Raw genomic sequence first — 72,089 nt, 5'->3', positions numbered from 1 at the left:
CCACATGGTTTCCGTTTTGATCTCCTTCGCCATGATAATCTCCACAATCCACTGGGTTTGATTCAGTCATTTTTTCTAATGGCATTCTAATCCATTTGCTCTTGGAGTTTTTGTAGAAGTCACAGTTTATGGTTGCTAACACAAAAGAAAATCGCCAGTGTGTGACATTAAAGGTTTTGTGAACTTCTCCATACTTGAATGCACCCTTACATGGCGCTTATCTTCTGGGAAGTGCATGATTTCATCCTTGTTGTCATGGTGTTTCTGATTCTTGCTCTTGCTTTGCTTCTAACACATTTCAGATTACAAATTCATTCTTCTGGCCTTTGTATCGGACATGACTGAATATCTACTAAAGTTGCTTCTTTCACCACCTGCACTTTGAAATATGAACTTGGATATGTTTCTTAAATGGGGAGAGGTTGAACTGGGGTGAAATGCTTTATGTTTCATGGCCTGAAGAGGGGAAGGTCTAAAGTATAACTCAGTAGTCACATCATAAAGCATAAGAACTGTTCATCAAGTAGACACACTACTCAGTAGGAGTTACACAGGCACAGATGGGGAATGGGATGTGATACCATTCTATCTTGTATAATATAAAAGCGTCCTCTGGAACAAGGCTAGGTGTACAGTTAAGCTGAATGGAGGGACTCCTCAACAGCAATTAACTTTGTCGAATAATACTATACTTTGATATACACTTGCAGTCATGTGATACAGATTTGTAACAGTGCTTTTGATCATTAATAATGATGCTGTCACATAATATTGTTTGACATTTTTAATCCTCTGAACTCCATTTGTGTAGCTCAAAATGCAGAGCATGCCATTTGCAATGCCATGTCATGGGAACTGAAATATTATATACAAAGCCTTCAGAATATATGATTACATTGTGAGAGAATCAGACTTATAAAATAAATAAATAAAATTAAAAGTTAACGTTCTCAGCAGCTCGAGTTCCTCAAATCTAATATGGTCTGTATGATGTTTCATAAAAATGTAAATTATTTCTTTTGTAATTGGTGTCATGATCAACCCTTGTGATGTCACCGCTGCAGTAAAATTTTATTTTATTTTCGATATTTGGTTGTAGTGTTTTGGTATTTACTTCAACTATTTATATACTTTAACTATTAGATATAAACAAAATTTTAAGTGATGTTAATTAAAAAACTTTAAATGATATTTCAAATGTATTTATTTTGCATATAATACTTTAACTGCTGGATATAGAAAGTATTTTAAAGTGATGCAATTTATAATGTCGGATTGTATTAAAACATATCCATCTTTGCCTGTTTGTCCAGTCCAGTATAGTCCCACTCAGGAAAAGTGTAGTTTTTATGTTTTTTTTTAGAAATAATTTTAACAAAATAATGTGATTTGAACTGATATGTTAAGCCTGAGAAAGCAAGCTTGGTATGACATGAGACAAACTGAAGACAGGATAATCGTCTAGATGTCTACATTAAGGAATTAATCAGGGGTAATTTACATGTTAAAATAGACGTCTTCTGTTCCCATTGGCATGTGCTTTATTGCTGGATGCTCGCTAACTAGATTTGGTTGTAAATGTTTTCTGCTTTTCCTGGACACACATAAAATTGCTTTCGACATATCCAAAGCTCCCCCTCCTATAACCATCACTGTGTCAACAAAAGGCAGACGGGACCTCGCCTCTGGTGACAGCAGAGAGAGAAAGGGACAGAGCCTCTAGCAGACGACATCCTGTCCTTACTCAATGAGTCTGTGTCATTTATAACAAATTGGGCCCTTTAGTCAGACTACCTGCATGGGCTCTGAATGCAGTCCCTGACTGACTTCGCCGTCTTGCCCGCTGCTGCTTCCCCTCTGTCCCTTTTTGTTCTCTTTTGGGCAAACTCTCTCCTCTCACTCTCTCTCCATCTGAAGTGGACTGAAAGTGTCCTGGGAACCCAGCTAACAGTGCAGCCGAGCTCTTAGGACAGCTTGTGAATTAGCCCTTATTAGTCTCCCCCTGACATCATGACCAGCAGCGACTTGTCAGTGGAGCTTCGGCTAACAATGGCAGACCTTTTAACAAGTAAAGGAAAAAGGGCTGTCAAGCAGGGGAAAGCAGCAATTTGCTCAAGTTAGAAGAGTTAAATGACCCCCTCACATACATATGCTTTCTCTCTCTCTTTCTCTCTCTCTCTCTCTCTCTCTCGATCTGTGTTATCCTCTAGATGCGCTAGCATAAAATTGTTGGTATTTTCTATGAAGTGCATGTGATTACAATACAACTAATATTTTATCTTTAAATAGTGTGTCTACAGGCCAGAACAGTGTATAAAGGCTTTACAGGGTGTCCTAAACGGGTGTGTGACATGACATGTTGTGACAGAATGTCTTGACAACCCTGCTGTCATGGTCATGAATAGTTCAAAAGTAGAGGATGACTTCTTTTTTTTTTGCGTGTGTGTCACTTCATAATATTTTGGTTAGAATATTTTGTTAAAGTGTGGTAAATCAAAAAAAATATAAATAATTTACAGTGTTTAACTTTTTTCTCTCTCTCTCTGTGAAACAAAAGTCACAAATTAGAATATTTTGAAAAAACATGCATGTAATTACATCTGTAATTAATTTCTGTAATTACATTTTCAATTACACTGTTGACCCATCCCTTACACTTTAACCCACCCTTAATCCTACCCATACCACCAAACTGGTCCCTAAATGTATCCATATCCCACCTCAAAAGCAGCTAAAGTGTTTTGCAGTACAATATGAACACAATAAGTACATTGTACTTAATTTTTAAATGTACAGTAAGTACATAGTAGTTAAGGCCCCTTTATATAAAGTGGGACCCTAATTCTTGTAGACATACCTAGCAATAAAGCTCTTTCTCATTCTTATTCTATTATAGATAAAGTAGTATTTAGTATATTTATATATATTTAGTAAATTTAGTAGTTATATGTGTACTTGTAATATGTGAAGTAAAAGTTATACAGGTTTGAAACAACATGAATAGCATTTTGTCATTTTTGGGTGACCTCTACCTTTAGCTCTTAAGAGAATATGCACAATGTAGGAATCTCAGCATTTCACTCTTGGAGTTCATGTTCCGATGGGTTAGCAGCCCAGCAGTATACTTGAGTGTGCTGCTGCTGCAAATTATAATGGAGTATGCTGGACACAACCGTGCATAATTTCTATCTTACACACACTACTTTCCCATATATCACAATACCACACTCCAGCAATTTTTTGAGGTGCTCAAAACGCCATGCTGAATTTTGACCACCTGCTACAATCCCACAATCTTGTCTGCAGGAGCCAGGCATGCAGGCAACTTGTTTGCCTTACTTTTGTTCCTTCTCCCAGCTATTCATTAAATGTGTGGTTCCAGAAGCAGCAGCCAGACTCCAGCTAAGCATCCACCATCACTTCCATGTCACACTGCTATAAAGCAAAGCAGAGTTTATTCTAGAATGACTCACTACCTAATAAAGCACACCGCCTGCCTCTTCCAGGGAACAGATGATGTCATGTTATATTGCAAAAGACCTGTCTATAGTCATTCTGTCAATGCACACAATTCATTGGCTGAGATAAGTTAGAAGTTAGCACAAAACACATTTTGTGCTAGTGCAAAAAATGTTTGAGTGATACTTTTTGAATGAAGGGATAATTTCTGCATTGTAACTAATGGAAGCCTGTTTCTGCCTAATGAATGAATGAATGAATGAGAATAAATAATATGAAAGCATGTTTCTGCCTAATAAATAAGCTAATTAATTCATGAATTTGTAGCTTTATTTCTCATAATTGGTGAGTATTGAAGCCCGTTTCTGCTTTGTGCATGAATGAATGCATGCATGAATGAATGAATGAATGAATGAATGAAAATAATTTAATTGTGACTTTGTTTCTCATAATTGTGACTTCATATCTCACAATTGTGGCTTGATTTAGAATTAATGCAACTTTATATAATCCAACTGTGAACTAATATCTCACAATTGTGATTATGAGCCAGTATTGCTGTGTTGGGCTGCTCAAAAATTTAATTATTTAATAAATGAAATAATTTAAATTTTTGTAGCACCACAAAGCCTCAGTGTTGCCATTTTTAGGGGAAATCAACATACAAATAACTTACGAATACCGTGCCTTTCATCAAATATCACAGAAAATATTTTAATGCTGAACAAATCACACCTTTAAAGAGGCCATATGACGTTGCTAAAAAGAACAATATGTTGTGTATTTGGTGTAATGCAATGTGTTTATGCAGTCTGAGGTTTAAATAACAAATTATTTCAACATAATGTACATTATTGTTGCCCCTCTATGCCCCGCCTTTCTAAAACACGTCGGTTTTTGCTGAAAAGCGAGATGTGCGCTGATTGGCCAGCTATCCAGTAAGGTCTTTTAGGAGGTCGTGGACAAGTCTTAACTTTTATAAAGAATATCTCTTCGGATTTGAGATTTTGAGAGCTCTCTTTTAAAGGAAAGAGAAACATCATTATATTATAAATGTGCTTGCTGGATGAAAGGCCTGTGCATATGGGGAATTTATGAGAGAGGACGGCTCTGAGCTCGACTGAAAGCGTGGAATCTCAGATTTTCCCAGCTGTCTCAGCAGGGCCAACAGGTTGTACCGATCACACTCAACGGTGAGATCCCTCACAGCCCTGGCTCTCCTTCTTCACCATCTGTATCATGTTAGGGGTTTCGTGTCTTAACTCTCTCGCTCTTGCCCTCTGGCCACTAGCCTGGGGTAGACATGAAAGCCTGCATGTTGCTCATCTCTATTGTCCTCTGTTCAGTAGGTAGTTAAGGAGTTTAAAATCAGGAATTTTGATGACTTCTGCTTCACAAAGAGTGTATAACTTAAATAGTAGCATATAGCACTAAAAACACCTAGGTCATGGGATTAATTCCCTGAGGATGCATGATCTTGCATACTATAGATGTATAATATAAAAAATGTCTGCCAAATTTGCTAATATAATTACATATATGGCAATGAAAGTAACAGGATCCAGATCCAACTACATTCAACTTAACTAAATCTGAAACATATTGCAAGTTGTTGTGAGCCATTAGTAACTTGTTATGAATTGATTGATTGATTGATTGATTTTTTAATTGAATTTATCAAAAGGGACAGCTAATACATTTATAACAAATGTTTTTTTGTTTTTTGTTTTCAATAATTTAAATAATACTGGAAAAATCCACAAAAGTGTTGAGCAGAACAACTAGTTTCAACACTGATAATAATAACAAATGTTTCTTGAGAACCAAATCCGCATATTTGAATGATTTCTTTTGTAAATGCTGCCTTTGTGAGCATAAGTGACTTCTTTCATAAACAATAAAAAAACCTTTTTTAACCACAAATTTTTAACAGTGGCATATTATGATACAGAAAGAGGATATATATTCAGATACACAGATAGTAGGAACAAAGAGTGTTTTGATAAGCATTGAAAGCAAATATATATGTGAGTGCTTATCTTGGGCAGATGGTGGCTGGAGAAACTTGAATTGACTGCAGAAATGCTTTATACAAACAGCATTGTGTAGAGTTGCTTTTCCATGCCAGTGCTTGCTCTAGAGAAGAGTCGGTCGGCATACTGCCAAATTAGACAAAAGCAGCAGGGAGTACGTTCTCTCTCCTTTCACCTCACCAGCTTCTCATCTTGACCACTGGCCTCTAAAGAACTTTTTGTCAGTGGTCAGCAATGTGCACAATGCCCACCTGGGGACCAAGATCCCCCATCCCACACGGGGCCAATCCTAGCAATGTACCCACAGACTGAAAGCTCTCAGTAGTTGACACCAGGTCAACCCTGGCCTGGAGCTCAGTGGGTCAGCGCTGTTCTGGCCTGAGAAGACAGAAAGGAGAGATGAACACTCAGACGTCTTAGCTCTGACCACCCAAGGAAGCGCAGGTCATGTGGTGCAGAGACCTGTGACTTCCTGCTCATTTCAACGCTGAGACTTAATGCAGGATGTGAGCGCTGTGAGATGTGAGACAGTTGCAGTCATATAGACTCTTTTGGGCATTTCACACTTTAAACTGTCCTTTTTTTTAAGAGATTAAGTTTAAGTTTTTTACGTTTGCAAGGATGCATAAAATTCATCAAAGGTCAAGACTTTTTCATTGTTACAATTTTTTTTTTCTTTTTTTTTACACCTTTGGAACTTAAAATTATTTTTCAACATTTATAATTTTAATATCTTAAGCACCAAATCAGTATATAAGAATGATTTCTGAAGCATCATGTGATGCTGAAGACTGAAGTAATGACTGCCGAAAATGTAATTATGAACACTGTCATCTGTTTTCCTCATATGCTAGAGAAAGAAAAAAACATATATGAATATTAAATATGGTAAGCCCTGATTGGCTGGCTGTTCAGCTGGCTGGTTAAAACAAAACAAATTAGACGGCTGCGAGGGTTTCATGGCCAAGGTTCAGAGCAATTATGACCCACTTTCAAAAGGACAATAGATAAATATTGCTTAACCCTGGTTCAAAACTCAGGATTCAAATAGACATTAACCCTAGGGTAAAGCATAAATAAAAAAGTATAGCACGCTCTAAATAGAAACTCTTGTTCTTAATTGGAATTCAAGTCACAAAAGGCTTTGCCGCACACATGAACACCTATTTCCAGTCATGAAAGTACAGCTATAAGACCGAAATCTCACGAAATGCTTGTCAATATTATGTTTTATTAAAATTTGCAAAATACAAATTGCCAATAAACTCTGACATCAGTGATATCACAAATTGTGCTTTTTGTGTTTGGCTAACGTGAGTAAACAAATAAGGTGATGCCTCAAATGTGAATGCATAAAAATGAAATAATCTCTTTAACTGCAAGGTGGGTCTATGGCAATCATATTGAGCATTACAGTTTTACACATTTTTAAGTCAAGCCGACTAATGTCCCTGGTGTAATGGCGTGAAAAAAAGGATTCTGTTACCCAATACCTCCATTAGCACCATCAGTCAGACACGTGTCTTTCCCAAATGTGTGACATCCTTCCTGTTTACATAAGATGGTCTTTCTCATCTCCTTTGCACAGGACTGATAAGTTGAGTGACATAAGGAAACTGTTCTTCTCCGCAACAGGGAATGCTGCTCCAGCCAAAACGGCCCACATGATAAGAGTGAGGAAAACAGCTCGATTGCCTGTAGCCCCTCATCAATCCAGTCCCAATCCTTCTGGCCTGACAGTGTTTGACTGTTTCCAAACATTTAAGGAAGCCCTGCTAGAGATAGGCCTTATCAGGACGAAGCTAAACTGCCATTCTACATCCATCCATCTATCCTGGAATCACACCTCACCGCTCACTGATCTGACATATTTGTGCAGTTACAAAGAACAGTACGATGACAGAGAGATTGAAAAAACACAAAAGACAAAAGTTATTTAGTGAAAGACAATAATTCTATTTTATATATATATATATATATATATATATATATATATATATATATATAAAAAAATATGGCTCTGTGAGGTGTTTTTGTACCCTTAGAGCTAAAAACAAAATCTCTTGAGGGTCAATGGCTTTTTACTTACTAGAGTAACTCATAGATCTATATGACTACCACTAGCTAGTGCTCCCCTACCCTTGCAACTTGCAACAAAACAACTGGCCAATTAACACCGAATAGAGACATACTTGGATCCTGATCTGTTCCAGATTAATGACTGCCCACTGGTTTCACTTCCAGTGGCTATTCATCAGGCTGCACAAGTAGGTCACAGCATCAAGCATTTGGTCAAGTCCACAGGGGCCCAGCACTCACCAAAGTCTCCAATTTGATTTAATTGCTCGTTTTGGTTTGTGACCTGAAAAGGCCCTATTGGCAAGATTTCACAGCAATTATTTTCACAGCTTTTACTAAAGACCAGAGTTATGAATGGTTTCAGGAAGCTTTTCTGTACAGTTAAAGTATTGTTACGTTCAGCCTCGGGGAGTTACTAACAAAAATACATTTTTCAGCAGTATGACAGTTGCACAGGGGTTTTTAACAAAATTTTGCTTGTTACGGAAGGAGTGGGCAAACTTGTAATGGTGTAGTATAATAAAACAACTTTTTTTCTGTTGCATTGTATTCCGTACACAGCTTAATGAAACAAAAATATATTGCAGTATATTGGAAAATGTCATGTAATATATTAGGCATATATTCTTATATATATTTATTTTTTTCCAATATATTGCAATATATTGAAAGCGGCAATCATTTGTATATTTTGCAATATATTATATAATATATGTATCATCAATATATTATTAAATGTATTCAAATATATAAAATGTTAGAAAATAAAAAGGGAAAATAATATATTACAATATATCACAATATATTTTAAGAAATATATTGGTAAATATATTTTCCTTTCATATGGGATAATAGAGCAATATGAAAAAAATATCAAACACACTCACCTAAACTGTCCTCTCTCAAGTGATATTTTGAAATCCAAATGAATTAATGAGCAGTTTTTTTGGACAGTTTGTGTAAACCAAGTGATTAAAAAAAAAACGATTAATTGAATAGATCAATTTAAAGGGATAGTTCACTCGAAAATGAAAATTATGTCATCAATTACTCACCCTTATGTTGACCTTCCTCGTTTATATGTGAATAAAAGCATCTTCAGAAAAGTTGAATTAAACCTCTCAATGTTTATGGATCTTTTACAGTCTCTTATTAAATGGACTTTCAAAGGAGTGACAGAAATCTCTCAGGTTTCATTAAAAATATCTTGATTTTTTGTTTCACAGTTGAACGAAAGACTTGAGGACCAACAACATTTGAGACAAGTACTGTTTCATTCTGTGGCATTACTTAATATGTAGCAACTGACAAGAGCTCTCTGAATTTAAATAACAACATTCATGTATATTAGTATACACAAATGAAATCCTGCTGTTTAGCAATGGTACAGTACATCCCATAGACTCCTCTCTAACTTCTTGGCTAGCATTAGCTTCCCAAAATATGATTATCGTGTATAAATTAAGAACACTTGGTGAAATTGCAAACGGTACAAAGCAGATGGCTTATATAGAATTAGCGGTTAGGGGTTTCTATAACGTACTAACAGCACTGGTTAACACACTCAACCCAGGCATCTATTGGCCTTAATTAAGCACTGTGTCAACAGCTACAGATCCAATGGACATGGATCTCCTTCACCTGACCAGAAATTCCAGCTAACTGAATGAGAGAAAAAAAATATTTTAAATCGACAAATATTTAATCCTGTGTTGCTGGATTAAACCAGCAAAAGAAACCGAGAACAACCCCTATCGGGATTTAATCTGGACATCTGTGTGAAAACAAAGTAAAGCTATACAGTTAACACAGACTGCCTTTTTACATCTCTGTGAAAAGAAAGCAGAGGATGAAGGCTGGAAGCGCATTGTGGATTGTATTTCAAAGCTGCCGTCCTCTGCGGCCAGTCTGACCTTTGAGTCTTGGTTCATTCAGCTAGCAGCCTTTGTCGGACCACTGGACAAAGTGCAGGAGGTCTCAGTCTAGCTGTTGAGCTGATTAGAGCTCCGTAACACTCTGCTCCAGTGCCCTCCCGGGTCCCTCCACTGGCCAGCGAGGCCTCAGTGGCCAAGGTCAGCATCCACTGTGACCCTTTCGGACCCCTGTCATGTTTGGACACATGTGAGTATAATGCTGCACAGGGTCTAATCCAGCAGATTAGCATACGGGGAGGATAAAAGAGGGCATAAGGCTACGGACCTGTGCACCCACCATGGTGAATGCAGGGCCAGCAAAGAGAGTGTTGGCATGGAGATGGACAAATCGTAAGACGATAAACACAGTCTCATCTTCTGCTCTTTTTAAAGATGGATTTGTGGGCATGTATTATATAAGGAATCATCCCAAATCTGTATTCAGCGTGATCTTTCGGTTGTGTCCCATGAAATCAGTGATCGTGTTTAGCCATGCTGTTGCTTGAGCCTTTTCCTCTCCGTGAAATGTGAGATTAGGTAAAGACTGTATCGCAGTGAAATATTGCTATGACTGCAGAAAATATTAATTTGCAACATTTATTTGTGTGCATAATAAATGTAGATACTTTGCTGCCAAGGCTCTACTCTCCTTTTTTTTTTTTTTTTTTTGGAGACAAATTGATATAAATATGCCACAGGATGTGAGAGAGATATTGCACTAATATTTAAGCTTGATGAAAATAAATTCTTCAGAACTGAGAATGCACTGAATACACAAGATGTTTATATGCATGCCAAAACCCCCTTGTTTGACCCTTAGACCCATGGTAACTTTGCACCATCCTTAATCGAGCCCATCCGCCCACAGACAGCAGCTGACCAAGTTTGTCCAGTTGTATTCTAAAAAAAATTAAATAAAAATGAAAAAGAAAAAAATGTAATCAAAACTGATTTAAAAACAATTATAAAACTATTATTAAAATATCTATATATATAATAATAAAAATAACATTTAAATCTGTCACTTAGCTTAACATAATATAGGGTTGATAGAGTGCTGCAGGGATGACATATTTTTGTAGGCCAAAACCTGAAAATGAGTTAGCATTTCAGCACTCTGGTTCCATCATCCTGAAGTCAGTGTTTTTTTGTTTTTTTTTTTAATGATTTTTTGTTAAATGCCTAAAATAAGGTCTGTGATTAACATGTTTTCACGTTTTATTCTATGACACAAAATGCATTAGCAAAATCCTTTTGTGATTTTTAAAGCTTTTACTTGTTTTAAAAAAAGGCAGTTGCTAACAAGTGGCTAAATGGGACTGCAGAGGGACATTAAATGTCATCACATGGAACAGGTAAACTCGTCTACCCACTAGTCTGCTTTTACAGCTTTGTTGTGTCTATAATCACAACCTTCTAATTCAGAATTATTCTTATTCCAACTTTCAGTTAAAAAAAAAAAAATTAATACAAAATTAAATAAAGACTTAGTGATGGTGAAGTTCATTTATAGCCTAGGTTTAGCTTTTACATCTGCTGTTTGTATTTAGGCTTCAAAATACATAATAGTTGTGAAGTTTGAGAACATCATCATGATGAACAAAATGTATACGCATCATAAAGTTGAATGTCTGTCACATAGCTTATTTTCTGCAGTAATTCAAATGGCAATGGAAAGATTCTATTGGGGTTTTGGCAAGGGAAACATGATGCTAACTTCTGGGCTGGCCAATAAAAATATGTCTTTACTGCAGCACTCTGTATCGGAACAAGCTAGTTTGGTACTGAATGTGTAGATTAAATATTGTAGAAATTGTCTAAACAAAGTGAATTACTGGGTGAAGTGTATATGTATATATATATATATATATATATATATATATATATATATATATATATATATATATGTGTGTGTGTGTGTGTGTGTGTGTGTGTGTGTGTGTGTGTGTGTGTGTAGTAATGGGACACCAAAGTGTGCCATAATTGTGCAAAGTCCCCATATTGACCTGGTGACTGGGTCCTATCACTTTTCCCCTTTACCCGTAAACTGGTGGTCTGCTTGGTCATTTCCTGTCGGGAATGCAAAGCCAGAGGGTGTGGGAGTGGGTCTCGCTCTGATGCTGCTGTGTGTTCTCATTCAGCACAGGGGTCGTGTGTCAGGGCGGAAAGGTCAGGTCTGGAGGTGTGGAGGGAGTTCTGAGGCCTCAGGCAGGTAGGCTCATAATTGGTCCTTTGGGAGAAGGGAAGATTTTCTGTGCCTGTCGGGGAGTGAGTCTGTGGTGAACTTGGAGCATTTATGATAATGACCGGAGAAAGAGAACTGTCATGGGGTGAAGATTTCAGAGAAAATGCCTGTGGGATATCTGTATATACTTCCTGTGGAATACAGCAGGATCAATCCTTCAGTAAATGTGGTATCATTAGCTTTCTATTGCCAGTGACCTCTCCCAATCACTAGCCAAACTAAACGTAACTGCACTTAACATTTACAAGATGCTCTATTAAGTTTTTGTATTTGTCCTGGCCAGTTTGTTGACATAACTGTCATTACCTCAACTTAGAAGCATTACAGAGTGCAGGGTAATTTCATTAACAAGAGTGGGCCTGCAGCTGGAAAAGGATACAGAGAGATGTAGAGAGTGTGAGGAAAAGGTGAGGGTCACATCTCTTTTTTGTCTCTCTCTGAATGACAGGAATGTGTCTGGCTGAAGAGGAAAGATAGTGTGAGATGCAGAAAACGCAGCTGTGTAGAGGCTACAGTAAGAGAGGGCAAAAAAAATAATGTCATATAGCTGTGCTTTTCTGTAATGCACTGAGTTCAAAATAAGAGCAGACCTTTCTCAGCTCATTTAACCATCATGCTCCAGGGCTTGTGAAGCAGTGCATCTCTGGTCTCTATATCAGCCTGAATCATGACAAAGGAAATCTTGCTCTTGTTACCTGAATGGTCTTTACGGCACTGAATGGTATTACAACATGGCAGTATCATAAATCGTATGTTAGATAGGTTTTCTTTTCTTTTTTTTTGTGATCAACGTTTTTTCTTCTTGTTTTCAATTCAACAAAACAAAATCAACTTAAACAAATAAAACAGGAAAGCGGAAGCAACAGACACTTCAATGATTTTACAATCTGAAAAAACAAAAACAAAAAAATAATTTTATGGTCATTCCAAAATTTTTGAAGGAAAACATTGCCATGCATCATTGGTAAACTAAAGTATTATGGCTAGCTGCCTTTCTTGTTTTAGAATTAGTTTGCAATAATTTTATTGGAATTTAACATTTACTGCATATTGTGTGTGTGTGTGTGTGTGCGTGTGTGTGTTTTAAAGGCAATTGAACTGAAGAGAAGAACTTGCCTGGTTTTCAAGATTTGTGTATTCCAGATGGGGTTTGCCTTTTAAAAGTGTGTATTTTCTATTTCTTGTTTTTCAGGGAACGTATTTCTGTCTGTAACAACATGGATGGTGAGCAAAGATGGTGGCCTACATTTTGGAGCAATATTGCAGATGCCTTATATGTATATGCCTTATATATGTTTTTTGCCAAAATATCCTTTGTGAGGATAAATCCAAAGGATGCAACATAATGCACTGCACACTGCAAAAAGCCATAGAACAGGAGAAGCTGTGAGGATGCTCTGTTGCAGCATTGGAAGACTGTGTTTTTTAAATGTTATATATTCAGTGTTTAAAAGATTATTTCTCTTTTTATCTGAATCTCAGTAGTACCTATGTAGGATACAAATAAAATAAATTCTTCATAAAAAATCTAAAATCTAATGAAATCTATATTCAAATTAATTAATTACAGTAGTATACTGATGACTTGGATTTTTACAGTAATTTCACGGTATTACATGACTACAGTACCATATTTACTGTAAAACTGAAATACGGTTATGATAATGTAAATCTTAATTACAGTAAACCCTTTGAAATGTGTAACAGTGTAGAAAGGAACACAGTATACAGTCCATACAGTTCAGTATTCAGAGTAAGCTATTTCATTCCAAACATTGGCACTGTTAAATATTACCAGGATTTGCTCTTACAGGTTGCAGATGGCACGTCCTGGTAGTGTCTACAAAAGCTTGCAATGTACTGGAACGTGCTGTGCAACAGAGCCAGCGGATCTCCCTGTTTGCTCAGGGTGAGTCCCAGCACCCTGGGAGCACATTATCCACCTATTAAAGCCTTGTAATTATTTACCTTCCCCATCCTAAAGAAGGGCAACGTCTCTCAGATAAAGAAGAGCCTCTTGCTTTGCAAGTGCTGTTTGAGTTGAGGCTGGAGAGGGTTTGGACTAGACAGACTACAGTTGCTGTCTATTGTCAGAGCAAACATTCCTGAGCACAGGCTCACAGCGATGGGTACACAAACTCGTAATCGCCACCCCCCATACACACACAAACCAACAGTCCTGGCACCCACCCACACACATATTTACGCACATGCATTCTTGTCCCCTGGCTGCAAAGGGCAGGTCCTGGTCTGGTGAGGGGCACAGCAGTCAGCCTGGACAATGAACACAATGGCAATTAGACAGCAACTGTCAAAGGCTGTAGGGTGTGTGTCAACCATCCTCAAGGTCCTAACCCAATATTTGACCAGGCCTGTGGGCGTGTTGACCACAGAACGAGCGTCCTCATGGTTGGTGAAGTATACTTTCAGATCAGACCAGGGAGATGTTCCCTCCCTAACGAGCAGGTGAATAAACATGCCGTCCACAGTATCCCTGGTGACACCAGTGATGTTTATCAGCTGTGTACTCTGGGGACTCTAGGGCTCGTACCAAGGTACTGGGCTCCATGCCTGCACGCACAGGACATTTTGTGTGTCTCACAAGGACAAACAAGAATTCTTGTTTGCTCATCCAACATATGCATCCTGGATTAAGAATTTGTCATGTGACATTTAATTAGTAATTCCCAAATGTAAATGATGTGCTGCTGAATGTTCTATTTAAATAAGTTACAAATTACTATATAAAAATAGAAATTACTATATAAAACTCATTACATCCAATAATACTTCAGAAAGAAAGAAAGAAAGAAAATATTTTTTTTATCAGCAAGGACATAAAATTGATCACAAGTGTCTGTAAAGACATTAATAATATTATACAAGATACAAGAAAAAAAAAAAAAAAAAGTAGTAGTTGTTTTCAAGATAACAAAAATAAATGTTTCTTGAGCTCCGAAACAGAAAATTCAGTTTTGCCATCTCAGGAATAAATTTCTTTTTAGAATATATTAAAATATTCTAACAAATATTTCACAGTATTACTGTTTTTACATACAGGCTTGGTTAGCATACGTTACTTCATTAAAAACACACATATAAATGTTACTCTAAGGGTTACTTTATATAGGTTAATATTAGGGTTAATTTGAAGAATATTAATTAAAATATATGTAACGTAATGGTGGGTAAATAAAAAATGTGGTAACACTTTATTTTATGGTGTCCTTGTTACAGTGTAATTATACATTTAAGCACTGAGTATTTACTTATAAGGTTAGGGTTAAGATTAGGGTTTTGTTTTGGGTAAGTTTCATGTAATTATACATAATTTATTGTTACATTAGTATATGTAACATGTATAACAGGAACACCATAAAATAAAGTGTAACCACCATTTCAACTAGATTCAATTTGATCCCATCTAATGCTGCTAAGCTACAAAGGAAATGCAACCAGCATTCAGTCTTGTAAAGAATCTCTTCTTCAATGCAAAGGCTCTACACTTGTTTGCCAAAGGCTTTAGCATCTGCTAAGATACCATTCTTGCCAATGAAGTAATGTCACCAGACTCCGTTTGGTGCAGACACACTATACCACTTATACAGTGAATGCGGCCCTTAGAGTCCCCTACGCTGTAGTAGCAAGCCCCTACAAGAGCCACTCCGCTAGGAGGGATGAGCTGGCCTCTGGATACACTTTCATCCTGGCAACCGATCCCCCATTCGTCCCTTCAACATACCAAACAGCAGTGTTTACCTAAAGGATAAGGGAGCTGAGCTAGGACCTCACCTGCTGGCCCGAGGTTGCCATGAATACCCCAATAATCCCTCTAAGTCCATGCAAATTCACCAAGGCTGAGTCGCTCGGCCCAGCAGAGGCGATGTTCTGTTGTTGATCAGTTTGCTATGGCAGCAGCCCTTATCTCCACATGAAAGTGGGAGCCTGTCATGATGTGGACCACATTCGCTGCCTTCACCACCCTCCCGCCTTCACAGAGCCTTTCATGGGATGCTGCATGTTTACTCCCAGCGCTCGGCATGTTAAATTAAACCTCTAACAGTAAGCATTTGTGTCCCTTTATGAGTGAGAGAAAGAGTCTGGCTTGTTTTGTCTTGTGAGTGCAAAAGAGCCACCGAGGGATTAGGGAGCCGAAATATAGATTTGCCATTGGGAATCCATTAAATGGCCTTGTTCCCCCAACAAAGGAGCTAATTCATTTATGACATTCAAGGCCATGAGACAGTGCGGTCATCTTATTGATTTTTCCCACTTTTACTATTCAGATGAACAGTGAAGGAAAGAAAAAAAAAAAACATCCAACACTTGAGAAACTGAATCTATTCAGCTTCTTCCATAAGCATTAGGGATCGTGCGTCACAACTGGTGGTTAATATCTATGCTAAATAGTTATAGTAATTTATGACTCGTCTTGAGTCGTAGGCCAGGGGGATGGTAAGAAAATAAGTGACCTTTGTGCCTTGGTCAAAATCCCCATGGGCCTAATTGAGCTAGGGGAAAGGACCCCACAGCAGCAATGGGAAGATGCCTCAAACATAATGCACACAATAGACAATTGTGCAGTGGTTACTCTCCTCGACGTAAAGCAAAGAGCCCAGAGGACAGTAAAGGGTGGATGAAGCCTGTTGCTTTCCTCAGGCACGATGACACTCAGTGATGAAGGGGTGTCGACTCCGCAATCAAGAGGGGCAACATGATATCATTGTGAAATATATAAGAACATGAATTTCAGATAAAAACTTAAGCTGTTTAGCATGTTTACAGTAATAAAAGTGTTCTTAAAAGGTTGAGAAGGCAATAATCGTTGTTGTTTTTTTAAGGGACAGAGAAAATGTAGTGCTTCAAGCTCAAAAAATAAATAATACATACAAATTTTGTGGCAATAATTAAAAATCTGCCTGTGCCCACGTGAGCACACAGCTTCTTACTTTAGTATATAGCATACAAACATATTGTAAAGCACTCTACATTATATAAATATAAACTGTAAGTGTTATATAAATAAATAAGCAATAACCAATTATATTGTTTTGATACATATTTATATGTTAGACTATCATTAATAATCGATTAAAATTGCAAAACTATATTGGGAATATTAGTTTAATAAAACATTTTTACATGAATCTGAAGTCAGTAAACAGACTCATGAAAGTCTCACAAACTTAAAATATACATCAGAGATTCAAATCGCTAATGCCGGGTTCACACGATTTGTTAAGCATTCACTGCAATGGTAATAATAGGGATGTCACAATCTGTGGCATCTTTTTTGAAAAACAATATAACATAATACATCCAAAATGTAAAAATATGCAGCCTACTCTATACTATTTTGCAGCACTGCAAGATGGGTGGTATTTTATTTCAGCTAAGAGTTCACACAGTGATGTATCAATCTTTTATCATGAGTTTGCAGGACAGAGTTCACCATACTGGAACTTTGGAAGTCAGAGAAATTCGCATTAGCTAAATCAATTTGATTGAGATATAAAAACAACCGCAAAAGAGCAATTTGTTTGCAAATTAAAGACTTCGCTGCAAAGTAAACACTGGCATGCACTACAGCTTTTGAACAACCATCTTTTTTTTTTAACCAATTCTGTAATTTGACAGCTAAAAAAAGTAATTTGGCTCTTTTAGTGTTCCATATATATATATATATATATATATATATATATATATATATATATATATATATATATAGCGGTTCATTTCAACAGAACGGATAATAAGGTAAAGTGGTCAGTACCAATACAATAGGAACAATAAAGTTTGTTTAAAATATATATTTTGAGACAAAGGGTAAGAAAATCTTGTAAAAGAATTCCAAACCAAAGTATCAAGAGTACAACTATATCTATAACATAGATGGCTTCAATCAAGCTGTCATTGGCTTTTGGTTATATCAGAGCAGTAAAAACTCAAATCCCACCCTGTCTTACAGTCCTTTATCAACTGCGATCTGTATAGGAGCGGGACACCACAAAACCCAGAGGGGCTGGCCCGTTCCAAAAGACAAGCCTGTGAACAAATGGTTACATGGCAAAAACAGCACAAGAGCTGAACTGCTGAATTTATTTCCTTTTCCCAAGCTTTATTCACAAAGTTGACTCTGCGTGGCCACCCTCCCCAAAATAGGCGGGCGGTGAGGTAAACTGGGGGCTGATGACAGAAGGGGCATAGACAGGACTATTCAGTGTCTTTTGAGGAAAAAATAAAGCTTTGTGAGCAACGGCAGTGGTGGCACATTTGACAGGTCTTTACCAGTCTTCAGCTCCTTTGTGTAACTCACATAATGGAGCAAAACACAAAATGAGCCACTGTGGTGATGTGGCCCGGGCTATTAGTCAACGTGACGGCCTTTGGAGATGCTAATGGTCATATAGTGTGTCCTCCCCCGTCTTCAGAAGCCGGTTATCTTACAGCACAAAGGCATTTCGCTTGAGGTCGACTTCTTCGCCCCTATTGAAACGCTACAGAGTCATTAGGTTAAAGTCTTTCTCTTTTTTTCCCCCCGTCCAAACACTTCTCCTACTCAGACTATCCTTTTTTAACAAACGGAGAATATAATCATTCTCCGAGACGAGAGAGAGGCCGGAGCATATGTATGCATGTGGCCCCTCAGGTGCTGGAAAAGAAATAGAGCACTCTCTATAAAACAGACACCCCGCAATTCCCTCCACACCCCTCCGGCGAGGTAACGATGCCAGTAACAATCAAGGCCTTGTGAAATAGGAGACGATGCCCAGGAGTTAAAGACCTCTTGCCCACTGTGTTATTCATCAGTGTGGGCTGGAGCTGAGAGCTCAAGGGCCCCACACTTCCACACATAGCTCAGAGCTCCGGCTCCACGACCCTGCACTGATGAGCACTGGCCACGGAGCACAGAGTCATACCTCAGAGCAAGGGCCACTCACACCTAACATACATCATTCCAGCTTCATTAGCTGCAGGAAATGCACATTTACGTACATAGACTCACATGCATACAGCATCTAGAAACTGGCTATTATACAGGGATTCAACATAACAGTTATATGCACTTTTTTTTTTTTTTGTCAAATGACCTAGGGAAGTGGTTCTCATTCTGGATATTAAGATGAAAGCAACACACTAGCAAAATTTACCATTCAAAAATGCCTAATAATAATTTACTTAACCTCATTCCATAAAAAAATCTGTAAAAATTCCATTCTTCTGAGGAGAATTTAAGATTTTTTTTTTTCATGCATGTTATGAACATTTTTCAAAATATCTTGTGTTCCAAAGAAAGAAATGACAAGGTAACATAATTTTACCTCAAATAAAATGCTTTATAATTTAGCCAGTGTAAAACCAGCTGAGGGAACATGCACTGTATCTGTCAAAAAGTTTACCAGCAATCGTCAAATTAAATCAAGTTAGAAGTTTACACACATTGGATTTTGTCCAAGCCCACCCACTCTGATTAACATACATTTAAAGTGACTTTTATTCCTCCTTTTTTTTTAAACACTAATTTAATAAATAAACCACATCTGATGAGGTATAACAGGCAAACATTAAAATCTACAACAACAAGTGGAAAACATTCTTAAATCAACTGACAGATATTCTGATACAAGCACCACACTCAGATATATTCCCGTTGTGACAACAGATCCGTGATTTCAGAGAACTTGGATACTTTTCAAGTACATGTATATTTACCCATTTACATTTATGAGCTACCAGGAACAACGTTGTGTTGTCCTTTACACCCAAAATTATCAGGACATGTGTAAAGTGGATTTTATATAAAACCTAATCAGACCACAAAAATTCTAGGCCGCGAAATATAAAATGTACAAGCAGAGAATTAAAAGTGCACTAAAGCTGAAGACGACTGATGAAAATCAGAACCATTTGAATCTTTCAAAATAAACGGTCATAAAATAAAACAAAACAAAGTGAGAGGAAATGGTGTGCAGAGTCAAAGAAACAAACAAGATATGCCAATGCATTTCCGTCCACCTGTATGAGCAGATGGTGTCATCTGATCTTCTTATAAAGAAATGTTCTGCATCTTTAAGACCAAGCCTCATAGCCGTTTCTTGAGTATATTAAACTTAGCTAAGTGTGACCACAAGCAAATGAGGTGCAGATGAGCTTTACGATACAAACGACTCCATATATCGGTTGCAGATTCTACAAAATAATTACAAAGGATTTAGATGGTGTTTAGATGTTAAGACGTATAATTTTTTACTGTGACTGCACGCCACTAACTGTGAAAAAACGTGGTGAAAGAACAACTCCAAAATGTGAACGAAGGTGGCAATTGGTGACAAGACATTTTTAAATATTTTCTCTAGTCATAGCAAGGCCAATTAATAAAATATACATTTTACCTTTTGGCTTCTCCATAAACATCACCTTAATTAATAAAGAAAGTCAGGGGAAAGAGAGACCCGGACAAAGTATTTTATTGGGAACGAGGGATTGGGAGATGTGTGTGAATGTCTGTCTGACTGGTTTCTCTGGAAAACATGAGTGGCTTTTAAGCACTGGAGGAAGAAAGCCATTCTCCATTCTCTAGCTGAGTAAGTGCTTGTTCTCCAACAGTGATTAAATATGCAGCAAATGTAAAGGGACTCCAGCTCACTTTGCTTACTTTCACTGTTTTTAAGGGAGAAGAACGCGTGTGTTCATGTGTGTGAGAAGACTGAAAGCTGGAGCAGGATACATTAAAAGAGAGAGAGAGAGAGAGAGAGAGAGAGAGAGAGAGGAGGAGAAGCAGCGAAGATATTCATTTACGAAGGGCAAAGAGCAAAAAATGATGTTGTATTTAATCAGTGCATTTCTCTGTAAGGGCATGACGGTCCAGAAACAAGATGATCCTGAAAGACAAGAGATTAAGAATTATTTAAGTTATTTTATTTTTAATTATTTAATTTATAAGTCATGAAAAAAATAAAAACTGTCACACTATAATGAACATTACATAACATCCCATGCATTAGGGCTGTCCATTGATTTACTTTATGAACACATTATTTTAGATGATGTAGTGTGTTGAATAATTATATTAATAGCCCCAGAATAATAATAATAATAGAAAACAAAAAGTTAACGTGTACTTGGCAGCACCAATTGTTTTATATATTTCATATAAAACTATAAAAAAGTAATATTAAAGTAGAAAAATCATACATTTATATAAATTCGTAAATATGATCGTGAAATATAGATAATATATAAAATATTAATAATTAATTAATTGAAACGTTAACGATTTCTATTCATTTCTCTCTTTAACCATGCAGTAGAATTAAAACCACCTACTGCTTTATTTCTCTTTGTGAAGAGCTTCAATGAAAGCTTCAAGTTTCTCCTGAATTTCACGTACTTTTTCTGTAAAGAGAAATACAAATGTGAATACATCACATACTATTAATTCTGCTATTTCAATAGCACAGAACTCCCATTTGTGACCCTGGATCACAAAAGCAGTCAAAAGTGTCAATTTTAAGATATTAAGATTAGAATAGGACCAACAGAGATACAACTATTTGAAAATCTGGAATCTGAGGGTGCAAAAAAATCTAAATACTGAGAAAATCGCCTTTAAAGTTGTCCAAATGAAGTCCTTAGCAATGCATATTACTAATCAAAATATACCCCAGTGACTTAAGACTGGTTTTGTGCTCCAGGGTCACATTTGATCTCCTCTGGAATTCATTAGTCTTCTCAAGTTCACGCTCCTCCTGGGAAAAACCCTAACTTGGCCACATCATTGAAAAGACACACTTTAAAGTGGACTCGTATGCATACAAATATTTCTAGATTTTCCTGCAGATTAAGTATCAAGTCGTGTCAAGTCCCACTGTGGGTACATTCTCTGACACCCATACAGCAGATGGTGGCCACTGTCAGTTCAATACTCCAAGGTGCGTGCGGTTGAGGAGCAGATGATGAAGAGGTGGTGTTCTATTGCACCTCCTCACCTCTACATGCTACTTCAAAGCCTGTCCCCATGGGTGACAACTTCTAACTATGTGAAAGAGTGAGACGAAGGTAATGAAAAGGTTTTATATATATATATTAGGGGTGTAACGATACGCGTATTCGTATTGAACCGTTCGGTACGACGCTTTCGGTTTCGGTACGCGGTACGCATTATGTATACCGAACGGTTCATTGGAGTATTTAATTATATTTGAAAAAAAAAAAAAAAAAAGAGAGAGAGAAATATAATGATATGCGTTCAACAAGGTAGCCCAATAACCCAAACAACATAACAGGCAACGCCCCTGACACTCCCGAAGAAGAAAAAAACACCATCTTATATGTTTCTGTTAGGCTACTCAGCAGGCGCTCGCTCACTCAGTACGCGCTGAAGGCTCGTTGCAAAATAGCCAATGCGTTTAACAGACTAGAAATGAGAAGATCCTCCAATAACCAACAGGTCTGGTGTTTGGGTGCACTTTGGATTCCCTTTAAGCTATAATGGTGATGGCAAGAGAGTGGTGGATAAAAAAACAACGGTATGTCGCATCTGCAACATGACAGGGTACACCAGCGGGATTACAAAAAAAAAAAAAAACCACCAGCGGGAATATCTGGGATATATGCGTCAGTACTATCTGGGAAAAGACGAAAAAAAATAGAAACATGCACGCAGCAAACTATCCCTGCAGCATTTAGAAACTATAGCTTACAGGGAATCCAACCCAAACACCAGACCTGTTGGTTATTTTAGGATCTTATATTTCTGGTCTGTTAAATGCATTCGACATTTTGCAACGAGCCTTCAGCGCGTGCTGAGTGAGCGAGCGCCTTAGGGGCCGTTCACATATCGTGCCTAAAAACGCATGGAAAACGCTAAGCGCGTCTTTCTCCTCCTTTCCAAAGCGCTCGGGCAGAAGCGCTCATGAGGCGTCTGTCTTTGCTAAGCAACAATGACGTGCTCTCTCCATGAGACGCGGAAATTTCAGCGAAGGATAAATGGATTTGCAGCTCTAAAAATCGCTTGCAGTAGCTCTGCTACTAAATTTATTTCAAAATTGCAATCCATATACAACTATGATCAGCTGATCCTTCATCTTGGCTGAGCTCTCAACGTTGTTACGGGAAAGGATGAAGCTGATTGGTTGGTTCTTGTCACATGACCCGCGGTGCGCTTGCGGCATTCTGAAAAGTTGAGATGTTTTTACATTTTGCTGTATCTAAAACGTATCGAACCGAACCGAACCGAACCGAACCGTGACATCAGTGTATCGTATCGAACCGAACCGTGAATTTTGTGAACCGTTACACCCCTAATATATATATATATATATATATATATATATATATATATATATATATATATATATATATATATATATGTATATATATATTTCATTTATATATATATATTTCATTTCATCATTTTTTATGTCTTTTTTTTTTTTTTACAGAAATGTTGTGTTCCTCCATGTGACACAGAAAATATCATTCTCCATTTAGAATTGATGTTCTTGCATGGGTGAATCCAACAATGAGGTCTAAGTCACAAAGTATTCCAAAAGAGGAAAAGAAAATAATAGATAATAAAACATTTAAAATTAATTCATGATTTCTTTTTCTTTTTTTTTTAGTAACAATAGTAAAATATCATTTTTAAATAATTTTGCAATAAAATAAATTCAAAGTCCAATTGAGAAGCTCCTAAATCACTTATGAGGTTCAATGACCAGTTGGCAGCACGGCAGCTCAGTAGGTTTTGGAACAGAGCTCTTATGTATTTTATGTATGCATGGAAGACCATTTGTGGCCTAATAGTGTGAGAACAAACAATCTAAAGTCTCATATGATAACAGGTTAACTGGGCTTTTCAAGTGGACATTGGGCTACAAGTTTGTGGCTGTAACTAAATACTGTCATCTGAGGCTCGTGCAGCCATTTAAGGTGTATTTGTGGTGTGGGGATTCCCCATTCTACTCAGAGCTGTAAGATGAAAGAAATAAGATGGTCTTTGTGGACATCTGACATCTCTAAGATCTGAAATACAATACTATGACCCACACACAACTGCACACGTGCTCACACGTACAAACACACATACTTTCACAAATATCCTGAAGCCTGGAAACATGACCCTTAAGCACCTTCTGCGCGCACACACGCACACACACACAATCTTGTGGCTTAGACTTGGAGTATCTGTTTTGTGCCTAGGGACATAAAGAGTAATGGTGAAGGTTAGTCAATGTAACAGGCATTACGTTTTGGAGAGGACCTTATGACACAGCAGGTGTGGAAATGAAGCTCAAGCCACCTGTGGTCTTTTCTGAAAAATGCAGGACAGCAGCAAGGATAGATTTAAAAAAAAATGTATCCCACTGGATAACTGTATGCATTTTAAAAGTTACAAGTTTTTGCATATATTTTTATGGAATTTGTGGCTTGCTTTGTTTAACAGCATGGTTGTACAATTTTTATTACTGTATTTTTCGGACTATAAGTTGCACCTAAGTATAAGTCGCATCAGTCCAAATATACGTCATGACGAGGAAAAAAAAACATATTTAAGTCGCACTGGACTATAAATCACATTTATATAGAACCAAGAACCAAGAGAAAACATTACCATCTACAACTGCGGGAGGGCACTCCTTGTTTTCAGTGGTATGCTACAGGAGCACTGAGCAGCATAGAGCGCCCTCTCGCGGCAGTAGACCTTAATGTTTTCTCTTGGTTCATTTCTTTCGGTTCATGTTAAATACATTTTCATAAATAAGTCGCAGCTGACTATAAGTCGCAGGACCAGCCAAACTATGAATAAAGTGCAACTTACAGGCCGGAAAATACGCTAATCAAAAAAGACTTTGTAACACACAAATATAGACTCAAAAATACTGGATATGGGATGAATCAAGAGGACGTGATGGAACTACTATGCTGCATGGGCAAATCGCAAGTCTGCGGAAACAGTCAAACTGATAATGTGTGCGTTAACAGCCAATGGAAATTTAAAGAAGAATGGACAACTAAGGATGATGCGAACTTGTGTGTATATGGGCTTAAAGTGTCTGAAAAGACTGTGAGGAACATATTTATTTCTGGTTGCCATCTGTTTGTTCCACATGGAGGAACACAGAATGGCGGCCAAGAAAAGGCCAAAACAAGACGGTCTTTTCAGTGCCTCGGAAATGTGACGCGAGAGAACGCTCCTTCCACTGAGCCCGAGAACAGGGTCCAAACTCCATTTAGACCCCTGTTTACCTAAGAGATGAGCTTTTTGGACACATCCATTCATAGGTCTTCTCTCTTTATCTGGTCATGAATATTCCCATAATCCTCTGGCCCCTGTCCCAGTAGCCTCCTTTTTTGGGAGGTGTGGGGTGGCTTTCTCTCTTTCAGGATTCCTCCTCAATCACTTCTTTGAAAGGGGGTCTCGCCTGATCTCCACATGAAATGATATCTCTTTCACTCCCACTCTTGCGGGCCTCTAAGCCTCACGGGCCGGATCGGCAGAAGGCTGGAGAAAGCCCTTAATTGACCTGTAATTAGACTGTGAAACAGTGTGGCCGTGGAGAACAGAGGGACGAGGAAAAAAGCGAAAGTCAGGGTACGGGAGACCGCCAAGGAGATGGAGCTGCAAAGAGCTGAAGAGAAACTCAATCCCTTTTGATATAAATGGGAGCCTTGGTATTTGCCATCAAGAAGCATGACCATTAATAGGGAAAATGGGAAAGAAATTAAAATGTGGCAACAGCCTTTTCAGCAGCTCACGTTTCCCACCATGCCTTCCCGGAAACACAAGACTGAAGACTGTCCACGGAAAATCAGTGTCACATCAGGTGTGAACCTGAGTGGTAACAGAGAACTCGGAAATTAAGCTTCTCGAGCAACTAAAAAAGACGAGCAGTTAGAAGTTTTTACAAAAAAAAAAAAAAAATGAAATTCCAAACAACTGTTTTTGTGCATTCAATGAAAGTCAGTGGAGTCCAGAACAACTTTAAGCAAATGAAGGTGAGTAAATAATGACAGAATTAAAATTTCTGAAAAAATCGGGTGAACTTTCTCATTAATGAAACTTCATACATCTAAACATTCACACAGGATCGCCGACCAGCATGGGCAGTTTTTCCCACACATCAGCTCTCAGAGTTATCTCGAAAACATATGGCCACACAGAGGAAAGAAACCACTGTCAGAGCTCTGCTGTTAAAACCTCAGGGTTCAACACAAGGGTAGCTTCCAGTTAACCTCAGGAAACAGGCTTATTCGGCTGTGTGAAATCTTACACAAAACCAGTTAAAGTTTTTTTTTTTTTTTTTTTTTTTTTGTTTAAACAATAATCCCATCATAGCCTAAAATGTAGTGACAACTAGTAAGCTACAAGCAGGCTGACTTCCCAGAAAAAAACTTCATTGGCATTACTGGTTGAAAATGGCATTCTTGACAAACAAATTTTAACATATTCCTTCTATCCAAAAAATGACAAAGCCATTTTTTTCCAGCATTTTAACCTCTGGATCCACTTATTAGAATTACATATCTTAGACCACATACCATAGAGCTATACTATTTTGCTAATGCAACCACAATGGAAAATATATCATAGGGATGCACGATAAATCTGCAAAAAAAAATAATGGATACATTAAAGGACAAGGTCATCCAAAAAATTTTATTCTGTCATGTCATTCCAAACCTGTATACAATTTTCTGCAGAACACCAGAGCCCATTGACTTTCATTGTATGATTTTTTTTTTTTGTTTGTTTTTTGTTTTTGTTTAATAACTTATTTTTGTGTTCTAGGTAAAAAAAAAAAAAAAGGTAACAAACCACTACAGACTTTTGTAACATTCATCTCAACATACCCAACAGTCAGAACCTTTGAACAACATCTGATGGTGCAACTAATGGGAATTTTCACTTCACTTTTCCCTTAGGCCGCGATAGAGACCCTTGCTTATGAGAGCGGTGCAGACAGCATCTTGTCAACCCAGGTGTACAGTGAACTCCTCACCTCCCCTTCACAACCTCCCTCCAGCCTGGCCTCCAATAAGCATTTAATTACAGGGCTTTGGCACAAGTAAGACAGGGGCAAGTCAAGACGTGGAACAGCCAGAAAACAGTCAACCGGACAACAGAACACTGTTGGTCTATTCCACTGGTGGTCATCTTAAAGGGATAGTTCACCCAAAAATGAAAATTCTGTCATAATTTACTCACCCTCATGTTGTGAGTGCCACATATTCTGCAAAAGATCTTAGTGTTAGTGATCTTAGGGTGCTATCTCTTTAATCCCACTTGTGTGGAACCTGGGGTCTCATTTATAAGCGTTGTATATGCACAAAATAGGCATAGAAATAGCGTACGCATTTTTTAAGGTACATGTCGGGATTTCTAAAAAAATAAACTTGGCGTAACGCAACGTACGGACATTATAAACCATGCAACGACTTTAAACTCTGTTTTCATGTCGAAATACACATTTACATTAAATATTTCACTCGCATTAAAAGAGTTTAACACTGAAATTACATTATTTTACAAACAACATAATTGTATAATTTCATTAACAATAAACAATTTTCCTGGGACATGTTATTTTAATTAAAGCGAGGAGTGCTATAGGTGCACAATAATTAATCTTTAAACTAAACTACAGACCACATGTTATGAGAAATATTTTAGTGAGAACAATGATCGATGATGCATACTTACTGATGATATTGTGATATTATGGCGGACACTGCTGGATTACTGTACAACCACAGCTGCACGGAGGTGTTAATGTCGTGTAAAGTCATCTCTATTACATTATGAAAAATTCCACTATATTTGCAGGACATAACTAGGAGAAAACGGTAAGATTTGCATGTTTGCTTTTTACAATACTTTGTCAATGATGTGCCAAACCAGACAATACACTGCAATAAATATGCGTTTATCTGTTTCCACTAAAATAGCTAAAATGTGTTTATCTTATCACCAACTTATACCGATTCTAGCGTGCGCATTGTTTTATAAATATGAAAACTTTTGGGCGAACGCAAAATCTAGCTTTTGTTCCTATGTAAAATTTTAGGATGAAATCTACGGAGAGTTTTATAAATGAGACCCCTAATCTGTCTGAATACTACACTCATTATAACTGGATAATGTGTGTGCAAAGATCCATAAAGGTTTTTCATCAGACCCTGATTTAATGGATCATTAGGTGGGACAATATATTTAGTGAAGGATGATCAGCACTGGTTAGGAGTTCAACTGTAGGACTCTGATAAGAGAATACACACTTTGTTGCTGCAGTTCACAGAATGCATTAAAGTGATGTGGGGACTGAAATTATAGCTTCAGTAAATCCCTTCTTTCAACTATGAACTGTACAAAGACATGATAAAGGAACAGCACTACGTCATGCAGTGTCATCGCGACTGGTCTAGAAGGTGAGGCATTGCAACAAGTTCCCTATTTTCACTCAGCGAGGAAGGATATGTATGGTTTTCCTATTACCTCATAACAGACTCTCTGACAGATAGATTTATAGTGTGCGGAGGCTTTGAGAACAGCCTTGCAGGAGACCAAATGACAATGGGACTCGTTCCTGCCGACCCCTGAGGCACTTTCTATGACGGGACAAATTGTGAAATGGAAATGCAAGTTGTCCAGTTCATTTCCCACTCATTTGACTTCTGCTTCCCCAAGTTTGGGTAGTGTGGGTGACAGCAAAAGAGAGAAGAGGGGAAATACTTCCTTCACTGGGACAACGAGTGTTGAGAGATTTATTCGTTGGAGGCAGGACCATTGAAAGCACTTGGGTGGGGTGGCGGGGATGCGTTGGTGGGAGTGGGCGGTCCATTATCAGCTTGCATGGGAAGACTGGGGCTACAAGCCAGCTTTGGGGGGGGGATGCGGCTCGCTCCAGCTGTTTTAGAGATGGGAGCGGTTTCCTCTCGGCCTGAAAGAAAGGTTTATTCGTCTTTCTGTCACTGGAGGGGCAGGCCAAAAATATGCTTTTCACATTAGAGCGTTGGGGTGCAGGGAATATGGTGGGAGCGTGTGAGAAAGAAGAGGCGAGAGTGAGAAAAGAGAAAAAAACACAGAAGCTGGCCACAGATGAAAGGCAAGTGCATATAACTCCCCATAAATTGATGTGTGACATCCTAAAGCCTGCAGATTTTGTGTTGACTAGGAGTTCATCGGTTTGGTTTTTGTACATGTTTTTGCTGAACTGAACATCCATTTGCATAAATCAATAAAAACAAGTTTCCACGTCAATAAAGCAAGAATGACTCAATGGTTGCCAGCTGAAGGGATCAGCACAAGTGTTCTTTATGGAGGTGCATTATGGCTGTATCACTTTTTACTGCTGTGAGTTAAGAATCCTTAAGTTTATTATAAATAAATAGAGAAAAATCAAGTAAAAATATCAGTAAATAAATAAATAATAAATGAACGCATTCAACAGGTTAATGGGGACCACACAATGCCCATTTTCACATTCTTAACGGCATTATTATTGTTAACTAAAACTAAAACCATAAAAAAAAAAACTTTATCACGTAAAGTAAAATAAACAACTTAAAAAGTAAAATATAAAACTTAAACTTTTCAGCTACACTCTAAACAAATTGCTGGGCTGTCTCAACCCAACTCTGGGTCAAATATGGACTAACCCAATAAAAAGAAATAAAAAATGAAATTAAAAAACGTAACCCAACAGCTGGGTTAGTGCAAATTTCACCCAAAGATGGTTTGAAACAACCCAGCATTTTTAGTTACACAGGCATCATTTGTTTTTAGTTTCAGTTGAAATAATAACTAAAACTAAAAACTTAAAATACGTATTCAAAATCATATATACATAAAAAAAATTAAGAAAATTCCAAAAACAATACAAAAATAATACTGTAACCAAAATCAAAATAAAAACAGAAAATATAAAAATAAAACCTTATTCAAAAACAAATTATACTACAATAGCATTGTACTTAAGATTTCCTAAACATATAAATGATTATTTCTACAGTTCAGCTCTTTGATGAAACATTCTACAGTCTGGCTAGCTGTGCAACATCACGAGCTGTGACAACACTCACTGGATCAACAGTTCACACCTGAGTTGCAACATATGCACCATACGTTTCGTATTCCAACCTCTAGATAAACTGATAAAAGGCCAAAACAAACAGTTAAGGCAATGATTAGATAGAGGGTAAAACGAGTGAGAGAGAAAGACACTGTAAAGAGGTGTTACACTAGCTTCAGTGGTGACCTAACGCCTCATGCAAACAAAGTTAAACCCTGTGTATACAGAGCTCAGGGGCAGCAACAGTACATTACTACGCAAAGAGGAAACGGAGGAGTGGTTTTCATTGAGCATTAAAACTGGTTTCAACGTCATCCCTTCACAAGGGAGACAAATGGATGCAAAGGTGATAAGGGGGAGTGTAAGACTGACAGCTCTATATACTCTACAGGCAATATGACTTGAAGCATGCCCGCAACCTGTGTCAACTCACGCCTGGCTCCGCATTTAAAACAAATGTAAAATTAGTAATACCATTATAATATTCCCTGCTAAAAAAATAAAAAATAAAATAAAATAAAAAATATTGGACTATTGAAAAAATGTGTATGGATTTAAGGGTTACAATGGGTATTATATTGGCTTTAATGTAAACTATAATGATGTCTGGTATTTGATGGATTCTATTGGTGGGATGTAATCTGGGAGATGGGAAACAATAAAACAACAATAATTCCTATTGGAATAATGCCCAAAACACACTACAAAAAGGAATTTTGTAATTGTTTTAATGGAAACAGTAAGAATTTCTATGATGGTTTCTATTGTTTTTTTGTTTGTTTTTTAGCAGGGTAGCAATACCCATACTGTGCTGCACACTGAAGCTTGACTTAGCAAAATTAAAAACCGCAAATGAAATAGAAATATCTGTCACAAAAAAAAAAAAAAAAATTATATATATATATATATATATATATATATATATATATAAAAAAATAAATCATAATTAATTTTTTTTCCCAAATCGCATAGCCCTAGTTGACAATATTGGCTAATCAACTTCAAATGATCCCCACTGTAGTAAATAACAAAAATAAATAAATAAATAAAAAAATTTTTTAAAAAAATGGACAAAATAAAATAAAAAGGATTTTTTTTTTTAACTATCCTAAAACGTAACTGAATTACTAGACTTGTATTGCTGCTTCAGGGATGCAAATTTTAGTCCAGGCTATTTTTGCCTCGATTCCCCCTCCCATGTCTCCACAAAATATCCTGTCACCCCATAAAAGTGTGGGTGTTTTTTCAACCTCAAAATGTGGAAAAAACACACTTTGTCTCAAAAGCTAATTTTTGAATGCTTGAGGGCCTTTAAAAAGCTTAAAAAAGAAGTACCCCCCCCCCCCCACCCCAAAAAAAAAACTACCCTGGATGTTCACACATCATAAAACTAAATAAATGAATAGAAACTAAAAGCCAAGTCTACTACTGTCATACAGATTGACAAGAGAGGGAGTCACATACAACCCAAACTGCTGTAATTGAACTGAGTCTATTAGGTCAATCAAAGCCTCATAAAACCGCCCTGACGTGCCTGCAGTTGCATATTAGCAATTTAGGCAGAGTTCCAGCGGAGGCACAGTGCCATACAGCTGCCCTGGCACAGCGTACACACACACGACACATCACCCACAGGCAGCAGCCACAGTAACAAGCCTGAATGCAGCCATATTGCACATCTAATCCCATGCATTCCCTCTCACACACACACAATCCCCGAGTGTGAAACCAGAGCAACTCGCTGCCTGCCTGCCTGCAAGTAAGGGCAAATCGCTCTTAACCCCAGACTTTACCCCAAGGGGAATTTTTTTTCTTTTTGTTAAGGGAAGTGCCCCTTTCCTCCCCCAGCTCCTCATCTTCAAATAGGCAGACAGGTGAGGCCAGGGTCAGCGGCTCAGCTCCCTGCACCTGTGGGAGTGATAGCCCCTCACTGCCTCATGACAGCCGGACTCAACCCCTTGCTCAGCCCCAGGTTCCATGAGCCCGTCAATACATCTCTCGCTTTATGAAGGGGGCTGTCAGTTTTTCCAATCTGTCAAGAAGAAAAAAGAAAAAGCAAACAGGGAGCGAGACAGGGAGCGTGTAACAACAGCTCATAGGTGATTTAAAGATCACGGAGCTCGAAATCCCCGTTTCCTAACCCCTCCCGTCTGCTACTGGATTCTGGAATCTTTTCCTGTTGGGTCTTGTAAGATGGGCGACGTGGAATAGATGTGGCTTGAAGACATATTCCCAAAATGAATCCTTCACTTTCCAACTTCTAAAATCACCATCCAGGAATATATCAGTGGCGTAAAACAAATCAAAAAGATCCAATTTTGTGAACTCCGTACAGTTTTAAGATTGGCTCTAGCAAAGTGTCATCAAAGTGAACCGAAGCACAAGAGTAACGAGTTCACTGATTTGTAAAAATCTCAAGAAGCTCTCCAGAAGTCAGACGTCTATGAGGCGCTTGTCAGAACTGCTGGTCAGAAAGTGATCCTTCAAAGCAGATGGAACTTTATGAAGAGCCAACTGAGAGAGTATGCTAGGGTCATTAAAGCTCTGGAAATTTGGGGGTTTTATTTGACAATGTGATTTCTGGGAAGGTGAGAAATGAAAGCTTATGTCTTTTTTTAGGTTTTAAGTCCGCTAAAACGGCCCAAGGTACCAAGCAATGGCACGGCAATGTAACATTGCATTTCAAATATGTTTTTAATGTTTGATAAACTATAATTAAAGAAAGATCTGTCTGTTAAATTGTATGGGTTATTTGCTATCTTATTGGTTGATTCAGTGTTATGGACTTAATAAATTCTAATTAGGGGGGTGGTGTTCCTGAAATGGCATTATTCAAGTTTTATGTCATTCATTAATTACGTTTTTAATGTACGATTAACTCATATGTTGCTTGTTGACTCTACTAAGGTTTGTTAAATTTACTTAAACTTCTTTTGTAAAATGAATTAAATTATTAAAAACATTGTCCAAAACATTGCAAATTAGTTAGGCTGACACTATTAACTAAATTAAGCTGTGCCGAACCATAGTAAATAAGTTGAATCCACCTTAATAAATTAAGTTGACCCAACATAATACATTAAATTGGAATAAAAGAATTGCATAATGCTGAAATAAACTAAATTAATCATGTGGAAATCCTTTCCATGATTTTTTTATGTTCATTCTTTGTACTGTATTTTTTGTAGTTATATTTCGGGAGCTACTGGGACAGTGATATAATGAAAAACACATCACGCCCGAGTCTTTAAACAGGATGTTAACAGAGGCCAGAGATGCTGAAGATGAACACAAAGAGGAGAATATACTAAATACTGTAGCGGGCAGAGCAAGATCACTTTTCACAATGCTCGAAGCATAAGAAGAAAATTATAAATCTTGAATTGGGGTTGATATGTTCTATTAATGTCTCAGTATTAATGTATGTGGTGCGGTTGCATACGTTTGTTTACCTATGTGACACTCTCTAAAATGGTTGTATAACAAATTTATTTATTTATTTTTTACGCACAAAACGTATTCTCGTTTTTACCAATCTCCTTGCTAGGTTTCTGGACGTTGATCATGTTAGCACCCTTGCTGTCAATGGGAGGGTCAGATTCCATCAAAAATATCTTCATTTTTGTTCCAAAGATGAATGGAGTTTAGAACCACATGAGGGTGAGTAATGACAGAATTTTCATTTATGGGTGAACTTTAAGGTTCTTCACAGAAATGTAGATGCCAATATATATATAAAAAAAAAATAATAATAATAATACTGTAATAATAATTTGAGAGTAGAATACTGGTGTTTGAAACCAGGCCAGACTGAAACCTCACTGTTTAAGTGGTTTAAGAATGTAAGAGGTGAGCACAGTTGAAATAAGATCATTTGTTCTCTCTGAGAGGAAGCCGGGACAGTGCATCAGAATACATCAAAAGCTCTTGGAACATGATGCCACCTCACACAGGAAAGGCAGCAAGGCCAGACAGGCCCACAAATTCCTCCCCGCTATTTGTCAAAGAAATTGGAAATAACCAGGATTCTGTCCAAACTCATGTTCTTTGCACATCCCTTCAGGATGTGGCAGAAACTGCAAGGGTAGCCCACAAAAGGGTGGCAAAACTGTTGTTGCACTGACAAAAACATCACCTTTTGCACAACACCACATTGTATAAATTGTGTATAGACAGAACAGATAATGTAGCATGCTTACACTAAACACATCTGCAAACCTCTGGCCTTACAACTATAATCATGCTTTTGATTTATCCCATGTACACAAAACGCCAAATAGAACAGCTAAGATAGCAAAATAGTCATTTTCTACCTCAAACTGTAAACAAAATGGTCAACGATGCTATGACGAAAACAGCTGGGTCTGAAATTATTTAATTCATAAGAAAGCTTCTGCTTCAATTTAGAAAATAAAAAATATGCATTGCAGTCAGATTCATGCTTAATGTGTATTAATTAACAAAATGCAATGTATTATAAGGCCTGTCAACAGATTAAAACAATAAATCAATTAATGACTACATGTGCATCGATATTCCACCAGTGAGAATTATTAAGTATTAAATGGCATTACATTTATTTTACTATTTTTTTACTTTAAAATTGTGTTGTTTTTTTTCAAAACAAAATCACGTATTTTTAAAAGTCATAAACTTAAAATATTAATGCCGTTTATGCTGTTAATCTCAAAAGTGACCATTCTGGTGGGCCTAGTTATTACTTTTGTTAAACGCAGCCATTGTTTTTCACATCATGGCAACCATTATTAACAATCCAAAAGCTGTCACTGCAGCCCGCTCTCTCTCTCTCAGAAAGACTGACTGCACCTTAATAGAGTGACCATGTAGTTTTGTGCAGTGGCAACAGCTAGGGCACTGATGCATGCATGCCCAGACTTGCTTTTATTAGCATAACAGCCACTTCTTGGGAGGTCATGCTTGTGTTTTCCCTAAATGCTGGTTGTCCACCAGGCAACGTCATGCTTTACAGCACAGGAATCCACTCAAAGGGTTACCCAACGCCAAGCATCAGGCTTCAACAGTAGAGGGCTGGACATCTACTTAGACTAGTGGACATGCTCACAGGCCTAAAAACAGCCCAACATCCTGGTCTTCATATTTAGGGAGGGACAAAACAGATCAAGCTCTCTTTGGTACATTTCTGTCCTAAAAGACAGTGTCCGAAATACTTAAGGCCTGTTCATACCAAGAACTGTAATAATAAAGGCACTATAACACTATTAGAATCCACACTAATGCACAATAATAGTTTATTATAAGCACAAGCTTGGGTGTATTCTGATTTGCTTGCAATTTATTTATTGTTCATAATAACAATAAATACTTCAGGTAGAATATATAAAACTGCATATCAAAACATCTGGGTGAATGTGTCTTTGCAAAGATTCAGTGCTTTATTGACTGATAAATACATTTGTTGAGTTATGGAACAAAATCACCTTTTTTTAGTCGACTGCAAAGACACTTAAGTTCCGCAACCTATTCAAAAGAGACAGTGCTCGGTAAACATTTAGAGAGGCCTCTTATATATGCAAAGCAATTCTTCATCAAAAAGACAGAGAGGCTCTTTACGACTCAAGACGCTGTAATGGCAGACCATTGTGTCTCAGCACACATTAACCTGGGCGGCAGTGCTATTACCTCACTCTCTGTTATCACAGTAATGACAGCATGTGTGCGCGAGTCGTGTGTCTGCGCGAGATCAAGTCTGAGCATGTCAGTCGTGCCTCCACAAATTGCTGCTTTAATCAACAGAGTGTTTAACATTAACCAGGGCTGAAGACATGACAGACAGCAGGCAGTGTGCAGCCAGGAGCTCTCTCGCACTGTGAAGGGCAATTAAGGGTTCAAGCCTCAACAGTGGAAGGAACAGGAAAAAAAATAAGAGGGAGTGTGAGAGTGTAGAGAGTTATCTATAACCTATTCGGAACGAATATCAATTAAAACAGGTTAGAAGCTACAAAATTCCAGCTGCAAATATCTGACACTGAGGTTTTGTTAACCATTTTGACACAAAATATCACAAAAAAATAATTATTAAATAAACAAAAGTCATAATTGTCGATTATTCCCTTGAAATTGTAATAGCGATTATTAATAACGGTTATCACAATTTACATTGAATGATGTTTATACCATTGTTTGATGCAACTGCATGCCGTATTTCTATATGAAAATTAACAAGCTGAAAACACTAACTCAAAAACCTTTAGTGCTTTTCTATAGTATTAATACAAACATTGGATTGGTTTTTTCTTTTAAGATATAAAAAAGTAAAAAAAAAAAAAAAAAAACGGTATTAAAATGTTATACTAAATTTAAATAAATGGGAAAAACCCTTAAGATAACATGTAGAAAAATAAACACATCTTAAGCACGCAGAATAACATGAGTCGTCTTTGAACGATTCATTAGTGCTTTGAACGATTACGTAATTGTGGAGGCGTGATTAGAAATTCGATTAATTGTGCAACCCTAATTAAAGCACTAAAAATAATGTAAAATACACATCAAAAGTATTCCCAAAAAAAAAGATTAAAGAATTTCTATAAACGCAACATGAATGGAAATGTAATGCTGGAGTGAAATTTGATAATTGGTTAAATTATCTGTTATAGATAACACAGAAGTACTCAAGTGCAAAACAACACTGCCCTCTGGTGGTCGCCCTGTCTTGCTGCTGTTTCAGGGGCTAAATGATGAAAACCTATGAGGATGGACTTACTGAGGTCTTCTGCCAACTGAACCCTCCTGCCTGTGATAAGCTGGCCTTTCTTCTCAGTATCCTCTCCAAAGTCCTCTAATACTTCTTTAACGTTCTTCTCCAAGCGCCGCACTGCACAAAAATACAAATAAAAAATTCACCGATTTGAGTTGCTTGAACACGGAACGTCTTGATAGTGGTCTCAGTCACTGTTCCCTACCACTGAAGCCTGTTTAATTCATAACATGAGATGATTCGTGCTAAGCAACCAGAACTAAAGGCTTGAGAACCCACAGACGTACCCTCTGTATTAGTGAGCTGCTGTCTAAGAGTATTGGCTGTGATAGCCAGCATCCTCTGGATCCTCCAGAAAAGAACCACATCATTGCACTCAAGCTGGAACACAGAGAAATATTTGAAACAATTAGATAAACAGAACCTTTTACACTAAAACGAACTGCTATTACATTTTACAGAAACTGTGTGTTTTTTATAGTACAGAAGCACAACATTTTCTTTGGCTGAAAGATTATATATTACAAGTAGAGCAAATTCCTTTTCTTTTGTTATGGATAATTTATAATATTTGGTTGAATAAATTAAAACAAATGTATTCCACTTAAACATTATTCTCAAAAGAGAACATTTTAGGAGAACCTAATTATTATCATCTTCTCTACCTCAGAGTCTACAAAGTGCCTCTGGTAGTAGTAGAAACCTCGCCGGCAGAGGTTACAATGCAGTAACGCCTTCTGCAGGAAATGACGTCGATACAATTGGTGCCACGTGTCCTTGATCTACAGAGAGAAATCAATGCATCAGATGCATTAGTGAAAAATCATTCAATCAGATGCGCAGATAGCAATGTCAGATATTCTCTATCTACCAGTACAGGGTCCACTTCCACTCCGCGGGCCTCCAGGTTTTTGCGGACTGTTGTGACCTCATCATTGGCCAGGTAGGCTGTGTGATCCTCATGCAGCTTCAACAGACGCTCCAACTCGTTTTTGGTCTCATTACGTATGTGCTAGAGTTAGACAACAAAATTATGTTGACTCTCTTTTTAATAGTACCTATAGTATTGCCACAAACTGACATAAAGATCTGTCTCTAAAATCATTAAAACTAGATTATAGTGTTGTCTGTTCAACCTGCTCCGGTGTTCGATTTGTCCAGCTCAACCACCTTTGCTTCCAGTCTGGCCCCACCATATCTGATATTATTGAGTCAGCTGTAACACAGGAAGATGAGTCACACACTCCACAGACTGATAGACAAGAAGCGGCTTTATGAGGGGTAGACATACTGTCTTTAAGGCGAGACTGTAGCGTTTCCTCCATGAACTGAATAGCGGCGTCCCACTGGGGCTTGTCTGTGATAGAACGATCCTCCAGAGCGTTGTGCTGAATCACTCTCTGTACCGCACACACGTAAGAGACATTTACCAACAACACTTGAGAAACAAATGTGTGCTGCATTAGCAAAATCATCGACTACTTCTGGTAATTATATATATGGGTCTACTTACCAAGCTGTCCATGGCTCTTTCATTCCATTTGTGTCGTTTGATGCTCTCATCCTTGACAGCTTCCTTAAGCTTATCAAAGATGTCATCCTGGTCTTTCCCTTTGTACTCTGCCATGAAGCGGGCAAACTCCTCCTGCAATGTCTCCCAAGCAACCTGAGTAGCAAAGAAAACCGATATTTCAATTGGATGAGAGAAATATTTTACATAAGCATTTCACATATAGTCTTTTTTTTTTTTTTACCTGATGATTTGAGAGATTTAACTACCAACTATCAGCACAAAGAAATACCAGTGTTTCATTACCTCCAGTGCTTTATGTGGAAGTTGTTTATCAGTCCATTGCTTGAGTTTGATGTCTACAGTGGTGTTGAAAGTGCCGGAGTTCATGGTCTGGGCAGCAGGCAGGTAGATGTTCTCAATCACATGAGTCGAGACTCTTTCCCAGAGCTTCTTCTGTAAGATAGACTCCCTAAAATGACATAAAAATCATGTTTGGTAAATCTTCAAATATACATGAGCAAGCTGCTATTAAATGGAGACAGCGAGCACAATAAACAATTTGCTTGCAGTTCTCTCAACCATTAAATAATGTAAAAAATTACGTAAAGTAAAGGACTTGACATTAAGACAATGATGAGAATATTCAGCAGGTGACGGTCAAGCTCATTTATCATAAAAGGAAAGCATATTTCATAGCTTCCTGTTTGCTTTGTTTCTAGCATGGTACATCAATACACACACATCTCCAATACCACCAAACTAGCGCTGCCCAGAGAAGCCCCCCTCCAGCTATTCATCATGCCATTGATTTGAGAGGCTGATAGAGCACACTGGGCCCCAAACAAAAATCTGATCTATTTCATTTAGCTTGCTCCTCTGGGTTTTAGGTTCATAACTCCGGGTACAGCTTGTAGCTTTGCATTCTGATGGTGGAGTCAACCCTGAAGCCATGGAGATGGAGATGTTAAGTTTAGCATCTGACAGCCAGCAAAGAGTCAAAGATTGAGAATACCTCCTTACTGGTTGTGGTTGTGTGGAAAAACAAGTTTTCTATATATATACATATCCTGTTCATTCACATCTATATACATCCTGTTAATCATAATAGTTTTTGACCTTGGATGTGTCAAATCATATGTTTATCAAAACATAAATAACAAAATTATCATCAAATAATAAACAATAACATTTTATGTATATACTGTACATATATCCCCAATCAGGGAGTAGGCAGAACACAATTAGTAGGAAGTCGTACACACAGGATGAATGATATGTAATTAATCTGATTTTAATTAACTTTTTTAAACAACAGACAGCCCTACAATTAATTTTGTAGTAAATGAAAAGAGAAGCGTTTACCAGTGTTTTGGTGTAACTTGACTCAAGCTGATCACCTCATCCAAAATCTCATTTTTGGCCTTCTCATACAGCTCATTCTATGAACAAAGAGCATTGCATACACAGTATTAAAAATATACTTCATCTCATCGAGTCATAGAGCACATATGATTATTAATGCTGCCAAAATAATGTAGAGTACAATGCAGGATTTTTAATAACAGTACTTTGTTATTTTTTCAAAATTCATTTTGTAAGGACAGTATATTAGGAACAATATGTCACATATGGACCACAAAACCAGTCTTAAGTATACATTTTTTGAAAACTGAAAGCTTATTTAGAAAAAGCGTATTTGTTAGGATCAGACAATATCTGTAATTTAACAGTGCAAAAGAAAATCACCTTTAAAATTGTCCAAATTAAGTTTTAAGTAAAGCATATCGCTAATAAAAAATAAAGTTTTGATATATTTACAGTATGAAATTTACTAAATATCTTCATGGAATATGATCTGTACATAAATATCTTAGCCAAAAAAACATTGTAAGGGTCAAAATTATAGATTTTTTTTATATTGCTAAAAATATATCCCAACAACTTAAGATGGTCCAGGGTCACATATTATGTTAATATATTCCCCAATTTTGTTCAGATTTTTTTTGCCATACTTAAATTAGAATATTGATCTGACATTTAAAAAGGATTCCTAGACTTAAAAATATAGACTATATAAGCAGGACCCGATTCTTACCCGGTCCAGCTCTCGTAAACGAGGATAGTTGTTCTTCCATTCAGTCTCCAGGTTAAATCGGGATGCTGGTCAACAGGAAACAGGAAGTTAAGTTGAATTTAGATCACTAATTTCATTAATACTAAACTCAATGGGAACAAACTGTTTGGTTACCAACATTCTTCAAAATATCCTGTGTTACACATATAAAGAAATCCATAAAGATTGGTAATGACTTGAGTGTGAGTAAATGACGACAGAATTTTCATTTTTGGGTGGAATACCTTTAATATACTAACTTTATGGACAGGTCTTATCTTACGTAAGGTCACAACTGTGAAATTTCAGTACCTTTAAGAAACATGATAAAAAAACAAATACGATTAAAAAAATAATAATAATGCAATAAGTAGGTCAGATGTAATTTAAACATGATTATTAGTAACCTAGCTATTAATCTCATACTTAAAATATATATTTTTTTCTATAAACAATGTATTTAAAAGTTCACCTATAATAATAGAGCAAACTTTTACAAAAACTTTTCAGTGACAGTAGCCCTATTCCTCAGACACTTCCCATCTCCCTCTGTCTTGTTCCCCATACAGAGACACCAGACTGCGGCGTGGCCGTGATCAATGCACCTGGAGCCAGGCGTGCACTGTATCAGCAACCCCACGCTCCCCAAGGGCCCTGCGTCCCCAGCATACACACGGGCCGGGCGTCTCGCTCACACAATGGAGATGACGCTAATTGCTCTGGTTATCAGGCTGGCCCCAGTGCAGCCGTGGAGATCGATAGCCCACACAAAGGTTTGAGAAGCATCCTGGATCAGGCAATAAATCTAGAGGCAGAGCGTTAGCAGGGCTGGCCTGTTAATTGGCAGCGTGGAGGTCTACAGCGTGCCCTGTGCTGAACGTCTGAGCTGAGGTGAGGTGTGACGGGAAATCAGCACGCATGGAACAGGGTGAGAGCTCTGCTGAGGTGGGTTTCAGAGTTAAGTGGCTGTCAAGCTGTTGGTTTGGATTCTATTAAGGTTTATTTACGGAGTCTCTTGAGAGCTGATGTGCACTCTGCTTCACAAAATGCCCTTGAAAATCAGCATCTTATTAGAGGATAAAAACAGCTGTGATCAAGTTAAAGGCCCCAAAACATAGTTCTTGTGCCTTTTTTATTTCAAGGTTTTGATGGGTTATTAGGTTTTATTCCATCTTTTTGCAGTTTTCTGGAACATGCCCATCTCATTTGATACTTGTCTTGTATGGAAAAGCATAGCATGGACATTCTGCTTAATTACTTCTTTTGTGCTCCAGTGAGTAAACAGAATGTAACTTTTTTAACAATCTACAAACACTGCCTTTAAGATCTGTAAGTTGAAGTCATAGTATGAACCACAGTAATATAAGATATGAATCTCTATTATATCTCACCTTTAAAGGCATCTGCTTGTTGTTCCACCGACTCCCTGACCATTTTCCAGAAGCAGTCTGACACTGCAAGACTGAGGTTCTTTGTTGTCACCTGATGAGCTTTCAACATGCCATCCCTTCAGCAGTTTGGGAAAAGATCGTCCGATCAAAATGTGACAGATTAAAGAAATACTAAGTTAGAAACATGCATTGGAGTCCTACCTCAGCAGTCTTGAGTTCTGAAAGAAGTCCTCTTCGTAGTCTTTGATGGAGTCTATGCTCTCATTAGAACTGCCTGCAAAAGAATCATGAGTCTGAAAGATTTGATCTAAGTGCAACACATTCCAAAATGCAAAAGGTTTCTAGAACAATCTCATGTTTACCTTTTCCAGTTACTACAGCAAAGTAGCCCAAAGCCTTCATTGGGAATAATTTGCCTTCAACTATTTGCTGGATCTACAAATTGGGGGAAAAATGTGTAATTAGAGGCAAATAATAAAATATATATTTTTATGAAGTGTAAACAATTCCCATAAATGTCATCATCCGCACACAACATTAGTCAGTATTGCTTGTTTAGTGTCAAAGGACACAAAAAGACTCCCTCTAGTGGCTAATAAAGTAAGTAACACACATTACTGAGAGTTCATGTAGTCAAATATCTAAAGGTCTTACTCTGCTTGGACTAGCTAGGTTCTTTTCTGCCAGGTCAACCTTTGTAAGAACAAAGATGGTCCTTTTGCCCTGAGGGTCCATCTGACTGACCAGATCAGTGACTATACTGCGCTCTGCATCTACGGAGCCATCTGAAAGAGAAAAATAAAAGCAACATACAGGGAATTAACAGAACTGTCTTAATACAATGCTAGTGGCAAATATTGTAATGAAAATCTGTGTGAAATCTCACCCTGAATACAGAGGATGATGGCATTTGGATTCTGCATGTAGGCTTTGCTAATGCCAAAAATGGTTTCTTTTGTGTCAGCAGCCATGCCGGATGTCACAGTCTGTATATAAATAAAACAGTCACTGACATCAAACATCTTTTGCATAGATGTATAAGGTTAATGTGTTAAATTGTATGAAAATGAAGACAAAACGTACATTGATGACCCCCGGCAAGTCAACAAGGACCATTCTCTGGATCCCTGGACCCTTTACACTCAAAGAGATGGTCTAACAGAGAATATAAACACAGGAATTATTAATATCATAATTATCCCGGCAGATTCAAGTGTGAATGTTTTTTTACAAAAGCTGCAAATGAAAGATGGTCTCACCTCAGGACTGACTGTCTGGCCTTCCTTCACACTCTTCCTCATCCTGAGTTCAATCTCATGCCTCAATGCTGCAAGCTAGAAAACATCATCTCAGTGATCTGACAGTCAAATACAGAGAATGACAAATTTGTGCTACGTAATTTGATTTAGGGAACCTACATCCTCCTCTTTCCCGAGGTCAAATTCACGAGTGCTGTCTTTAAACATTGCTACATGGTGAGGGCCTTCACTCAATGTCACCTACAGGTAAACACATCACAATTATTACAATATTTCCTATATCATTAGGATTCATGTGTCCCGAAACTACTATTTGAGTGTAGTTTGTCTAATTCACCTTGACAGGAGATCTGGTCATCATTTCTCCAGAGCCTCTAGGAAAGATCCTAGCTTGAGCGATCATCTCCAACACACTGGTCTTTCCTGCACTCTGGTCTCCAACGACCACCACCTAGTGAAGAGAAGACAGAAGCTGATTATGTCTGAACCATTAAGAGGCGTTTCATGAGATAACATAATAGGAAAATAATAAGCTTAATTTATTTCAATAAACGATGTATGCGTGTGTACAAATAAACTTCAAACTACATCAAACTAATGAAAAAAGTGCAACCATAAGAACAACAACAACACAGAGGTAAATAGTATGTAAATGTGTTTGTGTCAATGGATGTGTAATATGTACAGTATGCATGCATTGTGTGAATGTGCATGTGTCCATCTATGAATAAGTATATTCAGATAACAGTAATGTATTATCATCAGCTAAGGCAATGTGTATTTTCTAACTTTTACCTGTAAACCTATACATTTTATAGCACGTATTTTTTGCAGCATAAAAAAAAAGATATTATTTTGATGGAAAGCATATCCAGTTATTTGTTTAATCAAAAAATAATCTACACATTATTCGTTTACTAAAATAGCTGATGGTTGCAATGATAAAGCAAAGTTCTAAGTAAATATTTGACATTCTAAAAGAAGAATAAAGAAGAATAGCACTGACCCTTGGCAGATGATCTTGAGTATTGTAGTTGGAGTCATAATATGAGAGAATGTCCAGGACCTCAGAGTACATATCAATCAAAGACTTCTACACAGGATCAAAACCAGGAGAAATGTATCAGTGTTAACCAGTGATCTGTTTTGTATGTACAGCAATGAAAAACCCAACCCCACTCCCAATCAGTTTTATGCAGAATTGAAGAAAGTTCAAATCTGACCTTCACATTTCTTTGGTGAATACCCTTGTCATCTTTCTGCAATACGACTTTCCTCAGTTCTTTATTCTCCTTTTCCAGACGCTCCAGCATCCGCTGGTACTTCAACTATATAAGCATGAGAAAAACTGAATATAAAACATGTATAAACTGATTATGATAATAAATAAAAGGCTACAAGGTCCAAAGTTTGGTAAAACTGAAACCAAAGCAAGGCATATAGCTATTAATACCTGAGTTCGAAGAAGTTCTTCCTGAAGCTGGTCAATTCTTTCTTTATCAGATGACTGAAAGCACAAGAAACAATGCAGCAGACTATGACCATGTTATTTCTTTTCAGGACAGCTGATCATCTTCCTAATATACCCCTGTCCAGATCTTGTGCATTCAATTCCAGCAGGCATCCCAGAAGAGGAAAGGTTATGCAAAGAGAAGAAATTTCACTTCCAGGTTTTTCAAGCATTTAGTCAATCATTTGTTCTTTACACAAATCACCACACTTCCAAAAATGATTTGTAAAGGATGCTTCAATTATAAATCAATGCATCAAAGAGGTGAATCATTTCTTGGCCCGAACCTACAATGCAATTGCTGGAGTGCCAAATCACAGAAAAGAGGTGAAGGATTAGAGGAGAGAAGGACACAAAGGAAAACATTAAACACACAAACGCACATCTATATATATATATATATATATATAAAAAACTATTATGTGTGATATGAAATTGCCTTTGATAACTACTGAATAGCATGTATTTTTCCTATATGCAATTATATAGGTAATTAGTTCTGGTATTACGCAGGTTAGTTTTGCTGGCCAACAGCTGGAGCAAAGTGCATTGATGGAAAGAAGAGCAGCATACCACTCCATGCAGTGAATATTAACTGTACATGTGGGACTGTGTAAATAAATGGGTTTGCATGAGCAAGGCAGAATCGGGCTTAATGCAATAAAATGATGAAACTTAACAAATTTCATTTATTCTGCTAGTGATAGGTGCATGGCAATATGATGTATGTTCCTTTAACAATGAAAACATATTTAGAGCAGGGGTCTTTTGAAAGCTGCTTGAATGAAATATTGAAGCATTTGACTGGTAAATGTTTTCAAAGTCACTCAGAATTTGATTGTTAAAACACGATAACTATAGCATATACCATGAGGTTTAAAAGTCTGAGACCACCCTCAAAATCTGTGATTCAAAATCTACATTTAATTTAAACTATAAAAATAGTTTTTAGTACGGATTCATGATAAATATCAGCTGATATTTAATGTGTATCTTGTCAGTAAAGCCGGTTATGTTCTTGAGCAGGATTTACTACTCTTTACTACATGAAAAACAGCTCTGTGTTGTAAATGCTGTTCCATGTGAAATCACACACGTGTCGAAATTTACAGCTGATTACAGAACCAGCTTAACTGACAAGATGTGCATTAAATTTCAGCTGATATTTATCGTGCATCACTAGTTTTAAGCTGTAGGAATTTGCTAAAATAAAAACCAAGAAACAATGCAGCATAAAACAAATGAGAAATATGTCATACATAAAGATTTTGCATTACTTCTTGGTCACTAATAAAATAACAAAATATTGTGGCACTGGTCATGTGAACTCATTTGTACAAAAGATACGATTTCCTTGCACTGAAGCTCACAAAATTATATTTGAAATATTCACTTATGGGGGAAAATTTGCCACACCAAGTTGTCACAGTAAACATTTAAAATAAACTATTACAGGCCCTTCTGCAACACCTGAACAGTAAAATAATTTTGAAACAAAATCACAAAAATGCACAAGGTAAGATATGGTACTAAACTTTCAGATCATTGTTTGACCAGCAAATGTTGTAATTAATACATTAAGAATATCTTAAACATTTCATCTGGCCCTGACTGAACCTTTCTGAAAAATACCCTTGAAATGAGAACAAGGACAATTTTTTTTATAATAATCTAACTCAAAAATCTACCTATTACAAAAATATGATATTGCAATTTCAGTTTGGATGACAGAATTCCAAGTTATCCCAATTTAAGGCAGTTTTTATTTATATGTTCCAAGAGAAAAACAGCCTTTATGGCAATTTTCCTCAACCAGCCCAGTAATTGTTTTATCTACTGGTCTCAGACTTTGGTCCCTAAGCTATGAAATGGAATAAGGTCACAGTGAAATCTCGGTTTGGTGGAAAAAGCATGTAGGTATATAGATTCTCAGATCAAATTAATATACAAGAGCAGATTACACTACACTGAAGATGCAAAATAAAAGTTCTTTGATGGCTGAAGCTACTTCTTTGGTTTGTAAATAGTGTATATTAGTGCTGTATTCTCTCACACCAGTTGTTAATACCTCCACCACTCAGCTAAGAATTTGGGTAAAAATGTATTGCTGAGTGTCATAATTGCAATAAATCCATTCAAAGGCACAAAATAGTTACAAAAGAATGGTGTGGGGCAGTCAAAGACTGTCATGAGAGCCACAGCATCAGAAGGATGGTGGGGGAGTGGACCTTCACCTTGCGTTTGGACTGTGAGGGGCTGGGGTTCGGGGCCGGGGTGGGACTGGGTTCACTGGGCGGAGGCGGAGCATTATCAGCTGCCGCCCGCCGCATCTCCTCCTCATGTTGCTGGATCTGCTGCTGAATGAGAATGAGCTCGCTGAGCAGCCCCTGCTGAGGGACGGCACAGTGACAGAGACGGGCAGTCAATCAACATGCTTACCAACTAATAGGAGGACATGGCAGAGCTTTTGGGAAATGGTCGGCCTCACGTTAATATACTGTTTTGGTAATACAGCAGTTTTGAATCAAACTCCGTTATGATGACCCTAAAATCTTAAAAAGAGAAAGAGCTCAGAATGAGCTTTTCTCTCAGAAAAAGACAGGGGGAAGATTTGAAGTGCGAAGATCAAAGGGAATTACAAACATTTATTAACACTAATAATGTTGAATCACATTTAAGACCAGTATTCACAGTCAGTATAGTCAAGCTGATATAACGGCAGCAAAAGCAATTCTAATAGCTTTTAATAGATTAACTAATATCACATGTAATTACTGCTACTAGGGCAAGCGGGCATTTGAGGAATGAGTGATTTCAAAAACTGAAGCTGGAGAGAGAGCAAATATTATTAGACATGGTTTCACGACAGACCTGGAAGAGATGACAATGCTGAATAGTCTTAATTTTTGTTATTTTTAGGCCAAAGTGTATTTTCAATGCTTCAACAAATTCTAACTGACCCTGTGATGTCACATGGACTACTTTGATGATGTTTTTCTTACCTTTCTGGACATGGACAGTATACCGTACATACGTTTTCAATGGAGGGACAGAAAGCTCTCGGACTAAATCTAAAATATCTTAAACTGTGTTCCGAAGATAAATGGAGGTCTCACGGGTTTGGAACAACATGAGGGTGAGTCATTAATGACATAATTGTCATTTTTTCATTGAACTAACCCTTTAAATCTTTTTTTTTTCAGGTTTTCTGTTGTAACATTGCGCAAGATAAATAAGAGGGTGACATCTAGTGGAGAAGACTCATAAAAAGATTCACATTAATCCAATCATCTTTTAAATGTTTGCGGAAATAAATATCGGAAAAGATCTTTTAACAACTTTTAAGAATCGGCGTCATTTAAAAAAACAATTAATCGAAAAATCTATTTTTGCCCAAGCCCTAATCGAAAACAGCTGTGCTGCTTAATATTTTGACGGAAACCGTGACAAATGTATGATTCTTTGATGAACATTCTGAACCACAAACATTTGAATGGTAATGTACATGCTTAGACTGCCAATATTACTGCTAAAACCTTTTCTGTGGTCTATATCCTATTTGAAGTAATATGAAAAACTTTAATTAGTGTTAATCTAAAAAGTGTTTTGCTTCAATGCAGATAATGATGGATTTATGAGTGAGGAAACAAAGAAAATGAAAAAACAGAACACTGAACTTAAACATTGAAATAACAATGAGTGAATTATTTGCTCTCAGAGAAGCAACAGTTGTTCTTGTTTTGTTTTTTTTTAAGAGAGAGTGTAATGGCCATGGCAGACAAACAAAAAAGGACAGAAATGAATCTAATGCAACAAGAGGTACAGTACAGTTGCAGGAAAAATATGTGAACCTATTGCTAGAAAGGGATACAAGCTTATCTTTAATAGCCTTAATGCTCATCAGTCAATGGTTCAGCATTTAAATGGAGAAAAACAGTGCAGTCGTATAGTGCACATTAAGAGAGACATTTCTTTCAGAGACGTAAAATATCAAGAGCAAAGTAAACTACAGCACTGCTCACAAATCACCCCCCCCCCCAAAAAAGGTATAGTATATGGTCCAAAAAAAGGATGACACTCTCTTCTAATCAACTGGTTTTGGATAATACAGTTTCACTCATTACTAGCATGTTCATAAAAGCAAGCACACAGTAATGCATAGACATCTGGACCTTTTCTCCTCCAGTCTGCTTAACCTCAGCATTAGCCAGGTGACACAAGCTACTAAAACAGCAGAGCACATCTGTGTCTTGCAGTAAATAGTCAAAATAAATGTGTAGCAGTTAGCAGCTCAGTTAAAAGCCCAAGCAACACAGTTAGGCAGAAAAATGCAGGTAAAGAAACTTAAGCTGCTTTAATTATTATAGTAGCTGAATAACAAAAGAATCAAAAGGGCCATCATATATCATGGATGTGCTTGAGCATTCAGAGAAGAGTGGCTTACCTTCTTAAACTGTTTGTCGCTGCTGTCAGCCCTAGATGCAGATGTTGGTGGGACATCAGTCACTCTCAGGGTAGATTCACCTGTGGTTTCTGAAAAAATTTAAAAAGAAGCATACACGTGCAAATTATTTCTCCCCCTTCTTGAAACCACACATTTAGCATTTAGAGAAAATATTTACACATCAATTGACAATTACATTTGCAATATTATTTGCTCACATTTTAAAATAATTACATTACGTTACCAATTCCCAAAGAGACTCAAAGGTTTGAAAAGTAAATGGTGCAAAAGTGCTTGAGAAATAGTTTGTAAATAATCTAGGCACACATATAGAAGACCAAATAATAGACAATAACAATCATAGTTTTAGTGTAGTGATTATGAGAATATGAGACAATATGTGCAATCTGCTACAGAAAACAATATGTGCAATCTGCTACTTTTCAAAACTCTTGAGCTGTAAGAACTTCAAACATATAGGAAAAATTAGTTATCACGATAGAAAGAGAGAAAGACAAACACAATGAAAGGTGAAGTCAAGGGACCAAGTGGCAAGATTATTAAAATCAGAAAAATCTCACATTTACAGATTCTGTTAGTGTCTGAAACTGCATCTGCAACTGACCCATGTTAACGGAATGTTTTATCATATTTAAAATGTTCAAAAACATTGGCTAAATTATAAAAACTCAAACTAATTAACACTCGTCTTTGTAATCTAAACTAAATATACACTACCATTAAAACTTTTAATTACTGATACATTAAATCAGCAAAGAGGAATTTAATTGACCATAAGTGACACTAGGCACATTTATATTGATACAAAACGGACATTTTTTAGAACTCTGAACTTTCTATTCATCAAAAGAAAATGCTGAATAAAAGTATCATAACTTCCACAGAAATATTAAGCAGCACAACCATTTTCAACTGTGACAAGAAATAATTATTCGGCACCAAATTAGCAAATCACAATGATTTATGAAAGATCATATGATGCTGAAGCCTGACCATAAAAGCTCTGCCCTCATAGGAATGAAAAAAAAAAACAGCTTATTTCAAAAGAAAAAAATAAAATTAAAATTAAATTTAAAAAAAACTTACTGACCCCAAACTTTTGAAAGGTAGCATAAATAGCAATGCAATACTGTAACACCATGTCTACACTGGGGAAAAAAAGCAGTGAGATGTGACAAATCTAACCCATTACAATCAGGGGCGTAGATTACGCGGGGGACGTGGGGGGCAGAACAACTGAAACTTTTGGAAACACGAAGACATTAAACATACGATTGCAACAATATATGGTTTTTAAGTCATCTCCTGCAGGTGATATATAAAGTATATGAACAATGCAGTGCTAAGTGACACAGCATTTATTACAGTATAGAAACTATTCTGCCTTATTATGCGATAAAAAAAGTGTCTATAGTATATATGTAAACAAATCATTATCATTTGTTATTGTCCAGCAGTTATAGATTTCTAAGCCAATTAAAAGCGAGAAATTAGAGAAAAAAATTCACTTGCCTAAAGTATCCACTACCGGTCAAAAGTTTTTGAACAGTAAGCTTGTTAATGTTTTTTTAAAGAAGTCTCTTCTGTTCACCAACACTGCATTTATTTGATCCAAAGTACAGCAAAACAGTAACATTTTGAAATATTTTTACTAGCCCATTTAAAATAACGGTCGTCAATTATTCCTTACATATGTCAATTCTGCCCCCCTTGACTTCTGAAAGATGGCTACGCCCCTGTCAGTGATGTTATCTACACTACATGCGCCACGACAGTAAACTGATGCCTCGTTCTATTTATGACGTAACTGACACAAAGTCCAAATGGTTTGCAACGGCTGCTTTCTCGCATCCAGTGTAGACAGCCTTTAGATGTTGCATCATCGTGAGGAGTCACATGACAGCTGTCACATCCAGTGTAAACAAAAAAAATTGATGCTTTTCAAATTGAGTTTTTGTGACATGAAATAGCAGCTATGTGCAGAAAAGTGATTTCTGACTAACAACATTAATATCATATGTTAAAGGTAATTTTATTTGATAAAGGGTTTTGCTGGTCCATCCTTAGAGATTCACAACCCTTCAACTCAAATCCATTTTACATCACTGTTGCAGCACAGGAGGAATTGGGACACACTAAGTGAGGTGTTTACACACCTAATAACAGATGCAGACCAGATGCTCCATTGACTTCACTACCCAAACCTGTGAAGAATGTGAAGGGAGGGAGACAGGAGGGAGGAACAAGAGGAACAAATGAAATTCAAATAAAATAAATACTGTAAGAAAAGTGTGAAGAGCTCATTCCATTGAACATTGGTTTGGGATTCTAGCAGATGTGCAGTGTCAGGTCTGTATACGGAAAAATATGTTAATGCACACTAACAACTCCAATTTACGTGAATAATCTTAAATCATATTATCATTAGGAAGATGCTGATTGTGCGTATATGAAAGTGATTATAAGCAATGAACAGATGTTTTAAAAAAGACTGTCCAAGAATATTCTAATTAATTCAGTTATTGAAATCAAAGAGACAAAACACATGGAAGACAAGGTTAGATTTAGTACTTTTAGGTTTAAAAACATAAAAAATCTACACACATTTTCACATAAAGTTACATTTACAAAAAATAACATTGCAGTGCACTGAAATTATTAATATTATTATTACTTTATCAGGTCAAAAGCCTATAGTTTCTATGGTTATATCCCTATATTTGTTTTTACAAAATATTATAACATTTACACAAACCCTTCAGAAGTTTAGGGTCAGTAAAATTGTTTTAATGTTTTTGAAATAGTTCCCTTATTCTTACCAAGTCTACATTTATTTGATCAAAACTCTACATACCATAAAAATAGTAATATTGTGAAATATTATTCAAATATATAACACCTCTCTTCTATTTCAAGTAATATTTCATATTGTAATCATTTATTCCTGAGATGGGAAAGCTAAAAAAAAAAATTAAGAAGCCTTTACTTCAGTCTTCAGTGTCACATGACCCTTGAGAAACGATATGATGATATGGTGCTCAAGAAACATTTCTTATTATTATCAATGTTGAAAAACAGTTGTGCTGCTCAATATTTTTGTGTGAACCATGATACTTTTTTTCAGGATTATTCGATGAATTAAAAAAATACAAAACTGGCATGTTGAATAAATGAATTAATATACTTTTCTTTTTTTCTTACTGACCCCAAACATTTGAACAGCAGAATACATTTCTAATTGACCTTCTTATTTAACCAAATCATCCCCCTGTATTGACTTTGTGTCTATCATGAACTGTGTGTAAACACCGTTGCTCACCAGTGGAGAGGAGGCTCTTCAGGAAGGTGAAGTTCTCTCCGATCTTTTCCATATCAGGTAGTAGTTTGGCTATCTCTTCTAGTTGAGGTAAAGCACTAGCTAGTTTGTCTTTATTCAGGGACACAGAAATAACATTCGCAGCATATCATTAGAAAGTCAATAAAACCAAATAAGTTTATACGGCAGCATAGGCATATTGTTTAACAGGTCTGATCAAAATATGGCTCTACAAATTACTTACCTAAATCGATGTTTTCACTCAGCTCCCAAACAAAATCTGGCACAATCCATGTGTATTGGCTCATATCAGGAAACATATCCTTCCATTCATCATAAGTCTGGAAACAAACAAAACAAACATGCTGCACTGACTAGTGGTGCAATAATAAACATTTTGTCTGATACCAACATTCAGTAATGGTTTTTCTGTTTGATAACTGATACTTTAAATCTAAAGGTCAATGAAATGAAATGTCATGTGGCAATGAAAGTCAAAACTGCATCCTGTTTAAAAAAAAGACAAACAGCGCACCTGATGTGTTCAAAATCAGATTCAAGCTTATTGTGGATGTGGACTCTGAATTTGCAAGTAAAATGACCTTGAGGTCAGCCATTTCAAAGGCACAACAGAATCAACTACTTAAGCCTACCTTTTTTGCAGTATATCCGCCTCCAACTGCTGAGCCCAGCAAGATGTACCTCAGTTTCAGCAGTCTGACAGCAAGACGGGCCACCCAGAAGGACCGGTGCTGTTGATAGCCGTGGCCTCCTGACCGGGATTTGTGGGGACGCATGGGGAGCCTGGAGAGAGATGTGTAATGGCGGGCAGCTGAGCAGTGAGGTGGTCTCTGTTGATTGTTGTTAGAAGAGTAGCGGTGATGGATGGCACGGGAAAACGGGTGCAGTTTCTGCAACGGAACTCTGAACTTCACCCCCATTCTGGAGGGAAGCAGATTCTTGCAGGCAATGCTGGAGAGAGAGAGACACTGTGATCATTCTGCCACATTTACACACTACACGTAAGAATATTTGAAGAATGTAGCCCATGTCATTCAAATGCAGGACTCAAGAGTCCAGATGGCTTGGTGACCTGGAGCTAGTGTAAGGAGAGTTTTGAGTCAGCTGATAGAACTCACACTATGCCATTGTTTAATATCAATTTATAATAGTATAAATAGTTCAATTTCTACGTGTCATTGTTTTTGTTTTGTAAATATATAAAGGTAATAAAAAAAAACTATAAATATATATTTGAAATAAACATATACTGTTAAACATTTTTGAAACTTGATTGAAGGACTTGTTGTAGTCTTGGGAGTTCGAGTTCGAATGGGTTGAAAATCATAAACAAAACAGTAATGGTTGGCAGAGTATGACATCGTTTCCTGTCAAGAGTGTACATTTGTTTTTTGTTTGTTTATTTTTTAATGTTTTTTTTTATTTTTTATAAAACGCAGAAATAAATGTTTAATGAAAAATATAAAGCTACTTCTGACATAAGAATACAAAATGTACTACTATTAAAAGCTATTTAAAATGAAGAACACATTGGCAGGTTTCTGACAGAAGGGCGCTGCATGCAAAGCCACAAAACAACATATGATATGAGGTCCTGAGCTTTGACAGCTGTGTTAATAGATTACCAAATACCTTAAAACGACAGCTTGAGTGATTATAGATACATTTTCAAGCAAGAACGCAAATAAAATTACAGTTCTTAGTGGTTCAGTTGCCCAATGGATGGCGTTAGTGCTTGAAAACGGGAAGTAATACGTCAAATTAGACAGTTATTAGTATTATATTGAAAAGAAAATTCGTATGACACCGATGTAGATCTGTTATTAATATAATTAATCTAAAACTTATTTCAGTTGACAAAACGCAGTCGGTGTTTTGTGTGGTGTCATTCAGTAGTGTAGCCTGTGTGTCATTTACGAAACGCTATCAGGTAACTTAACAGTTGTCACTAAGGAATAATCCTAACATTTCACCCTTATTAATATAGATTGGTGTATGCATATCAAAGACGTAATTAGCAATTTTATATTTAACGACGTTATATATCCAATCAGTGCAGTCTCCTGTATCTGCGTTAAATTCAGTAACGTTAGCTGAAAACGAGCTTCTCTACTTACCAGGTAACTGTACTTCCGGCTCGTAACATCCTGCTATTAGCAACTAATGGCAAATATGGGTGTCTATCAGATTTCTTTCTGATATCAATTTTAATTCATTTTTCCATATGAGACACTTAGGTTAACGGCGTGGCTACAAGGGCATAGCATGCCACTAGTGTCAAGTGCTGCTCGAGTGGAAGTAGTTCCTGGTCCACAATGTGACGTCATGCTGTCATATTAAAAGTCAGCAGAGCCAAAAGTCTTAAGGACTTTTAACTATGTCATCAAACCTGTCTAGCAATCTAATTTCTTCTAGCAGTATATTGTTAATTTATTTTTCACAAATGTCAAACTTTGCCTCTATTTGAAGTGATTCTTTCCCATACTATAAAGTTTACTATAACTCATAAATAATTATAAGAATAACAACAACACATTTCTTAATAAGAACAATGATTTTATCTTTCTTGCTGATTAAGGTGATGTTTTTTTTGTTTTTTTTTTACCTGTTTGTATTTTTTCCCCTTTCCTTTTCAAAGTGGAAGAGAAACTACATACACAAACACAAACAGAGAGGATAACTAACTATAATGACATTTATTGCTGCCGTGAGATCAGAAAATGTATAACTGAAAAAAAAGGATGTTATAAGACTCGATCAAATCCAATTTCTCCCTGAGATTACTTGGATGATTGCAGTTCAAATTAATTCCACTAGAGGGGCAAATTTGACACTGTACATCAGAAGCAATTGAGCAACTGGCTTTAATAACAGAATCTTTAACTTATGATCTAATAAAACGACTTTAGAACTAAGACTTCAGTCATCCTCACTGGTGAAGGTAATAAGGTAAGTTGAAGAAGGAATGTATTCTTTTCTGTAATGAATGTCCCGTCAGTTGAACAAAGACCGTACTGAGTGCATTATCTTCCTCCTTGAGTGTCATCAGTTGGCAAGGTCAAATTTTATTAAACTGGTGGTGCTCTTTGTTCAGGTTCTGGACTGTGAATAGTGTATAGAGAAGTTTTTCAGGCACACTGCATGTGCTTATGGCATGTAACCTCTTTGGATGATGCCACGATATTGATATATTATAGACTACCTATTGGGTATGAAAGTGGGTGGGGGGTGGTGGTGTAGAAACTAATTTTGCACTCAGAACTTGCTAGTAAATTTATCAAATAATTACCAAAATAAGCACACACATATACAAGTACATTTTATTTTATATATTACAAATATAATAAAGGCTCCTCGTGTGTTGATTAAAATACAGGTTTGATTTGACATTTTCAATGTGAAAGTTCAGTAGTCACAAAAGTCTGCTATGTTGTAACTAGGTGCTCTGGTTGACACATGTTGTAAAATGTCAATTGAATGCACACTGCCATAACAAGTTTAGGTCAATCATAGCTCTTAGCTAGTACACGAGACATGATCAATTTTTGTTTGTGCCTGTAACGTACTGTAGTTATGAGACCAAGGCTGCTGTCTCCCTGTATGCATTCAGCCTAGAAAAGAGCAAAGGTCTCTTCACACGTTTCAGTTAATCTAGGTTAAAGTCATTGAAAATTAAGAATCCAAGGAAAACACTGAAAATATATTAAAATTACATACCATGTCGTTTCTATGTTAGACGCCTTAAGGATAGTGGTTATCGTCATAAGTCACTCTCACTTTCTCGTCAGTGCGGTAAACTAAGTCATGGGGCCTTCTAAGGCCTAATAAACTCTCTCAGGCCATGTAAACGGCAACTAAACCAAGTTCTGTAGAGACAGAGCACAGTATAAACTACTAGTATTAACTAGTATTGTAAATGGCAATCTCAGGATTGACTTTTCTATTCTGTACATAGAGCGAATAATAACTTAAGAGTCCATTCCCACATGTAAATGCTGTTGTCATCAAAACCTTAGAGTGTGTAGGTGACCTCCTCTAGAGACGATTACTTATACTGCGTGTGATACAACACAACAGGATTGGCTCCAATTTTAGAAGCACTCTGTCCTATTTGGACCATACGTTCATTATTCAGAGCTCTGTTTAGAAACCAAGAACAGATATTGTCCTCCCTGCTTTTTTTATATGGGAGCATATGAAATAAGGACTATTTTAGTGTATGAAAACACCTGAAATAAAACTACGAAAAGGGGGGCCTTTATATCAAATAAACAGTTGCTTCATGCACAAAAGTTTGGGAACAAGACTGTTTTACTGTAATAATGTTCAACATTTATCCATGCTGAATTGCTCCTTTTGTCAGGAGGATGTTGTATTTGGTCACACTCAACCCAACCCTGAAAGACCCTCTTTTACTTGTCATCCACTACAACATGATTATTCAACTTTAAACCCATGATACAATCTAAATTATGTGAATACCTGCATGTAATGGCAAGATAGGAAGATTAAGGTTCTTGAATTGCAAAAATTGTTCATTTAGTTCCCTTTCAATACTTCACTCGTACTGCGTCGAAGACGCATATGGGAAAAATCCCTTTTTTCTCCTGAACTGAAGCCTTATTCAATCACGCAGTGAAACTGCACAGCCATTGGATCGTGCAGTGCTATTAAAACAAACCAATGGCTTGGCAGCGGTGCTGCACGAACCTATGGCAGAGAAGCCCGCCAAATCCGGCGATAGAGGGATTCACCGAGCGTTTCACAGAGGCGCAGAAGTCGTCCCAGGCAATGGGACACTTCCTGCCGAAGCGCGCTTCATCTGCTGCCAGTCGCCCCAAACAGGTGCCGATTCGTCAGCCTCCTAAGCAAGCGCCAGCTGCTACCACCGCAGCCCAGCCGGTGAAACCCGAGCCTCGACACCGTTCTCGCTCGGCCACCAGACGGTATCAGTATCCCAAGCGCATGGGACCCCGGCCCAAGATAGTGCTGGACCCTGCGCCGCCGCCGTCATCCTGATCAACAGGAAAGAAAGAGGAGGGGGCTAAGTCTCGCCACAGCCGGACCACCCCCCAAACTGCCCCGTGTGTTCTGCCGTCCATCTACAGATGTCGACGAAGTTGTTCCTGCTGCAAACAATGGGCCCTTGTTAGCGCCCAGACAGCAAAGCGCTGTTATAGTGCAAAAAATAAAAAACACACTCCTTCACAAAAAGAGCAGTTTTCCTCACACAACACTCACGAGTGCTATGTCCCCCCACGGCGGTCAATCACTCGAGTTAATACAACCTCTGTCCATCCGGGCCTCACAATGGCAAGCCATTCCCGGGGTATCAGATTGGGTCATGGGAGTAATAAAACACGGCTATTCCCTTCAGTTCGCACGACGGCCACCACGCTTTCACGGGGTGGTCACCACTTCAGTGCACAACGATAACGCTCACGTTCTTCGTGCCGAAGTGAAAAATCTGCTGGTGAAGGGAGCTATAGAAATCGTTCCCCCAGCACACCGCGACTCAGGGTTTTACAGCCGTTACTTCCTGGTTCCCAAGAAGGATGGTGGGCTGCGCCCCATCCTCGATTTAAGACATCTGAACCGTGCCCTCATGAGACGGCGCTTCAGAATGATCACATTGAAACAAATCCTCTCGCAAATACGCTCAGGGGATTGGTTCTTTTCGCTGGATCTGAAGGACGCTTACTTTCACATCCAGATAGCCCCCCGTCACAGGCCGTTTTTGAGATTTGCCTTCGAGGGCGTGGCTTACCAATACAAGGTCCTCCCCTTTGGGCTGTCTCTGGCGCCTCGCACGTTCACAAAGTGCATGGATGCGGCTCTCTCCCCTCTCAGGCAGAAGGGCATCCGCATTCTCAATTACCTCGACGACTGGCTAGTTCTAGCTCAGTCAGAGGGGGAGGCATTGGGTTACAGAACTGTGGTCCTCAGCCATCTGGAATGCCTGGGGCTCAGGGTGAACTTTGTCAAGAGCTCACTGTCCCCCAGCCGACAGATATCGTTTCTGGGAACAGTGTTAGACTCAGTGACGATGAGGGCAACAATGGTGAAGGAGCGCGCTGCGGCTCTACAGCGACTTGCGGCCTCTTTCGAAATAGGTGCTTCTCGACCCCTAAAGACATTCCAGAAGCTGCTGGGTATTATGGCGGCGGCATCGCCGGTGCTGGAGCTCAGGCTGCTTCGTATGCGCCCCCTCCAATATTGGCTGAAACCACGTGTTCCACCTCATGCATGGCGTCACGGACGCTTGAATATCAAGGTGAGTCAGGACTGTATTTCGGCCCTGACCCCTTGGAGGGACATGCAATGGATGGAACGGGGTGCTCCACTTGGTATGGTTTGCAGAAGGAAAGTGATCTCCACAGACGCGTCCAACAAGGGTTGGGGCGTGCTGTGCGAAGGGAATCCCGCTTTCGGCCAGTGGTCGAAAGAGGAGAGCAGGCTTCACATCAACTGCCTCGAGATGATTGCAGTTCAACGAGCCTGCCAGAGCTTCCTGTCAGACCTAAAGAGTCACCACGTGCTGGTCAGATCGGACAGCATGACGGTGGTCTCTTATATAAATCACCAAGGTGGGCTGTCATCGACGCGTCTCTTCAGACTGACGTCGCGACTGCTGGAATGGACCCAAAGCAATTTGGGGTCCCTGAGAGCAGTGCATCTTCCGGGCAAGCTGAACAAGGGCGCGGATATGTTGTCAAGAAGCGGAGTCTCCTCAGAAGAGTGGAGACTCCACCCGCAGACGGTTCAGAAGATATGGGAGGTCTTTGGCAGAGCGGAAATAGACCTCTTTGCCTCAAAAGACAACTCTCGTTGCCCAATATATTTTTCCAAGATCAAGGACGCGTTGTCCCAGGACTGGCCCAACCGTCTTCTTTATGCTTTTCCTCCGGTCCCTCTGATTCCCCAAGTAATCAGGCGGGTCAGGGACTCCCTGAGCGTGTGCTAGACACAATTTCACAGGCTAGAGCTCCGTCTACACGACGCCTCTATGCCTCCAAATGGTCTGTGTTCTCCACATGGTGTTCAGACCATGGTGAAAGCCCGACCTCTTGTGACGTATCAGTGATACTGTCATTTTTGCAAGAGCTCTTGGAGAAGGGACGATCCCCCTCCACGCTCAAGGTCTATGTAGCAACTATAGCGGCGTCACACGCCCTTATAGCAGGCCAGTCGGTGGGCAGAAACGACTTAGTCGTCCGATTTATGAGAGGTGCCAGACGGCTTCATCCGCCTTGCCCTCCCACCGTCCCTTCCTGGGACCTGCCCACGGTGCTGAGAGCCCTGAAAGGGGCCCCCTTTGAACCGCTACAGTCCATAGGCCTTAAAGCCCTGTCGCTAAAGACCGCTCGGCTGTTGGCACTAGCGTCTGTTAAGCGTGTGGGTGATTTGCAAGCACTTTCTATAAGCCCTAATTGCCTAGAATTCGGGCCTAACGACTCGAGGGTCGTCCTGAAACCGAGGCATGGCTATGTGCCAAAGGTGCTCTCCACACCTTTTAGAGCACAAGTGGTCACCCTCTCTGCGTTACAAAACACAGAGGAGGATCCAGGGCTGAATCTACTTTGCCCAGTAAGGGCTCTAAAAGTCTACATAGAGCGTTCTGCGCCAATAAGACGATCAGAACAGCTCTTCATATGCTTTGGAAACCGCACCAGAGGGTTACCGGTCTCTAAGCAAAGACTTTCAAGGTGGATTGTTGATGCAATCCAGCTAGCCTACTCTTCTTTGGGCCTGCAGAGCCCAATTGGAGTAAGAGCCCATTCGACGAGAGCAGTGTCCTCGTCTTGGGCATGGTCTAATGGTGTGACTATTGCAGAAATTTGTGAGGCGGCTGGCTGGAGCTCGCCGTCCACATTTGCTAGATTTTACAATCTAGACGTCCCGGCGCTTCATGCTAGGGTACTTTCTGTGTGAAGGTCACCTTCTTGTTCCTCATTTGCATGCTCTTGGCCATTCTTGCCCAAGGCTCAACTCTACTCGTATGCACTCGGTCCCTTGGCTACTGAGGCGATACGAACACGGGATGATCAGGCTAGGCCAGACGTAACCTCATTGAGCTTATTCTGCCCCTAGTTGCTATTATCATATCTTGGTTTAACAAATCAAGTTTGATTGCGTTGGTCGTCCTCCCTTCTTAGCATGGCGTGACTGAACTGGGTTCCCATATGCGTCTTCGACGCAGTACGAGTGAAGTATTGAAAGGGAACGTACTCGGTTACTAACGTAACCTCGGTTCCCTGAAATACGGGAACGAGTACTGCGTTCCTTGCCATGCTAAAAAGGCTGCACAACTCAGTCGTCGCTTCAGTCGAAGTAACCTGAATTCCTGTGGCGAAGCGGCCAATATATAGCCAGATGCCCCGCCCATATTGGCGGGCTTTGGCGGGCTTCTCTGCCATAGGTTCGTGCAGCACCGCTGCCAACCCATTGGTTTGTTTTAATAGCACTGCACGATCCAATGGCTGTGCAGTTTCACTGCGTGATTGAATAAGGCTTCAGTTCAGGAGAAAAAAGGGGTTTTTCCCATATGCGTCTTCGACGCAGGACTCGTTCCCGTATTTCAGGGAACCGAGGTTACGTTAGTAACCGAGTACGATTTCTTTGATTAGAAACACCTTGTTGTGTTGATGTATGTAAGGCACAGTCCTTGAGGCATGGATTAGTCTAAAACCATTTACTGAAGGTGAGTACAGGTCTTTCTTGTACATCTGAGAGATCACATATTGTATTTTCTTCTTACAGTATAGAATTTAATTTGGATAATAAGGAGCTAAAAAAAATTGTTGTAGTTGTTTGTTTTACACATTCTCATATTGCTTTTGTTTGAAAAATCTGTTGAGAAAATGTAATATCTAGACAAGAAAGTCAGTGATTTTTTTTATTTTAATATACTGTACACTAAAGTATGTTTGATACATATGTGTGTGTGTGTACATACATTGAATGATTAAAAAATTGAAATAAATAAATTCATTTGAAATAAATGCTATTCTTTTGAGGATCATTCATCAAAGAATCCAGAATTTTTTTAAGCTGGTTTCACAACTGGTTTCAACATTGAAAATTATTAGAAAATGGCTTCTTAAGCACAAAATCGATATGTGATTTCTGCAGGATCATGTGACATTAAAGACTTGAGTAATTGCCACAAACTTTTATCAAATGAATAAATCACAATTTAAAATATATAAAAATATAAGACAGAAATTTTTAATTTTAAAATATTTCAAATTAACCCAGTTTTTAAGTAAATGCAGACTTGAGTGTAAGATGCTGTTAAAGACATTCAGAATTCTCCATGTACATAGGACATAGACATCCAAAATATTTCCCCATATTTCCATTCCGTTTCAACCATAACTAATGAAGGTAATATTTCTTGCTGAACACAAGGAAAAAAATAAGTAAATAGGTGTTTGGTGACCTAGAATTCACAGAGTTCCCACGACAACACCAAGGACAAGGGCAAAGATCAAACAGACATGGCCACAGGTGTTATGTATCATCAGTGACTCTGTCCTCTCATACTGTACGCTCTGTTGCCCCAGAGTCCAGCGGTGGGAACAACTGGAGCGGGACAGTAGACGAAGCTTGGGGGTGGTTGCTGTGTGCCCTAGATTGCTTCTTCCTGAAGGGGAGGGGGTTTATCATATTCTAAAATGGGGTCAGCTGAAAATACATGGTAAAACACATGCAGCTGTAACATTTGGAATCTGAGGCTAATTTGTGAATGGCTAAATGTTGTGTATTTTGCAAATATACAGTGAAGCTTGATATAGGCAGACATAAATGTTTATGATTCATCCTAATTTTGGATGCTGTAATGCACTGAAAGGATGGTTCATGCAAAAATAAAATGATTTCCTTATTTACTGACCCTAAAAAGCTGTATGCATATTTTGTTCTTCTGTGCAAGACCAAAGAAGAAATCAATTAAAAAATAGTCCATTCAATGAGTCAAAGGGGTCCAATGATGCAAACATTAAAATGTATCTTAAGTTGCTGAAAATATTAATGCTTTACAACATACATTATAAATGCATATATAATAAATTACACACAAAGGCTTCAAATAAACTGTTACCCAACTGATATTACAGCATTAATGGTTATACTACAAGGCATTTGTCATGATTAGAACAAAGTGTACCTATTGTATTCAATAGATGTCATCTGCATCGATTGGCAGCCTTGATTTACTCATTGCAGACAGTTCTGAAACATAGATACACAATCACACGGACTCACGCATACTGGTTCTCGCCTGCAGCAGTCCATAATTATTGAGAGGTTTGATGTGCTCAGTGAGTGGAAAGTATGGGAGAATTGGAGTTGCACAGATTGTGTGTGACTAACTCCCACCCTCAGGCCCATCGCTCTGTAATGGAAAGATTAAAAGCAGAGCACCAACCCAAAAACACCATCCTCTCTCTCTATCTCTCTCTCTCTCTCTCTCTCTCTCTCTGTCTGTCTATCTAGCTCACCCTCTCCCTCCTCTACCTGTCTCCCACATCTATATAATATTCTCCTCCCTCTCTTGTTAAATAGATTACACTTCAACAAAAGCTGTGTGTGCATATCTTTGGGTCGGCTTAGAGCAATTAAACCCACACATTGTGAGCACCTAACTGGAGGAATCTAATTGCAACTACCGCCAAGCCCAGCCCAGCCCATCATATACAGTCTGGAGTCTGGACTTCAAATTGCCTTCCACGAAAGAGTTCCTTGGAAGCTCCAGGACAAGCAGCGGCGGCAGCAGCAGTCCCGCCTGACCCAGCTGGATCATTGTACGCTCGGCTACACCCTGGTGCGTTTTTTCTTTGCAGGAGACAGGAGCCTCACCGAGAGCTCCGCACACCGGTTCCCAAGCTGTCTCTTCGGCTGCTTCCCGCGTTTATTATGGACAATGAAGAGGACGATGATGGGAACTTCACCAAGTGGATGAGCAGCTACTGGGGGCACGGGGTAGGGGACGAGCATGCCAAAGATAGGAAGAGAAGTTTTAGGAGGCCTTCACGCTACAAAGCTGACCGCCGTGCCTCTTTGCCCTGCATGGTAAGGTAGTGATCACACATGTGGAATTATGTTAATAGAATGGGAATAATCAGAAATGCAGTAATAATTGTACAATACTAAACTAAACCCATATTTGATTATACAGTAAGAGTTTTCTGTTATAAAAATGATAGTGTCAACTGACTGGAAAAGTTATATTCAAAGTCATTTTAAAATGACCCAACAGTTAGGATAATATAGTATTCAGAAATGATCATAATATATTAATAATTCTAAATGTATAATATAATTTAAAAAATAATATAAACTTTTTTTTTCTTATATACATTTTTAATTTATAGTAGTTAAATATAATTGTATAGTGTTTAACATGATTCAGCTTAAAATTCTGATTTGATTACAAATGGAACGAGCCAACAGTAAGGACAATATAATATAATATAATATAATATAATATAATATAATATAATATCATATAATATAATATAATATAATATAATATAATATAATATAATATAATATAATATAATATAATATAATATAATATAATTATGTTATTTCAAAGGTATTTACAGCCTACAACAGCAAGAACCTAAACCCACAACATTGACCAAGCAAATAAATATAGTAAATTGTTAAATAATCTCATCAATATTCCATATAATATTCAGCAATGATCATGAACTTCAAACATATTATAATTAAAATGTAACAATGTGGTTTTATTTATAATAATTAAATACTATATTATATTGTTTCAAATTCTTAAACTAAAATTTCTGATGTGACGAGGCATGTTCAAAGTCATTAATGAGGCAACAGTTTTGATTATGATTATGAACTATATTGCTTGGCTTGTTTTATATATGATATGATCATAAACTATAAATATATTACAATTATAAATGTATTATATATATAAATAAAAAAGAAAAAAAGAAATATATATATATATATATATATATATATATATATATATATATATATATATATATAATTATTAAATGTAAAAGTCTGATATGCTGAGACAAAATTATTGTAAAAAAGGTTATTGGGTTAGGAACTATATCATTCAAATATATCAACTTAATTTAATTTTATTAATGAATTAATTAGACGGTTAAATATATAATAAATATTATATAAAATGTAATATTATGTAATATTATTTATAATAATTCAAATTATTTTATACAGTTTAAAATTATTATAAATAATATGCATAATTATTAACAATAGATCCAACTGTTTATTAAGCATTGGTGTCTTTTATTATTGTACTGTTGCTGCCATTTTATAAAAGGAATGATATATTTTATATATCCATAAGAATCCATTATATCCATTATACATACATAAGAAAGGATTTATTTGTCCCTTACTGTGGTAAATAAATCACTGTAAGACAGCCTCACACCTTATTTCTTTAATTCATCTGGGAGCCAGCTAATCCTTTATCAATGTCCGATGTAAGTAGAGGTCCAGCAGGGGTCTTTTACTGTGTGTTTATGGCTTAAGACATGATTTTTGCTGTTTTACATGTAACCTGAGCTGATCATATAAACAAAGTTGGGTAACACATTTTTTGGATGAAAACCCATAACAGGAAAGAGTGCTCTGATTAGCGATATGGTGACCCAGCAGCAATTTGTTCTCTTCCCCCACACATCAGCACTTCTCAGCGCTTTCTCACGCCTCACAACCCCCTTTTTTTTTGTGTGTACAAACTCTACATATGGTCCACATAATAAGGACAGTTTATAGCAAAAAGACAAGTTAAAGAAGACAACTGATTATTTAAATAGCATATCCTTCAATTCCTAATGCTTTACATTTACAAGCAGTTAGTTTTAAATAATGTTAATTTACATAAAAAAGTCAAATAAATGCAGTATTCTTTAGTTACAGAATAAATTTGAGGTTGACTGTTATTTTTCCTGCACTTTGTGGAAAGCATAATTTGTCATGTCATGCTTATTATTGATTCTAGCATATGTTATCAACTATTATTCCCTAAAAAGATGAGTTTTTTACCGTATGGGGACAACAAACAAACTTATAAATCATACTGAATCAAGATTTTTGAAAATTGCTTTAAGTTTTGTGTGAGGGGTAAGTTTAGGGCATAGGGGATAAAAAATAAAGTCTGTATAGTATAAAAACCATTACATCTGTGGAATGGAAACCCAATGTGTGTGTGTGTGTGTGTGTGTGTGTGTGTGTGTGTGTGTGTGTGTGTGTGTGTGTGTGTGTGTGTGTGTTAAAAAACACTATTTAGTAAATATACTTAATATACTATGCATATATCTACAGCTAGTTGGTATGCAAAGTAGATTAAATGAATTACAGTGATATCTTGAGTAGAAAGCAGTTCTCTCTTGAAAATAAGATCAAATCCTTTCACATACTGTAAGTTTACCACTTGCTTTATATGTCACAGTATCTATTTGTTTTGTTTCTGAAATCATATTATTCATTATGCTAAGATCTGATTGAAATGCCATCAGTGTAAAAAAAAATGTATTCCAAAGGTCACAAGCTAAGGTGGCTTTGCATGATTTTACATGCGCAGAATCTAACTAAACTGGAACAGAAAATTGACCTTGGGAATTTAATAATTCAATCAATCCTTACATACTTATGTACCTATTTATATGGATAATAGATTTTCAGCATTCCATGGTGGCATGATGGCATGTTAAATAGGTTTATACATTTTCTCAGATTGTTTTTTTTTTTTTTTAATGTGTATTATTCTGCAAGCAGCAGATAAGTACATGTCTGAACTATGTTGCATTAGGTCAGGAAACTAGTTTAGGAAATGCATACATGCTGAGTATATCTTGGGGAAAGTAATTTAGCTATTTGGGAACAGCTTAATCCAGCCCAAGAGGCAGTAGTGAATGGCAGTAAATAGCTCAAGGTTAATAGGTGAAGCTCCTATGATTAGCTTGTCTTCAAGTGAAATGCTTACACAAGTCATTATGGGCTGCTCAAGTATAATTAACCTATTTTGACCCTTTCCATGGTAGAGCATACAGACTATTATGTATATTTACTGCAATTATGTGCAAAATGATTGAAGTTTCTTATACAGGTGTTTATATTGAACCCTAACTTTATTATTCATTTGCTATAGGAAATCATAAATGCTTACCCATGTATGTCATTCAGTTCAATATAAAATATGTACTATACTTCAAAATGTACAAATAATCAATGGTCATTCGTGAGATTAATTAATTCAGCATTTAATGATTCTGATTATTTAAATAAGATTAACATTATTATTAATGTGTTGCTTATTACTTTTTCCGTGTCCTGGTCTTTCTCCCTCTTTTCATATCTTGGATTCTGTATTGAAAAGTCTCAGCTAGAAGCAATGCAGGTGAATCATCACCATGCTAGCACCATGGCCCCTGGCCCTGCCCACCTAAAGGGCCGTGAGGAGAAGGAGGTGCACTCTCATCCTCGTGCCCGCCGTGTATCTTCAGACGAAAACAGCCGAACCAAAGCGGTGGGACCTGAATGTCACATCAGCACCATTCCAGAGCTCACTGAGTGCTTAGAGAAGAGGCTACGTCTCAATAACCAGAAGGTGAGGGACCAGAAGATGTCATGTCACATACAGCACACCAGAAAAGTCTTAATAAAATACAAAAAAATGCCTCAATATCATTGCATACGATTCAAATATTGAACCAGCACAAGTCACCAGTATGCTTTTTAAGATCAGGGGAGTTAAGATTACCTCCAAGGCTGTTACTACCTGGCTTCCATAACCTCAGTCCAATCTGGGTCAAGGCACAATTGTAACCCCTCTGGTTTTACTTAACCTGCTATGAGCAGGATTCAAATGGGAGGCGGGCACGCTAACAAGGACACTAAAGACCAGGGCCCCTAGTGTCAGTAGGTGCCTTTTGAGATCAGGGGAGGGAGTTTTATCTGAACAGCTCTTATTAGTTGGCCTCCATTACACCAGGCCTCACACTATGTGCCTTTGCACAAGACAAATTGAACATGACTTCACCAATTAGCCATGTTGTGGCTAATTTACACAGAGATTTGTTTTCAAAAATAGCATTTTCAGCCCCCAAGATGCCAGTGTCATGCAAATGAATGGTTGAAATGCATTAAATGTTTTGTTGTGTGTAAATACCCCATTTGTTCATCTCATTAATATCCTCTTAAATGGAAAGGCTTTTTTTATTATTATCATTCATATAACACATCCCAATGCACTACATTCTTAAAAATAAAGGTGCTTCAAAGGGTTCTTCAAGCTATGCCATAGAAGAATCATTTTTGGTTCCACAAAGAACCATTCAGTCAAAGGTTCTTTAAAGAACCATCTCTTTCTTACCTTTTTATAATCTGAAGAACTTTTTTTAGCCATAAAGAAAACTTCAGATGTTAAAGGTTCTTTCGTGAAGCAGCTTTATTTTTGTGTACTGTGTGTCTACAACATTTTCAAGTTCAATTTCAATTATTTTGCTGTAGTGTTTACTTAATGTTCATAAACAAAAAAGAGACCAAAAATGGAGATAAGCTGAAGGCCATTGTCAAAGAAACCTGGGCTTCCAGACCACCTCAGCAGCGCTACAAACTGATCACTTCCATGCCATGCTGACTTGGGGCAGTAATTAAAGCAAAAGGAGCACCTACCAAGTATTGAGTACATGTACAGTAAATGAACATACTTTCCAGAAGGCCAACAATTCACTTTTTTTGTATTGGTCTTATGAAGTATTCCAATCTCATCACAATTAACAGAACCAAAGACTTAGACTACTTTGTGCACTGAATTCATATAATACAAGCGTTTCACAATTTGAGTAGAATTACTGAAATAAATGAACTTTTCCCACAACATTTTAATTTAAAGGGGGGTGAAATGCTCGTTTTCACTCAATATCCTGTTAATCTTGAGTACATATAGAGTAGTACTGCATCCTTCATAACTCCAAAAAGTCTTTAGTTTTATTATATTCATAAGAGAAAGATAGTCTGTACCGATTTTTCCCGGAAAAACACGACTGGCTGGAGGCGTGACGTGTGGGTGGAGCTAAAGAATCACGAGCGCCAGTAGGCTTTTGTGTTGAGAGCGTTTGGAAGCTGTGACATTACCGTGAGGAAAAAAAAAACATCCAAAACAAACCATGGCTAACAGTCAGATTCAGCGTATATTTATGATTCAGAATCAGATCCAGAGGCTGAAATTTAACAAGAGCAGCATCAGCAACGACGTCTCTATGTGGTATGTACTGAAACTGTATATATTTGCTTAGCGGTTTTGGAAAATGACTAAGTTCCACTTTGTCGTCTTTTATTTTTTAAGCTGTACATGTGGAAAGTGCAGTTTGATGACAACATTGCATGTTGTTTACTTGATGTGCTTACGCGCCGATAGCTAAGTTAACAACACAGAGATATTTGAAGCAGTTTTACTCACCGACTGCGGTTCCAACACACGATCGTGACCCTTTTTCGTTGGGACTGCATTATCCTTAAGAAATAAACGATGTGCAAATCCGGCGTCAAACTGGGCCTTGTTTGTAAAACAAGCATCTTCGAAATGCAGGTAACAAACACAAACACTTGCAGAACTCCGTTGATGCTCTGTAAAAATAAACTCCATCCACTGGTCCCTTAATGCTGTTTTTTCTTTGGTAATCTGTGCAGGGTTGTCTTGCCCTGGCAACCAAAAACACACTTCTTTTGTGACATTTCGCGACGCTCTTGCTCTGATCAGTGAGTCTGTGCTCAGCCTCTCATTGCTCTGCTATACGGGAGCGCGCGCTCTTCCGGCAGAAGTGCCCTTGGGACCCATATAAGGAAATTCCGCTCCATCTAACGTCACACAGAGCCATACTCGAAAAAAACTTTCCGAAACTTGTGACAAACCGGAAGGAGAATTTTTGGAACAAAAATACTCATTCAAACGTACAACTTAATTTTTTAAACTTTGTCCATGTTTAGCATGGGAATCCAACTCTTTAACAGTGTAAAAAAAATGTCACCCCCCCCCCCCCTTTAATGAGATGCACCTGTATCTCATATATTTTAATATGCATAAAGTGCATTAATATAATAATATAACACTTTTTGATGATTTTCTCTGGTTTGTTTGTAGGGTAATGCAGATAGCATATGTCTTATTTGCCATGAAGGACTACGGAATGGAAGGGGTGGCGTCCAAGAACTTCACTGTGGCCATCATTTTCACAAAGAGGTACACATTTCCTGCATCATTTCTCTCCTCTTGTTGTCTTCTAACAGTATCAGATTGTTAACTGAAGCAGTGGGTTTATGGAAATAGAAGTTTACACATATCACCAAGTGAACAAGGGTATTTTCTAAATCCGTGCTTTTCCCCACCTGGCATGCATGTTTGTCTGGTTACTTGCTACTTTTGTGCCAGCTATTACACTGAATCTGATGTTTCTGATTATGGATTGGGAAGGCAAAATGGCCGGAGCCCAGCGCACGTCCACGTAGTGGGAGTTCTGCACCTGCTTGTGAGCGAGGAAAGGAGATGCCTTTCTGCCCTGGACAAGAGGAATATAGCTTACCCCGTCGCCAACTCTCTTTACGTAGACAACGTTGATTGTTTTTTGTTTAAAATACACTCTGAAAAATAAAGGTTCTTTATATTTATTAATTAGATATAAAGAACCTTTACCATCTGTGGAACATTTCCATTGCACAAAAGGTTCTTCAGTGGAAAAGGGTTCTAAATATTTTGAAGAAAAAAAAAGTTACTTTTTTTAAATTATTATTATTGTACTGTATGCATGAGAATTAGTTAAACTAAACAGTAATCACTCAGTATATTACATATATATTTTTTAAACATTTTAATTGTCAGTTTTAGTTTGTTTTTAGGTTCACTACTACTGCTTAAAATTTGTATTTATTTTCCAAAATTACAAGTCATTTACATTTTATAAACATTGCTGTTTGAAATGTCATGATTTTGCACTTTTTGTCCTTTTCCTATATGGTGACATAATGTCATAATATGTTTTTTTATAGTCTGTGATTGTTGCTATTATTCATGATCTTGTTGTTCATTTTATACAGCTATTTTGGATTAGAAAACCAAACTGTGAATATAAAATGTTTTGACTTGTTTTTGATTTGGAATTATGGATGCTCTGTGAATGTGGTAAAATCCTGAATTTGCAGTCAGGAGCTGCTACAGTTGCTTGTTAAATGCATATGATGGAAATTAGCTGGTGGCAGCTAATCATGTACCACTGTAATGGAAATCAATGATGAGTCACAGTACTGCCCCTCAAAGGTCAACAGATCGGTTTTTCACGCAAGAAGTTGTCATGCAAGTACAATAATGCCTCCGCTATGGGTCTTAGTGATATAAATGTATATATAAAAAACATTTCACATAGTTGAACATTATTTTCTTTAGCATTTATCTGGCATAGGCTACACTACAAGTCGTAATTCATAAGAAATATTTGTGGACAAATAATTGTTTTTGTTTCAGGAATTTAAGCATAAATATGCAAATCAAAAGGTTTTTAACATCATGTAAACTTACATTTGGACTGGTAGTGTGTTTTACTAAGCTTGCAGTTCTTTAAAAGCAATAAATGTTTCAATATGTTTAGCATGTGCAGACGTATGTTTCAATAGTTTTCAGTTTTTATATACAGCCTCATTCTGGCTTTGAACGACCCTCCATAATTTGGCTCTCCTTTCTTTCAGTGCATTGAGAAATGGTTTTGGCAGAAACAGTCCTGTCCCTCCTGTCGAGTTCATGTGACCATTCCTGAGCCCCTCTACTGGTCCTCTGCTCGTGTCCAGTTTCCCTGACAATATCCATTTTTCATCACTGCATGTCTGCTTGTAACCTGTGACCCTAGACACTGATTTTCTGTGTTTATACTGTATGTGAATAAAAAAGACCATCTTCTCGAGGTGGAAGCGAGGATGTATGTAGCAGTCCTGCATGATTATGTCTTTTGCTTGCACACGCTAGCTAGGATAAGACCGTTTTGAAAGTGCATCCTTTAGTCTATGAATCTCGAGAGTTTTGTCTTTATTTTTTTGTGACCCTCCTTTTCCATCTTTCTTGCTTATTTTCCTCTGTGGTTTGGGGAGGACAGGAAGTTTGGATAGGCTGAAAACCATGCATGCGAAGTATCTGACCACAGAGCCTTTTGGTTTTCTTTTTTTCATATCTCATGTATTGCACAAAGCACATCTGACTTACCCATAAACGTACACATGCCAAATTCAAAGGCAGAGAATCTTAGACTCTGTCCAACATATTGTGATGTTTCTATAATGATCAGAAATGTAAATTTCAAAGATGTATGTTCGACTAATAAATACCTATTTCGTTGAAAAGATTTTATATAGTGCTGTTATTTTTAAAGTAGACTGTTGTTTCATAGGCTACCCTACTTTGTTTTTACATCATTTATTTATTTGGTGCCAGAATGTTGTTTAGTTTAAATTAATTCAGTTTCTATGTGACAACGTAATATGAGTGCCACGTTATAAAGTGTCAAATAAATAACAGAGTGAAATGACATACTTCTCTGTTGCCAGACCCTCTCGTGACAGTGCCTTTGTGCACGTACTGTATACCCAAACCCTGCCCTCATGGCCCGCCGCCGTACATTAATAAAACATACAATACCTGTAAAAAACCCAACAAAACTCTGTAAAATTGTCTTTAAAGAATACGTCATCAAAATATTCTACAACGATTGGACTAAACCATTAGGAAAACTTTAGCCTTTGGCAAGCATATTATCTTCTATTGCACTAGAACTTTAAAGATCCCATTTTTCGTGTTTTTTCTTTGATTGTGTTTACAGTGTGCAATATAACATGTGTTCATGTTTCGCGTGTAAAAAAACACATTATTTTTCACACAATTCACCTATCTGTATA

The 72,089-nt window shown here is 37.6% G+C and overlaps 2 protein-coding genes across 8 annotated transcripts; one reads left to right on the top strand and one right to left on the bottom strand.

The window, feature by feature from the left end:
- Nucleotides 1-19,042: 19,042 nt before the first annotated feature.
- Nucleotides 19,043-54,438, bottom strand: LOC113050549 (dynamin-like 120 kDa protein, mitochondrial). Of its 7 annotated transcripts, none has more exons than XM_026213590.1 (31): nt 54,248-54,438; nt 52,763-53,081; nt 52,354-52,450; nt 52,113-52,220; nt 50,950-50,997; nt 48,773-48,861; nt 46,563-46,718; nt 44,272-44,325; nt 44,042-44,146; nt 43,825-43,911; nt 43,156-43,269; nt 42,978-43,058; nt 42,819-42,893; nt 42,643-42,714; nt 42,446-42,545; nt 42,214-42,344; nt 41,922-41,994; nt 41,761-41,833; nt 41,560-41,675; nt 40,151-40,215; nt 39,418-39,494; nt 38,359-38,524; nt 38,056-38,208; nt 37,834-37,942; nt 37,679-37,758; nt 37,414-37,554; nt 37,208-37,324; nt 36,830-36,923; nt 36,549-36,659; nt 21,057-21,125; nt 19,043-20,611 (listed from the first exon to the last, which is right to left on the bottom strand). In XM_026213590.1, the coding sequence occupies exons 1-30, from the start codon at nt 54,274-54,276 to the stop codon at nt 21,061-21,063; spliced, it is 3,105 nt and encodes a 1,034-aa protein (XP_026069375.1). In that variant the 5' UTR covers nt 54,277-54,438; the 3' UTR covers nt 19,043-20,611; nt 21,057-21,060. The 7 variants fall into 7 exon arrangements, with proteins under 7 accessions (XP_026069375.1, XP_026069376.1, XP_026069379.1 ...); XM_026213591.1 differs by having other exon boundaries at nt 46,563-46,715; XM_026213594.1 differs by lacking the exon at nt 46,563-46,718.
- An 8,333-nt stretch (nt 54,439-62,771) lies between these two features.
- LOC113050548 (leukemia NUP98 fusion partner 1-like) lies at nt 62,772-69,885 on the top strand. Its single transcript, XM_026213589.1, has 4 exons — nt 62,772-63,203; nt 66,532-66,762; nt 69,298-69,396; nt 69,628-69,885. Exons 1-4 carry the CDS (start codon nt 63,048-63,050, stop codon nt 69,769-69,771), a joined length of 630 nt encoding a protein of 209 aa, XP_026069374.1. The 5' UTR covers nt 62,772-63,047; the 3' UTR covers nt 69,772-69,885.
- Nucleotides 69,886-72,089: the final 2,204 nt, after the last annotated feature.

The sequence above is a fragment of the Carassius auratus genome, chromosome 31 (assembly GCF_003368295.1).
Source record: "Carassius auratus strain Wakin chromosome 31, ASM336829v1, whole genome shotgun sequence".
In the NCBI taxonomy this organism is placed as follows: domain Eukaryota; kingdom Metazoa; phylum Chordata; class Actinopteri; order Cypriniformes; family Cyprinidae; genus Carassius; species Carassius auratus.
The sequence above is the reverse complement of the archived record's forward strand: the minus strand, read 5'-3'. Positions and strand labels throughout refer to the sequence as shown.

Excerpts from the sequence above, each read along its gene's own strand:
- LOC113050549 (XM_026213590.1), bottom strand. The coding sequence starts at position 54,276 with ATGTTACGAGCCGGAAGTACAGTTACCTG. Across the intron at positions 38,209-38,358 it reads TTCCACATAAAGCACTGGAG|GTTGCTTGGGAGACATTGCA; the intron begins GTAATGAAACAC and ends TTTGCTACTCAG. Across the intron at positions 36,660-36,829 it reads GCAGCTCACTAATACAGAGG|TGCGGCGCTTGGAGAAGAAC; the intron begins GTACGTCTGTGG and ends ATTTTTGTGCAG.
- LOC113050548 (XM_026213589.1), top strand. The coding sequence starts at position 63,048 with ATGGACAATGAAGAGGACGATGATGGGAACTTCACCAAGTGGATGAGC. Across the intron at positions 63,204-66,531 it reads GTGCCTCTTTGCCCTGCATG|TCTCAGCTAGAAGCAATGCA; the intron begins GTAAGGTAGTGA and ends TGTATTGAAAAG. Across the intron at positions 69,397-69,627 it reads GCCATCATTTTCACAAAGAG|GCAAAATGGCCGGAGCCCAG; the intron begins GTACACATTTCC and ends TGGATTGGGAAG.